The sequence below is a fragment of the Mytilus galloprovincialis genome, chromosome 5 (assembly GCF_965363235.1).
Source record: "Mytilus galloprovincialis chromosome 5, xbMytGall1.hap1.1, whole genome shotgun sequence".
In the NCBI taxonomy this organism is placed as follows: domain Eukaryota; kingdom Metazoa; phylum Mollusca; class Bivalvia; order Mytilida; family Mytilidae; genus Mytilus; species Mytilus galloprovincialis.
The window spans coordinates 24,630,169-24,702,257 of NC_134842.1; the positions used below are offsets into that span (position 1 = coordinate 24,630,169).

Genomic DNA, 72,089 nt, shown 5'->3' on the forward strand with positions numbered 1-72,089 from the left:
CAAATATGATAAACAATACAGTATACATAGTCACAAACACAAAAAAGAAACAACAGCAACAGTGAGTTGTATATATGAATGAACGTTTTACTTCAGCATACCGGTATATGTTTTTTGTTTGTTTTATAAAAATAACCTACTCCGCTAGTCAGAAAAGAACCAGTCCCGAGACTAGACTTCCTAAATCTTTAAAAAATATGGTCATTGCGATAAACAAAAATGGGGTTTGATGTTTGCCATCGAAAACTATTTTAGTTACTACCGGTATGTGGTCGAGAAAAAAATAAGCTATATTGTTTACTTATCCTTTAGTGATGAATATCTTATCAAGTCAGAGATCCGTTTGTCTTCTATTTTCTTGTTGCTATTATTTATTCTATTAATTTTTTTTTTTTTTGGGGGGGGGGGGGGATTTTCAAAGGGATACCGACCTGTGTCGACTACCCACTCCACAAATATAGTTATAAATGGAAAAATACCTTATTTTGTTTTTGTCATGTGAAACCCCTCCCCAAATAAACCTAGGTCAAAACAAAATGAAGCAGATACACAGCTTTGAGTCCTGTAAGTCTTATAAAGAAATTTTGGGAATTCCGTCAATTCATTTATAAGGAGTTGCGGCAATCTGTATTCATAAGTCAAGGGAGAGATCCGTTTGCGCCAAAAATGCGTCCTTTTGCGCCACAACTTTTTTTCTACAATATTACGTTTGCGCCACCTGTTTTAAAATTACATGGTATCATTTGCGTAAAACAGTTCAGAATAATTCCTTTGGAATACTTCTGTTCCATTACTGAATACGGATGGTGGGAACACGTACAGCACTGTGTCATCAACATATCCCATGTGGCTAAAACATAATCAGCAAAAAGCTTCAATTTTCTTCTTTTTTGACACATCTTGTATTTAATATCCATCAAAGCAATAAGTTTTCTTCTCTCTCTGTACGTGGACTGTCTAATGCACTTCAAGTCATTTCTCTCTAGATGCTTATCTTCATAGTGAAACATCTCCGAACATATGATACTTTTTAAGCCAAAAATAAGAATTAATATTCATGATAGATATATGTACAGTAAATTGGCGCAAATGAGTTCCGATTATTGGCGCAAATGAGTTCCGATTATTGGCGCAAATGAGTTCCGATTATTGGCGCAAATGATTTATTTGGAAAACAAAATTTGGCGCAAATAATACCCCTGAAAAACAGTAATTAGAAAATGATACATTATACATGCAGCAAAAGACATGTAGTCTGATATCAAACAGGTGAATAAATCTTTTATTATTTGTCTAGTAATATAGTGCATGATAATCATGTTCCATCTCTATTTATTGAACTCACAATTTATTCAAATTCTAGTGTTACAAATTTAAAGGTTTTTGGTCCCTTCAATGGAAAAAAATGGTTATGAAACATTATATATAATGACCCGTTGCTTTAAGATGCAGGCTAAATCGTGTTAATGCCTTCTTCCCTCCTTTGCGGTCTTGACCAACTTAATATCTAGAAGTTAACCTGTGTTAGGATTTCCTACTGCTTATCCCAAAATGTTCACCAGAATGTTCACTCAGAATGTTCACCAGAATGTTCACCAGAATGTTCACCAAAATGTTCACCAGAATGTTCACCAGAATGTTCACCAGCATGTTCACCAGAATGTTCACCAGAATGTTCAGATTACAGCTTTTGTTTGACAATTATTTTCCATACCAGCCCTACTTTTCATTTTTGACATTAAACTTAGATTTAATTTCAACCTGAATAATATGTTTCTTAGCACATGCCGATTAAACCATCAGAAAACCCGAGTAGGACATTAAGATTAAGATTAAGTTAAAGGCTATAAAGAGCCTGTGTAGTTCTTCTGTCGTAGAAGGTGTTCTGTACGAGTTTAAAAGTAACTATGATTTATAGTTTTTGAACAAGATTTCTTCGGACAAAAAGTCAAAATATATAATTTGAAATATTTAATTTTGTCGAATACAAAATTAAGATGTTAGAAGATCTATTGACAAACAGAGAATCCAGGCAATATAAAGAGACAAAGGAAACAAATAAAAAAATTCAAAACGATAATTTCGTCGATAGAAAAAAACTTAACATTCATTAAAATTTTCATTGATTGTGTATTGAAAGAAAGATAACTCTGTTGTAATTCAAATATAACTTAAGTTTTATACAAAGTCTACAAAGTATAACACGTATAATCTGATGTATGAAGTCGATTCTATCTTTTAATGTCGCTTGGCCTTAAACTGGTATTTTTTCACATATTGTCACTAAACTAGAACGTAATTGATTGATGATAAATTGCAGAATGTTTTTTTTTCGGAAAAATTGCTTTACACTTATGTATTCCACTGACGTAATTCAAACCAAATCAAATCAAATCAAATCATTTTATTGGTGTAAAATCCAAATATTGGATTGTTACCAAGACAAACATGGCAATCATTACAAACATACAAAATTAACAATATTGAAATTTAAACAGCATTCATATTCTATATAAGACATATAGCTATATATATATATTTAAAAGTTTTGGAGGAGGTGATACTTTTACAAATTTTAAAATACAAGTACATAAATTCATAATGCAATTGTTATAAAATATATGAAAAAAAAACTATAAGAAAAATATAAAATAGTCATAAGTTTGTTACATCGACTAGTTTTTCTTATCCGCTAGGCTATTTCTTAGTACATATACATCATTAACTACCTTGACCATGTTGACAGTAATGTTAGTTACACCATAATCATTAAAAGTAAACATAAATGCAAATTTTTCCTCATCAGACATTTTGGTGAAATCTGGAACTATACTCTCTACTTCCTAAAAAAGTTTTTGCCTACATTCTTTTAAAATTTGGCATTTTAAAGCAAAATGATATTCACCTTCTACCTCTTTTTTACAGAGAGGACATAATCTGTTTTTCAAAGGTAGTTTACGGTGTCTACCCTGTTCAATATTTAGATAACTATAACTTTTTCTTATTTTTATAAAATTTGATATCATGTATCGATCCAAATCTATTAATAAAAAAATTTCTAATTTGTATTCTTTTTTCAATTTTCTGTATGTTCTTAGTTTGTTTCCATTAGGGTTATTTTGGTCGTTAAAAAGACTGTCTTTCCAAAAATCTGTATACCTTTCAGCTAATTTGTTACCTACAGCATTAATCAGGCATTTTTTTTAGAAGTATTATGATTTTCCCATACATGATTAATTTAGTTTCTTATATACCGATGTTTATGAATTGAGTGCTGTTTAAAAAATGTAAAATAGTTAGTGCCACCTTCCTTCAAGGAGACAAAACGCTTGTATTTACCAGACACCTGCAGGGATGTCATATCCTCCGGTTATATAGTTAGTGCCACCTTCCTTCAAGGAGACAATACGCTTGTATTTACCAGACACCTGCAGGGATGTCATATCCTCCGGTTATATAGTCAGTGCCACCTTCCTTCAAGGATACAACACGCTTGTATTTACCAGACACCTGCAGGGATGTCATATCCTCCGGTTATATAGTTATTGCCACCTTCCTTCAAGTAGACAATACGCTTGTATTTACCAGATAACTGCAGGGATGTCATATCCTCCGGTTATATAGTTAGTGCCACCTTCCTTCAAGTAGACAATACGCTTATATTTACCAGACACCTGCAGGGATGTCATATCCTCTGGTTATATAGTTAGTGCCACCTTCCTTCAAGTAGACAATACGCTTGTATTCACCAGACACCTGCAGGGATGTCGTATCCTACGGTTATATAGTTAGTGCCACCTTCCTTCAAGGAGACAATACGCTTGTATTTACCAGACACCTGCAGGGATGTCATATCCTCCGGTTATATAGTTAGTGCCACCTTCCTCCAAGGAGACAAAACGCTTGTATTTACCAGACACCTGCAGGGATGTCATATCTTCCGGTTATATAGTTATTGCCACCTTCCTTCAAGTAGACAATACGCTTGTATTTACCAGACACCTGCAGGAATGTCATATCCTCCGGTTATATAGTTAGTGCCACCTTCCTTCAAGGAGACAATACGCTTGTATTTACCAGACACCTGCATGGATGTCATATCCTCCGGTTATATAGTTAGTGCCACCTTCCTTCAAGTAGACAATACGCTTGTATTCACCAGACACCTGCAGGGATGTCATATCCTACGGTTATATAGTTAGTGCCACCTTCCTTCAAGGAGACAAAACGCTTGTATTAACCAGACACCTGCAGGGATGTCATATCCCCCGGTTATATAGTCAGTGCCACCTTCCTTTAAGGAGACAATACGCTTGTATTTACCAGACACCTGCAGGGATGTCATATCCTACGGTTATATAGTTAGTGCCACCTTCCTTCAAGGAGACAATACGCTTGTATTTACCAGACACCTGCAGGGATGTCATATCCTCCGGTTATATAGTTAGTGCCACCTTCCTTCAAGGAGACAACACGCTTGTATTTACCAGACACCTGCAGGGATGTCATATCCTCCGGTTATATAGTTAGTGCCATCTTCCTTCAAGAAGACAATGCGCTTGTATTTACCAAACACCAGTAGGGATGTCATATCCTCCGGTTATATAGTTAGTGCCACCTTCCTTCAAGGAGACAATACGCTTGTTTTTACCAGACACCAGTAGGGATGTCATATCCTCCGGTTATATAGTTAGTGCCACCTTCCTTCAAGGAGACAAAACGCTTGTATTTACCAGACACCTGCAGAGATGTCATATCCTGCGGTTATATAGTTAGTGCCACCTTCCTTCAAGGAGACAATACGCTTGTATTTACCAGACACCTGCAGGGATGTCATATCCTCCGGTTATATAGTCAGTGCCATCTTCCTTCAAGGACACAATACGCTTGTATTTACCAGACACCTGCAGGGATGTCATATCCTCCGGTTATATAGTCAGTGCCACCTTCCTTCAAGAAGACAATACGCTTGTATTTACCAGACACCTGCAGGGATGTCATATCCTCCGGTTATATAGTTAGTGCCACCTTCCTTCAAGGACACAATACGCTTGTATTTACCAGACACCTGCAGGGATGTCATATCTTCTGGTTATATAGTTAGTGCCACCTTCCTTCAAGGAGACAATACGCTTGTATTTACCAGACTCCTGCAGGGATGTCATATCCTCCGGTTATATAGTTAGTGCCACCGTCCTTCAAGGAGACAAAACGCTTGTATTAACCAGACACCTGCAGGGATGTCATATCCTCCGGTTATATAGTTAGTGCCACCTTCCTTCAAGGAGACAATACGCTTGTATTTACCAGACACCTACAGGGATGTCATATCCTCCGGTTATATAGTTAGTGCCACCATCCCTCAAGTAGACAATACGCTTGTATTTACCAGACACCTGCAGGGATGTCATATCCTCCGGTTATATAGTTAGTGCCACCTTCCTTCAAGGAGACAATACGCTTGTATTTACCAGACACCTACAGGGATGTCATATCCTCCGGTTATATAGTTAGTGCCACCGTCCTTCAAGGAGACAAAACGCTTGTATTTACCAGACACATGCAGGGATGTCATATCCTCCGGTTATATAGTTAGTGCCACCTTCCTTCAAGGAGATAATACGCTTGTATTTACCAGATACCTGCAGGGATGTCATATCCTCCGGTTATATAGTTATTGCCACCTTCCTTCAAGTAGACAATACGCTTGTATTCACCAGACACCTGCAGGGATGTCGTATCCTACGGTTATATAGTTAGTGCCACCTTCCTTCAAGGAGACAATACGCTTGTATTTACCAGACACATACAGGGATATCATATCCTCCGGTTATATAGTTAGTGCCACCTTCCTTCAAGGAGACAATACGCTTGTATTTACCAGACACCTGCAGGGATGTCATATCCTCCGGTTATATAGTCAGTGCCACCTTCCTTTAAGGAGACAATACGCTTGTATTTACCAGACACCTGCAGGGATGTCATATCCTACGGTTATATAGTTAGTGCCACCTTCCTTCAAGGAGACAATACGCTTGTATTTACCAGACACCTGCAGGGATGTCATATCCTCCGGTTATATAGTTAGTGCCACCTTCCTTCAAGGAGACAACACGCTTGTATTTACCAGACACCTGCAGGGATGTCATATCCTCCAGTTATATAGTTAGTGCCACTTTCCTTCAAGGAGACAATACGCTTGTATTTACCAGACACCTGCAGGGATGTCATATACTCCGGTTATATAGTTAGTGCCACCTTCCTTCAAGGAGACAATACGCTTGTATTTACCAGACACCTGCAGCGATGTCATATCCTCCGTTTATATAGTTAGTGCCACCTTCCTTCAAGGAGACAAAACGCTTGTATTTACCAGACACCTGCAGAGATGTCATATCCTGCGGTTATATAGTTAGTGCCACCTTCCTTTAAGGAGACAATACGCTTGTATTTACCAGACACCTGCAGGGATGTCATATCATCCGGTTATATAGTCGGTGCCACCTTCCTTCAAGGACACAATACGCTTGTATTTACCAGACACCTGCTAGGATATCATATCCTCCGGTTATATAGTCAGCGCCACCTTCCTTCAAAAAGACAATACGCTTGTATTTACCAGACACCTGCAGGGATATCATATCCTCCGGTTATATAGTTAGTGCCACCTTCCTTCAAGGACACAATACGCTTATATTTACCAGACACCTGCAGGGATGTCATATCTTCTGGTTATATAGTTAGTGCCACCTTCCTTCAAGGAGACAATACGCTTGTATTTACCAGACACCTGCAGGGATGTCATATCCTCCGGTTATATAGTTAGTGCCACCGTCCTTCAAGGAGACAAAACGCTTGTATTTACCAGACACCTGCAGGGATGTCATATCCTCCGGTTATATAGTTAGTGCCACCTTCCTTCAAGGAGACAATACGCTTGTATTTACCAGACACCTACAGGGATGTCATATCCTCCGGTTATATAGTTAGTGCCACCTTCCTTCAAGTAGACAATACGCTTGTATTTACAAGACACCTGCAGGGATGTCATATCCTCCGGTTATATAGTCAGTGCCACCTTCCTTCAAGAAGACAATACGCTTGTATTTACAGACACCTGCAGGGATGTCATATCCTCCGGTTATATAGTTAGTGCCACCTTCCTTCAAGGAGACAATACGCTTGTATTTACTAGACACCTGCAGGGATGTCATATCCTACGGTTATATAGTTAGTGCCACCGTCCTTCAAGGAGACAAAACGCTTGTATTTACCAGACACCTGCAGGGATGTCATATCCTCCGGTTATATAGTTAGTGCCACCTTCCTTCAAGGAGACAATACGCTTGTATTTACCAGACACCTGCAGGGATGTCATATCCTCCGGTTATATAGTTAGTGCCACCTTCCTTCAAGGAGACAATACGCTTGTATTCACCAGACACCTGCAGGGATGTCGTATCCTACGGTTATATAGTTAGTGCCACCTTCCTTCAAGGAGACAATACGCTTGTATTTACCAGACACCTACAGGGATACATATTCACGGAGGCTTTCGTTGACGACTATTTGAATATACAAGGTTGTAAGTTATCGGGAATGAACTTTTAATATAGATCATTGTCCATCATCTGTATATGCATAATATGAATCTGTAAATCTATAATATGAATCTGATGATGTATAATATGAATATGTAAATGTACAATATGAATATGTAAATGTATAATGTGAATATGTAAATGTATAATGTGAATATGTAAATGTATAATGTGAATCTATCAATGGAGATTTGTTGTAAGCAACCGTTAAGTTTGGTCAGGCTACGGATGTTGATAAAAATGGGGAAAAACATGGGATAACACTGGGTTGTTTATTTACTTGAGATATGATCATGAACATGTGTTATTGTTAATCTATTAATGTGATTGGTGGATTAACATGTGATATTGCTAATCTATTAATGTGATAGGTGGACTAACATGTGATATTGTTAATCTATTAATGTGATAGGTGAATTAACATGTTTTATTGTTAATGTATTAATGTGACAGGTGGATTAACATGTGATATTGTTAATCTATTAATGTGATAGGTGAATTAACATATTTTATTGTTAATCTATTAATGTGATAGGTGGATTAACATGTTTTATTGTTAATCTATTAATGTGACAGGTGGATTAACATGTTTTATTGTTAATCTATTAATGTGACAGGTGGATTAACATGTTTTATTGTTAATCTATTAATGTGACAGGTGGATTAACATGTGATATTGCTAAATCTATTAATGTGATAGGTGGATTAACATGTAATATTGCTAATCTATTAATGTGACAGGTGAGCTATGTGTTGTATGCTTAACGTCTATATAGCTAGTAGCTAACATTTCCTGCAAGTTTTGAAAAAAACAACGAAAAGAGGGGTTTACATCTTATTAGGTTGTCCTTGGATTAAACGGTGGTGTAATGCTCACTTCAGCTGCAAAAGAAAGGGTAAATTAAATGAATATTTATACTATAATGGATTTTAACGTTAAAGCGCACGATATTATACTATTAAATGCATGCCATCTAAACCGTTCCTGATGAAAATAAATCGAGAGAAGACAGAAGCTTCCTACCGACCATTCTTTGATATTACTCCTTACTGATGCAAGATTTAATTGTACACTAAATTATTAAAATATTGACTTTTCTTTATTACCTGATTCAATGAGACTGTTTACTTGATCGCTGTAGACCTCTACTTCACAAATTGTTAGAAATTCCGTATCCTTACGTTTAATCCTGACAAACCTCCCTCTTGTGTTATGGGGGCACGTTATAGTGATATTCTGGCTCGCTGTGGCCTGAAAGTGACAGTGAAATACATCTCCCTCATCTAGATTGGACCACCCATTACATGCACATGCTGGCTTGATAACTTCGACATCAAAGTTTGATAGTTGTTCTTCTACAAAGTTAGATAAGTAGACATTATACATAAAAAGTAAGATAAGTATTAGGTTGATTGAGGCAAGTATGTAAAGATATGGTCAGTATTTGTTTCGTTAAGGTAAGTATTTGGTTTTTAGTGAAGAATACTTCTTAAATAAGGTAGGGATTCGATACGTATCTACAAAGTAAGATAAGTACTGGGTTCATTTAGACAAGTATCTACACGTTACGATCAGGACTAAGTTCATTGAGATAAGTATCTTCAAATTAATATAAGTACTTGGTTCGTTGAGACAAGTATCTTCAAAGTAACATAAGTACTCGGTTTGTTTAGACAAGTATCTTCAAAGTAAGATAAGTACTTGGTTCGTTAAGACAAGTATCTACAAAGTAAGATAAGAACTCAATTCTTTGAGACAAGTATGATGTCTGCATTCTCAGTTGCATCAAAAGAGAAAGTCAAATGACTCAAAGATGATGCAGAAATTTGAAGTGTCAAAGTTGAAGATTGGAAAAACATGTCAAGGTACGCCTATCATGCTTAATCGTTGCCAGAATGGTATAAATTATAAGCAATGATACGAAATTAATCAAATTTATTTGCAGTGCTGTAATGAAACTAAATCCAGGTTGTTGCTTTTGACCAGCCACTTTCACAGTAGTTAAACGAATACAATGAAACTGGCCTTGGATGTTTGATGAGGAAAACTTTGTCGGCGGCTTACTTATAGTCATTGCTGCGTTCAAAGTTATTGGTAGTTTGTTTGACGATACTGGATTAGATAGTGTTTATGTAAATACCAAGAGACACCACAATTAAGGTACATCACGTTCATATTGTAGAGCGTCTTATGTTACAATAACACGTAGAACACACAAAGTTACAGCATGTACACAATACCGCTTATAATACTGTTAATCGATTTACGCCAGTACAATGATTCTTCAAATGATGATTGGGTAATCCTAGAATTTCAAAAGCGGAGTTTTAGAAAGATAATCAAAATCTTCTTATTTTAAATTCCGGTGTGTTACCCTGCAATTTGAATAGACAGCATGGATATTTGACTTGTAAGCTCTGTATTTGAGGCTATCGCCTTGTCAATCGAACAACGTCTCTCTTTAATCAAAGTAATAGGAACAGGTTACCTCTTTTTAAAACACAGATCACGAGTTACTGTATTTGAAAAGTAATTGTTCTTTATTTTGAAGACTTTAAGTTGCTTGTCAATCAAGAGATGGATGCATTGCATTGTCAAAAGGGTACGATCCGTCTAGGAACAAAAAATGATGATGTCTAGATAATTTGTCGCCTCCGACAGATGTTCAAACTGTAGTTAGATATAGGAAGATGTGGTGTGAGTGCCAATGAGACAACTCTCCATACAAATAACAATTTAAAAAGTAAACCATTATAGGTTAAAGTACGGCCTTCAACACGGAGCCTTAGCTCACACCGAACAACAAGCTATAAAGGGCCCCAAAATTACTAGTGTAAAACCATTCAAACGGGAAAACCAACGGTCTAATCTATATAAACAAAACGAGAAACGAGAAACACGTATATATTACATAAACAAACGACAACTACTGTACATCAGATTCCTGACTTAGGACAGGTGCAAACATTTGCAGCGGGATTAAACGTTTTAATGGATCCAAACCTTCTCCCTTTTTCTGAAACAATAGCATAACATCACAACAAAGAAAAACGTAGTGTCTTCTTTTAATATTGGTATATCTGCAGTTGCTAATATGCTTAAGCCAAAAAATGTTAAAACATTAAATCAATACGCTTCAATAGTGTTTATACCGTATATTCTGACTAATGGAAAAGAATTGACATTGTGTTTGACACGTACATTGACAATAGGTTAAAGCGTGTTCTCGTGGAAAACGTGGTAAAGGAATTCGAAGGCGAGTTCGAAAACTGCCAAAAATTCTGGCATATAGACGATAATACAGTTGAGGTCTATAATTTACTCTCTGATAAAAAAATTAGAGCTGGCATAAAAAATGAGATCGTTATAACTGACAAGAACACCGCCATTGTAAAAATTGCAGAACGAACTTTGAATTATTGAGGTCATGTTCACATGGGGAGGTAAATACCATACCAGAATGTTGTTGCATGCATGAGATGCTGCCTAGACAGATCACAACGGACCATTGATCTGAATAGTTTATACAGATGGTGTTGTATTGTCTTTGTCTTGATTCAACAGACAACAAATTGAAAAGTTGTGGATAGGTTTTGGTACTAGAAAGAACTTCCGAAATATTCAGTTCATGAAGTGTTTCTTGCTCTAGAACAGTAGAAATTGAAAGACTTACTTCTGTTCCGTGCATTCAACGGTTGTGACACAGTATCAGCTTTTTCTGGGAAGGGTATGAAATCAGATTGGGACACGTGATGCATTTATGATGAATTGTCAAAAGCATTTGTGCATGTTGTGAATACTGTACTTCCAAATGATGTTAAAACATCAAGAGTAATAAGTACAGACCGGTATTGTGTGCTTCTGTATGCTCGGTTGAGTTCATTTGATACAGTTAATTAATTGACTAAGAACACATTTATTTACACAAAAGTCTTGAATAATTGACAATGTTCCTCCGACACAAAATGCATTGATACAACATACGAAACGTTAGGCTTATTATGTGGTTTTATTTTGGGTAATTATTAAGTATAAAGATAATATCACCGGATTTATTTGGTTGACAAAAACTTGATGGTACGTGGGTACCATGCTTGTCAGGCCGTTCAGAATCTGCAATGTAATTGTAAAAGCTCATTTTTTGTGGCTTTAGAAAAGGATGTTGAGAAGCATGTAAATTAGTATTGAGATGCACAGCATTTTGTAACTGTATAACGGACTGTTAGTCTAAGAGAGAAACCCCATATAGACTGTTTCTATGCAAAAAAATACTTTTGAGGTGCCATTTTATTCAACCTTTTTAGAGAAGCCGTTTTGAATGTGTTTTTTTTTTTAAATTTTTTATTGATCTTTTTGGTGTTCAAACTACAGTGCATATCTACATTTTTACAAGACATAAGTGAATGACATAACATGTATGGCATTTTTATACTATTGATATCATGCAAATAAGACATAGTAAAAATTTACAAAATAGTGGTGTGAATACTCTTAAGAATACTTTGGAATACATTATAATATAACCATATTAAAAAGCTTCCATCAACCCCCCCCCCCCCCATCTGTTGACAAATGATTCGTGTTTGTCTTTAGAAATATATAAATATTCTAATATCTCCAGACGTCTTTTCAAAAATTTAAGAAAAGTTTGCACAGATATGAACAGTCTGTCTAATTGTGTGTACTTTACATAATTAATATAATACTTTGCCTGTAGAATGCAATAATTTAAAACTAAGTTATCAGAATTCAATACACCAAAAATGACACTGTCTTTATTCAAAAACAGTTTTACTCCAAAAACGGAATACCACCAATTTGAAAAATCTCTCCAAAATTGTTTTATTTCTGTACATTCAAAAAAATTATGCTCTATAGTTTCTATTTCTTTACAACTGGCACATTCGTTAGTTAAGGAAAGTTTATATTTTTCAAGAAGATAATTGTGTGAGACTATTCTGTGTAGTAGTTATATTGGAAAGCTTGTAGTTTGCTTTCTATAGTACATTTGAGAGCTAGTGAATAAATATTTTTCCATTGTTCGTCAACGACAAGACTAGATATATTTGAGTATAAAGTTAAGACTCATTTCCGGAAATTGCTACCAAAATTAAAACAAACCAATGCTTTTTTAATAAATTTCCATTCTAGCGTATCAAACGCCTTTTCGAAATCGACATATAATTTAATTTTAATTATCGAGTATTTTATATTCTTTCACCTATGTTTTGTTTATATCACTTATCACTTTGGTCAAAATGTCAACTTGTTCTCGCATTTTAATCAGTCATTCCCGATTCTTTCGATACTCTCGGGATTTTACCACGTTTACGTACGTACATATAGTAAACAGGTAAAAGTAGAGCGGGAAAATGTTCATTAATGAAAACGCAATCTCGCGTAGATTTCTTGTGATTTTCCTTCAGCGCATGGCAGATCCGCGAAGTAGTGTTTGTGATACTCATTTTTAAAATGAAGTTAAATTCATCTGAATCGTCGGTGAACATTCATTTCTTTTTTATTCAAGCTGTACTGTAATCTTTTCAGTCAAAACAGTAGTAACTTAAAATTTTAAAAGAATCTTCCAAGTATCAGAACTCAGACACTAGTACTACACTATCTCGGAGCAGAATATATTGCGATAATCTGTCAACCGGAAGTTTGAGGCCGACGCCTAAGGAAAGTAGCAATAGCAAGCTATAGCAAACTTTCCAAAAAATTAAAGTTATTGACACATTAAAAAAAGGTATTGCCTTAAATTTGCGAACTTTTGCATATTGGGAGACTAAATCAAGTGTATGATGTTGTATCCCAGTACCTTATGTCAACCATCTTTAATTGGCGGCTATAATATTGGATTTTTTTAAGTGACTGCATATCTAAATTTTGTTTGTATCCCTTTATCTTTCACTATACCAACTTTCATGCTTTTACTATGAAGTAGTTACTTATTCCACTGGACTATGATTAATTATGATTGAGTCAAATAATGATCATTGGTTGAAAATCCAGAGAAAAGTTTCAGATGATAATATAAGGGTGCTTAGGAGGCCCGCCCTCTTTATGGAGCTACGGTTAAGGTTATACAGACTTTTTATCTGTTTCACTTCGTATGTTGCGCCTAGTTTGGTGGGATACCCTCGACCCCCCCCCCCCCCTTTTACAATTCTGAGTAGGGTACTTAACATCATATTAGAAATGTGAGACAACAACCCGACCAAATAAAAAAACAACAGCAGAGGGTCACCAACAGGTCTTCAATGTAGCGAGAAATTCCCGCACCCGGAGGCGTCCTTCAGCTGGCCCCTAAACAAATATATACTAGTCCAGTGATAATGAACGCCATACTAATTTCCAAATTGTACACAAGAAACTAAAATTAAAATAATACAAGACTAACAAAGGCCAGAGGCTCCTGACTTGGGACAGGCGCAAAAATGCGGCGGGGTTAAACATGTTTGTGAGATCTCAACCCTCCCCCTATACCTCTAACCAATGTAGTAAAGTAAACGCATAACAATACGCACATTAAAATTCAGTTCAAGAGAAATCCGAGTCTGATGTCAGAAGATGTAACCAAAGAAAATAAACAAAATGACAATAATACATAAATAACAACAGACTACTAGCAGTTAACTGACATGCCAGCTCCAGACTTCAATTAAACTGACTGAAAGATTATGATTTCATCATATGAACATCAGGCACAATCCTTCCCGTTAGGGGTTTAGTATCATACCATCATAACATATATGAGAAGAACATAACCCGTGTCATGCCAACAACTGTTTTTAGAATAAATGTGTTTAGTTCCGATGCAAAGACCTTATCAGTGACTCAATATTTACGCCAAAATATGCAATCTTTAATGACTTGACAACAGTATCGTAATTATATCCCTTCTTAATAAGTCTATTCAAAGGTTTTGTAAGTTTCTGAGGTCAATACTGACACCTTTGTGCTTTATAAAGAATATTACCATAAAAAATTGGATGTGAAATACCTGAACGTATTAGAAGTATGCATGTTGAGCTATATTTACGAATGATGTCTTTATACCGATGATAAAATTTAGTAAATGTTTTGACTAGATGTGATATCGAAAACCCTGGTGTAATAATTTTTCAGTAATACATAAATTTCTCTCGTTAAAATCGAAAACATTGTTACATACACGAGCGAATCGTACAAGTTGAGATATATAAACACCGTAAGATGGTGACAAGGGAACGTCACCATCTAAAAACGGATAATTAACGATAGGAAATGAAAAATCATCCCTTTTATCATAAATTTTAGTATTCAGCTTTCCATTAGTGATATAGATATCAAGATCGAGAAAAGGGCAGTGGTCATTGTTAGTATTAGCTTTATTTAAAGTAAGTTCAACAGGATAAATTTCATTAATATACATACTGAAGTCGTCATTATTGAGAGCCAAAATATCATCCAAATATGTAAAAGTATTATTAAATTTGTTTATCAGATGTTGTTTCGATGGGTCTTTGCTTATTTTTGTCATAAATTGTAACTCATAACAATACAAAAACAGGTCCGCAATAAGTGGTGCACAGTTAGTCCCCATTGGAATTCCGATAATCTGACGATATACGGAATCTCCAAAGCGAACAAAAATGTTATCTAGTAAAAATTCAAGGGCATATATAGTATCAAAGCATGTCCAATTAACATAGTTTTTTTGTTTATTGCAACTAAAAAATGACCTAAAAGAGTTTGAACATATATATTCACATTCTGATTTTTTGAATGCCCATTTAATTAGGTGTGTGATTTTTTTCTTAATGAGAATGTGAGGCAATGTGGTATACAGGGTAGAAAAATCAAAACTTTGAACAGATTCAAAATCACCAATATAAGCATGCAATTTATCAAGTACTTCCAACGAGTTCTTGACACTCCAAAAGTAATTTATTCCACTATTTGCGAAGGCCTTATTTGAACAATTTATTATCAGGTTTTTAATTGTACCAAGTGTGCTGGTAAGAAGAATAGACAATTTAGTAGTTGAACAATGGCTTGAAGACGAAATAAATCTATATTTGTAAGGGGTTTTGTGTAGCTTCGGAAGCCAATACATAGTTGGGACTTTCATTGTATTTGGCTCTGCTTGTAAAGCGGTGGCTAAAAGTTTATGTTTGTTACAGATTTCGTTTTCTGAAAATGGAGTCAGTTGGAATGTTGGTGAATTGGTGATTTCCTTTTTCAGAACCTCAATGTAAAATTTACGTCAAACAATAATAATATTATTAGCAGCTTTATCTGCCGGGACAAAAACAAATTCCTTGGCTAGTTCTTTTAGTTTATGTTTGATACGAGAAATAGGTTTATTGTGGTTATTATTTATAGTAAAATGTTCTTTAAAATGTTGAATACGTATATCAACTATCTTCATTACTGAAAAAAGAGTCCAAAGATTTTTTGTCAGCTTTTCCCCGTTTTATCCATTTCATACAGTAAGTATGGAGTGAGTCGTGGATGATATTACGACACTCATTCCAATTAATAATTGACGGGGGGCGATATTTAGGTCCTTTACTGAGGAATGATTCATTAGTAAACAGAATCAAACGGTGTAATAGGAAAGCTAATTCGTTCATATTTTCAAGTAAAAAAACCAAAGAAGCTCTATTCTTTTGTGACTTCTGTATAAATATTATTAGTCTGTTATAGCTATTTTCCATCCGGCAAATGAACTTTTGACGTTAACATCACTATATAAATCACCATGTGGTTGATAAATGGAACTAGTTCTAACAAATGCTGTATCTCCAGCATTCATATCAACGACAGCTATTGGGGTTGTTCCACTGAACATACCATGTGTCATCTCTATAAAACTCTGGGAAATAATTTCACTGTTCTTGAAGATATTCACTGCTATGGAGCTATCTCGATTTGGATAGATAGTGAAGGTGAGCACATATATTCCGCTCACAGGGGCAGTGAAAGCTCCCGTATATTTGTTATATCCTTTACCAACATTTAAGATCACGTGATCAAATACTATTGTGTTATGCTTCCCAATATTTGTTTCACTTGTAGTTAGCTGCGCATAGAAAGCCACAGTGGAAGGTTGTACTAATACATCTGCTGCGAGTTGTCGGATTACTGAAATTAAATAAAGTTATGTTAGATCTAAATTAACATCAAATAGCAATAAATATTTAAAAAAAAAAGCAATTATATCCTCCCATAAATACTCGAAACGTCATATTCTTCTCAATTTAATACAAAATTAAGAATAAGGAAATGTGGTACGATTGACAATGTAACAACTATCCATTAAAGTTCAAATGACGTGGATGCGTGCAGTTTATATAAATCAACCGTACGGCTTTCAATAATTAGAAAACCCATACCGTATAGTCGGTTATAAAGGGTAACAAATGGCCTTATTTATAGTAAAACAAAATAACGATAAAAAAAAAGATGACAGAGATGAACCAGCGACAACCATTAAACTACAGGCTACTTACTTGGGACATGCACATACATAATGTGGCGTGGTTAAGTATGTTTTTGATTGCTCAACCCTTCCCTAACATGAGACAGTTGTACTACAGCACAATACAAGAACAAAGTATACAAATCAGTTAAAAAGGACTTAACCATTCAGATCAATACAAAGAAAAAATAAAACATTAAACAAAAACACAGACAAGAAGTGGCAGGGTATGTATGCTTCCCAACAACATCGAAAAGACACTAAGTAAAGATCTGCGAGTACACATTGTTAAGGACAGTTCAAACTTAAAAGCAACAAATGAAAACATCATGTATCTGAGACTATCATTAACAGTCAGAAAAAAACCTGACTTGTGAATACCAAAATATATCTATATATTGTAGTTCAAAGAAAGTACATATGTGTATAACAATACTATTTAGTAATGTTTTAATTTACTGATAACAAATCAATATTAAAAATCCAAAACGTAAATACAGACACGTGCATAGCTAAAGGAGTTGGGCTATAAACACCATAATATTTAGATAATTCTTGATTATTTTACAAAAAATGAACATGATGAATTGTGGTTTCATTCATCAATCTAATCGAATTTAGACATTATTAGACGATGCTTTATCACACGAAGACTTTTATGAAACATGTGTGAGAGTTATACGCAGTCAGTTAATTTGATATGTTCTTTCACTTGCAGTTTTCGACTTACCATGGTTACCATGTTATATGTAAGTATTCTTCTTTTTATCTGTTTGTGTGTCCATCCAATCATTTAAATTTTTAATTATGCTGTAATACTAAACGTTTATTCAACCTCTATGAAGAAGTGTTGAGAAATAATTCATACTGAAGTGAAGAGATACGGTTGAATGCAGAATTGTCGAGAGACGGTTAGATGCAGAATTGTCGAGAGACGATTAGATACAAAAGATTCGAGAGGTTTCTTGAAGAAGTATTGAGTGACGGGTTCATGCAGAAGTGTCAAAGGATGGTTTCATAATGAATTAACTTTTAAGTAGGGATGTTAGCTCGTTGAAGATTTAGTTCTTTATGGGTTTTTTTCTTTAAACAGGCGACAACATTCGAGCAGGAAACCGGATAGAAGACTATCTATTGATAAATTTTTTGACATTTTCAAGGTCGACATGAAATCTTTATTTAAGAATAAATTGATTTTGTTAGTTTAAGCATGAAAAAATAAATATTGTTGAACTCGAATTTCTCTTCTTTTCCTGTTGACTTGTCTCTTTATTTGTACAAAACAGATTTCAAAAAAGATGATCCCAAAACGAATGAATAGCTCTAGGGATTACATCAATAAATTCATTTTGATCAAGAAATTATGTTGTATCCTTCCTTTTGAATTTGCTAAAAGGAAATTACAAATAAATTAAACACACAAAAAAAACCCACCATGATCATATTGTTATTTTAAACAACATAAACAACCCTCGCAAACGCACAATCAAAGCGACTAAATGTATGTATAACTTACCCCGAGGTTTTTCATCTTTATTATTGTCAATACCAGTATATCCTGTGGCCTCTTCTGGAGAATTGATCGAGTTTAAGTCCACTTTACCTCCATTTTTACTTTCCAAATTAATTTCGTTAGTTTGAAAAACACCAATTTGAATTTTTTTATTATGTGTATTCACTTCTTGCAAATGAGTAACCATTTCTTGCAGTCTGTTTATTTCTATTTGCTGTTTTTTTACCGTTCCTTTCAGACCTGCTATTTCAATTCCTTGAGCTTCAATTGCTTTCTCAATGAGAAGAATTTTGGAATGTATATCGATATTTTCCGAAATCGCAAACACGTATGTCACGAGAACATGTGCAAACATTAAGCAAAGGATGTTCAAATCCATGTTGTCTATATATATCAATCGAATTTTACACAATATCTAGAAGATAAAAATATTATCCTTGACATATTCATGAATGTTATCTAACAATGGTTAAGTGTTATCTTTAACAACTGTACTTCTTAATAGACAATCAATTTATCTTTGTATACTACATAGTACGAAGAAAATAACAAATCTAATATAATAACCAAGATGCACCATTTCCCAAATTTTGAAGGACTTTATATATACTAAAGTACTAGTAGCAGAAAATAAATACAAGGTAAATGTACTTGTTCTAAAAAGTTTCAGATAATACAGCAAAAAAACATAAAAACAGTAAGAAAACATAAAGAATATGTACGACGCAGTGGAAAAAGGAGATTGTATTCCTGGCAGTGTCGTCCTATAATTATTTTCTACAAGCAATCTCAGCTTCGATTGTTGCATCTTTGGCAGCCCTTTCGTTTTGCATTCCCCCAGTACCACGTATAATAAAGCAATAAGCTACAGAACACTTTCAGAATGTTGTCCTTTCTGATCTGATTGATATTTAATACTATTGTATAAATCAGGCTTATTTTTCATTCCTGCTGACTGATTTTTGTCTGGAATTTGTGGCCCTAGGAGACTAAAATTGCTTGGTTTTTCGTAGCCATTTTTATTATACCTGAATAAATACACAAAGGCAAAGATTCAAAGGGATAATCAAATCTCATTAATCGAAGAGAATCGACAAACAAAATGAAAACGACGATAAACAACAAATTACGTTTAAAACTACAGACTGAGTTATACGAACTCTGCAAAAACAAATCATTCTGCGGAACTCTAGAAGGGTAATTAAGCAGATGGCAAATATATGAAGTAAACGATTATGCAACACCCACCTAGCAAGAAAAACAAATAAGCTCAATTCTGGTGTAACTACTTTTACATAAAAGTTACAAGTCTGCTTTTTTTCCATTCAGCAAATGAACTTTTCACGTTCTCATCACTATATACATCTCCATTTGGTTAATTAGTTGAATTGGTTCTAAGAAAAGCAACATCTCAAACGTTCATATCAATTACAGCTACTGGGGTTGTACCATTAACGTGTCAGTTCGCATCTGTGTATAAATCTGGGCAATTACTTCACTGTTCTTGAAAATATTTACTGACATGGGGCCACCTCGATTTGAAAAAAGAGTGAAAGTTAAAACGTATATTCCAGTTTTGGAGCTGTAAATGTACCCGAATGTTTGTTATATCCATTACCAATATTTAAGGTCACATGATCAAATACTATTCGATGGTGCTTTCCAATATTTTGTTCGCTTGTTGACAGTTTGACATAAAATGCTACAGAGGAAGGTAGTATAGGTACAGAATCTGAAAGTAGTCGGCTGACTGAAATTAAAATAACATCATGATAGATCTCAATAAACATCCAAAAGGAAATACGAAGCAGTCTAAATACGCATCAATACTCGAAATGAGATATTTTCCTAAAGTTAATACAAAACAAAAATAAGGAGAAGTGGTACGATTGCCAATGAGACAACTATCCGCCGAAGTTCATAAGATTTTTTAGAAGTGGATCCAATTAGTTTTTATAGTAGTCAATCGTATGGGTTTCAACATTGAGAACAACTCATACCGTATAGCAATCTTAGCCTTACCGTGTTTGCGATGCTACGTGTAAGCATTGTTCTTTTTCTCTTTTGATTGGTTATCCAAACATTTAGTTTTGTAATTATGCTATAATACAGAACGTTTATTCAACCTCTATGCAGAAATGTTGTGGGACGAATTCATACTGAAGTGTAGGGAAACGGTTTAAAACTGAAGTGTCAAGAGATAGTTAAATGCAAAAGATTCGGGAGAAGATTTTTCTTGAAGAAGTATAGAGTGACGGTTTTATGAAGAAGTTTTTAGGGATAGGTTTAAAGTTACATAGACTTTAAAGTAGGAATACAATCTAGGTGAAGATTTACGAATCGAATTTTTTTTTTGGATATTTTCTTAAAATGACAACAAAATTCTAACCAGAAACTTATTAGTCGAGTATCATTTTATTAATCAGTATTCGATTCTACAGAGCTATACTCGAGTTTTAGTTGACATACCTACTTTTAACAAATATTTGACATCTTAAGGTCGAGATTGTGATTTTAGATTAAAATGAAAAAATTGAATTTAATCATTAAAAATATATATTGTTAGACTCGAGATTCTTTTCCTGTCGACTTGTCTGTGTATTTGTTTTAAACAGATTTCAAAAAAGTTATTTCAAGACGAATGAATAGATCTAAGATTTAAATATATACATTCATTCCAAAAAAATACGATAATAGTAGATTGCTGTTCAAAAGCCATAAATCGATTGAGAAAAAACTAAAACCGAGGGAAACACATCAACGACATGTATAAGGTGTAAACACTTGCAAAACAGAAATTCCAAAGTGCAACAAAACAAACACGAACATACATAGAAACGGACTATTTAATAACAACTGCCTTATTCCTGACCTCGTACAGGACATTTTAAGAAACAAATTGTGGGTTGAACCTGATTTTAAGGCTGGCCAAATCTTCTTATATAGCAATGTTGAAACAATATGGCTAAAATGACATCAAGAAGTGATAGGAATACATTAAAAACATGCGCAGGAACAGTCAGCACAGAGAAAAGCATACCTAAATAATATAATATAAAAAAGAAGATGTGGTATGATTGCCAATGGGACAACTATCTACAAAAGACCAGAATGACACAGACATTAACAACTATAGGTCACCGTACAGCCTTCAACAATGAGCAAAGCCCATACCGCATAGTCAGCTATAATAGGCCCCGATAAGACAATGTAAAACAATTCAAATGAGAAAACTAACGGCCTTATTTATGTAAAAAAATGAACGAAAAACAAATATGTAACACATAAACTAACGACAACTACTGTATTACAGGCTCCTATAGTACTATTGTTTTGTTGATTTGATAAAAGGACATAAAAAATTAAGCACGCGAAAATAACCAACACCATGATCATATTGTTATTATAAACAACACCAACAACCCTCAGAAAAGAACAATCAAGGCGACTAAATATATGCATAACTACCCTAGGTTTGTCATCTAAATCATTTTCAATACCAGTATATCCTTTGGTCTCTTCTAGAGAATGGGCGCATTTATTATTAAAGTCCACCTCCGTTTTTAGTTTCCAAAGTATTTTCGTTAGTTTGAAAAGCACCAATTTGATTTTTTTTATAATGTTTATTCACTACTTGCAAAGGAGTAGGTTCAGTAAGACCCCTTTTTGGCCCCAAAATATGGGACTTTTACAAAATAGTTAAATTGTAAACTTTGAGTTATTTATTGGACAGCAGAATGCTTCGTCTAAATAAATATGGGCTGTTTTTGACAATACAATGCACATATATCCTGTACTAGCACCATTAATTCATGCTAAATTACGGAAATCTTCACAATTCTAGCATTTTAGTTAAATTTTAGACGAGTTTCGTGTAAAACGAAAGTGGCCGCATTCGTGTTCATTTTTAATATTGAAATGTAAGTTGTATTTGATGATAATACATAACATATATAAAGGTTGAGGATGAACACGAATGCCGCCACTTCCATTTTTACCAAAAACCATCTGAAAAGTGACAGTTTTCGGTATTTTTGGTAGATTTTTCATATTTGAGCTTGAATCGGATCGTTTTTAATGACTAAATCAGTTAAAATCTTTCACATAAACTAACTAATTCAAATAAAATAGACACTGAAGTGTTTAAAAAGTCGTCAAAATCTTTCGTCAGATGAACCTGAAATTTGAGGCCAAAATCGGTCCTTACCGGACCTACTCCTTTGTGACCATTTCGTTCAGTCTGTTTATTTCTTTTTGCTGATTTTTAACCGTTCCTTTCAGACCTGCTATTTCAATTCCTTGTGCTACAATTGTTTTCTCAATGAGCATAATTTTGGAATGTATATCGATGTTTACCGAAATCGCCAACACGTATGTCACGAAAACGTTTGCAAATATTAAGTAGATGACGTTCAAAGCCATGTTTTCTATATCAATTGAATTATACACATTATCTATAGGATAAAAATATTATCCTTGACATAGTCATGAATTTTATTGAACTACCGGTATATGGTTAAGTATAATCTTAACAATACTTCCTGATTATCAATCAATTTGTTTTTTGTATACTACGTAGAAATTACAAATCTGATAACCGAAATGCATAATTTCTAAAACTTTTGAACACTGTTAAGGCAAAATAGCAGGTAGAGACATAGTAAATGTATTTTTTGTAATATGTTCTGAATAATACAAAACAAAATTGTAAGACCACATGAAAACTGTGTGTGATGAAGAGGGGCAAAAGCTTGTGTTTGTGTCAATATCTTCCTATGATTGTTTTCTACTAGGTGGTCACATTTCTCTCAGCTCGGATCGACGTATCTTTGGTAGCCAATTCGTTTTGTATTTTCTCCAATACCAGGTTTTACAGCGTCCTGTTCGATTGATATTTAGTACTATTGTATAGATCAAGTTTATGTTCCTTTCCGGCTGAATGATTTTTTGAGGAAGTTGTTGCCCTGGAGATATAAAATTGCTTGAAATTTTCGCTCGTTTTAAACCTTTTTTTTATCATACCTGAATAAATAGATTAATTCAGAAGGATAAAATGTACATACTTAAAAGCAAAGATATCATAGATTGATTGATTGTTGGTTGCTTAACGTCCAGTGACAAATATGTCATTCATGTTCAGGACGAGAACAAATTAACAATAAAAACAATAGGTAGGTCCTTTAGTCCAAAGTATGTTGATTTTGTTGAACGAGGAATATTGCTTTCTCAAACGTTGCTAAGACAGGGCTATGAATCAATCAAATTAAGGTCATCACTCAAGAAATTTAACGGTCGCCATCATGACCTGATTGGCCATTATGACAAAAGTGGGACAAAAATCATGTCTGATATTCTTCCTCAGTCATAATAACCTTCCATCATTACCGAACTGTACAAAGAAATGTGAGTCTTTCATTACTCCTTAGTTTTGATTGTTATTGTCTTTAATAGTGGTCGTGGATGAAGGTCGGGGAAATTTGGACTGCCACGGAAAAATGACATATATTTTTTATAAGTTATTTTTTTTAATGGTTTACTTTTACAAATTGTGACTTGGATGGAGAGTTGTCTCATTGGCACTCATACCACAATTTCTTATATCTATTGTATAGTGACAGAAATTTAGCCTTGCAACAGTCCACCTACAGACCCCTCAATGAGTTGTTGCAGGGGCTCTTAACGTGCAAGGAACGCGGCAGTCTTTTTACACCAAGCATCGGCTTAAAAATCCACATTCTGACAGGACGTGGCTGCAAACTTGTACATCCCGCACAGCCAAACGGCCGCACCACTTTGGCGAGGGTTTTACTTCCAGTCGGAGGAAGACCAATGGTGACAATATTTCTTTTCCCCAGTAACCATTTGGGCCGAAAAGATATCAATGGGAGAATCAAGCCTCATTTATCGAAGAGAGACCGACAAACCAAATGAAAACGACGAAAGAACAACAACAAATGAAATAGAAACTAAAGACTGAGCAAAAACGAACCCCGCAGAAATCAAAGTGATCTTAGGTGCTTTGGAAGGGGAAGCAGATGGCAAGAAGATAAAAACACAGGGCAAAGGAGTTGGCCAGATGAAGATCATAGCTTTTCCAAAGCTCGCACTTATATTTTCCAACATAAACATATAATGGCTTGTTAATTTTTTTCTTTCAAATTTGCATGCACGATGCACTGTTTAATCAATTAACTTCCACACTAATTTCCAACCACATTATGTTTATTTCATGGACTATTTGAAACACACATAAAAGGTGAGTATTTGCTTTCTGTCATTATTTTTGGGTATCTTAAGATCTAAGACCACAAATACATGTCGCTAGTGACTTTAGACCCAAACAAATCATATCGTTCAACGAATTTGTGGTGGTGAGCGTAATACGCATGTCGTGTCTATTTCAGTCGCTCTTCCTCCTAACTTTGTTTAGGTAGTTTCATGCGAATACATCGTGAAAACTGCATATATCTGTATAAAAATCAAGACTACCATTTTGTACATTTGTTTAAAATAAAGTAAATTCGATGAACCGGAGGTACAGACACATCTCAGCTCATAAACGTATTTGTAAACTTTGTGAGGAGGACGTGGAAGCTGAGATCCATTTTCTCCTACGATGCAAAAAATTGGAAACGTATAGAATAACATTTATTACAGAACTTTGTATTTCTTATCCTAATCTAAAGAAATGTAACAATGAAAATATATTTATATGGTTAATGGGTTGTGAGAATCTAGAAGTTCCAAAATACCTATGTAATTTAATAATCAGTCGGTGGACTGAGAGGGATAATTTGTTAAAAAATGTAAAAGATGCCAATTTTCTGACCAAGTCAATTATTCATAGGCCAAATTTAAACATTATGGCACTCAGGGTTTCCGTTGGCGGTCGCCATTCTCGCAATTTGCGAAAAAATAAAAATTGTGGCGATTAAAATTCGTCATTTGCGAAAGAATTTGTCGAAAGAAATATATATATACAGCGACTTATTTTTAACCATCTTGTGTTTATCGGACTTTACCTGACCGGACAATACTCGGAATTCACCTTGAACTCGTTAAGATTTTGACAGAAAATCAATAATCAGCTGATTGCATTTTACAGCTATCGACAACAATGGACTAATTAATAAAGGTGTTGATTGTATATTGTTTGACAAAATGATTTGTTCTTCTTTTTCAATATGCAACACAGATCATGTGCACGAATCTGATCATGGGTCCAGCGCTACATGTCACTAAAAATCTGTCAATTTCTATTTGTTCCATATGTTATTACCTGGATAACTGTATATGGCAATAAAGAGTAGTAACCAAGGAATCTGATAATACCAAAGATGGGAGATATAATTTTTCTATGATTTTTTATTAGAACATTTTTTCCAAAAAAATGGTTAAATTTCGAACCGGAAATGTTACATTCTACCATCGTAGATATATAGAAGGCTCTGTATTAAATACTTTAGTGAATAATGAACAGCGCTTTATAACAATGAATAAAACTGATACATGAATGTCCATTTATTGTACAACAGTCATATTCTATCATTTAGTTAAGTCATAATATATCGTCAAAAAAACTAATCATGTTCATAACAGCGGTGTCCATTAAAAAGTTTGAAGAAAAGGTCAAAATTATCTTTATGTTTACATTCTTATTAGAGCTACAACTAAATAAAATCAATTATGAACGTAAAAATACGTAATAAATTCGTTGTTAGCAATATAATGTGCTCAACCAAAATAAGGAATGAAACATTCTAGTACACACAAGGTCATGACGTAGTTATCATATTGATGTGACTACTCACAGAGATGTGACCACCTACACAACGTCGGTGTCCGTCCATAGAAGGCGTAAGTTATGCACGCTAGAAACGGTAGAGTATCTAGTTTTAATGAATTTTCGTGAACAGTATCAGTGTCATATGAACTTTATATCAAAGTATAGTAGCTATAAAATAAAATTAATGTAATTGTCAGGGTGCTAGTCTTTGCAGTTTGCAAAAAAAATCAGTTTTATATACCGAATAGGCGGAAAGGGGCATGGTTGCCATAGTTTTAAACAAGGCATATATTAATTTTTAAACTTGAAATGAAATTTGTTCAACGTTGAAATCGAAAACACAACAACTTTTTTAAGTCTACATAATATTTTAATGTCAAAATTGTTAATCTGGGGTGTACAAAAAACTTTAGATAGAGTGAATTATGTCGTTCATAACTCTAACACTAGCATACAGTAATGGTGTTATGAACAGATGTTATAAATCTGTTTTTTTTAATAAATGAAATTTATTACTGGTGCTCCTCGAAAACATTTGATGTCTGATTTCATTTTATCATGCCACACATTTAGAACTTTTGGCATGAAGATTAAATTTTCGATATCAACATTCTTAATTATTTGAAGACACACTATTTTTGGGTCTGTTGTTATGAACGATTATTATTTAATAATTTTTATATGATTTTGAGCAATAAATGATAAATTAGTTATATTTTCAAGAAATTTTTATTTTGTTTTTAAAAAAGGAGTTGTTGAAATTGCTAGCAATTTAAGACTCTCACGTGAATTTGGTGAAAATATTTTTGTTCATAACCATAATAACGGCGGAAGCACAGTTTTGAAATATTGTTATGAACGTTTTAAAAATGTCTATTATCATGGCTTTATTAACATATTGTAACTTAATGTTTAGTTCTTAAGCTGTTATATGGTATGGTTTAATTCAATAACTTCACCTATAAAGCGATTAAAAGGTTTGTTTATTCACACAGGGAACATAATGACATATTTGTCCATAACAGTGTCCAAAAAATTTTATGTATTTTATTTATCACTGTTCGCTAAAAACAATTATAAAGTGGATAAAAGTGTGTTAAGGTTGTTCTTGTAAAAAATAAAGATTATACAACATCAAATCAACATCAAATATGAAAGCTAATTTGTTTGTAGTTTCAAATAAAGAAAAGCTTTTAGAATTTGTAACTACTTTATTTGAAAAAAAATTACAAGTCAGCTATTTTCCATCCAGCAAATGAACTTTTCACGTTTTCATCACTAAAAACATCTCCATGTGGTTGATAAGTGGAACTGGACCTGACAAAAACAATATCTCCCACGTTCAAATCAATAACAGCTACTGGGGTTGTTCCACTGAACGTGTCAGGTCTCATCTCTGTGAAAATCTGGGCAATAGTTTCACTGTTCTTGAAGATATTCACTGCCATTTTGCTATTTCGACTGGGGATAAGAAGGAAAGTGAAAACGTAAATTCCTCTTGTAGGGTTGTAAATGCCCCCGAATGTTTGTTATAACCGTTTCCAACGTTTATAACCACGTGATCAAATAATACTGAATTATGCTCTCCAATATTTTGTTTGCTTATTGAAGGCTGGGCATAAAATGCTATAGAGGCAGGTTGTACAGGTATCGATTCTGTGAGAAGGGGGCTTATCGAAATTGTAAAGACGTTAACAGTCAGAGAAATTCATGTTGAATTTGTAACCTTTTAGAATAACTTTGTGTAAAGGATTGATAAGATTAACTGGATCTTAAATAAATTGATGGTCTTGAGTACACAACACCGTAAAAACGGATGTGATATTCCGTTCTAATTATTTTTTCTACAGAAACAGCCAAATTTGCAAACAAAATATTTGTGTCTGTGGAAGAATTAAGGAAAGGTTTTAAGCAATTTGTTAATAAAAATCCCTGACTAAATAATTACCAGCAATACATAGATTATCCAAAACGTCATTACAATTCTAACATATCGAACGAATTGTGATATATTAACAACGTAAGACGGAGTCAAAGAAACATCACCGTCCAAAAAAGAAAACTAATCATAGACAAACAAAACGTTCCTTCTTTCGTAAATGTTGCATAGCGGCGGATAAATACAGAATATTCGAGTGATGATTTCTTAAAAATTGTTGAGACACTGTCTTATGCTCAAGTGTCAGGTGTGGTTAAATAGTGAATTGAAGTTTTACAAATACTTGACGAATGTTAAGGTCAAGACGGAATATTGTTTTCAGATGAAAATTCTTATTTTGAGTCTATGGAGAAAAAAATATATACTGGAGATCCACGTTTTCTCCTGAATATTTCTTTGGATGCACAAGTTCCAACAGGGTTACAGGATTTAAACGTAAAGCGTGACGTAATTAATTCAACTTTCGAAATTCCAACTAACCTTAGACGATAAAGAAAGGTATCAACGTTTTTAAATTAAGTATTTCATGCGTAATGTGTATTTTGAAATGAAAACTAATCGAGTGTTGAGTTTCTAAATTCCGTCAGTATATATATATATAATGGTTTACAAATTGTCAATTGAATGTGGAGTTGTCTCATTGGCTCTCATATCACATCTTCTTATATCATTCATAAATTCCGAATCTATATCCGATTTATTTTTTTATTTCATAGTAAATATGCAGAAAACTATAATGCAACACTAACCCCTGAAATAGGAAAGCTATGTCGTTCATATTTTCAAGTTGGAAAGAAACAACAAGGTATACATTCTGTTGTAACTACTTTAAAATAAAAATAACAAGTCTGCTATTTTCCATCCAGCAAATGAACTTTTCACGTCACCATTACTAAATACATCCCCATGGGATGCAAATGTTGAACTGGATCTAACAAAAGTGATATCTCCAACATTCATATCAATGACAGCTACTGGGGTTGATGCACTGAAAATTCCATTTGCCATCTCTGTGTAAACCTGTGCAATTACGTCATTATTTTTGAAGATATTTACTGCCATGTATGTACCTCGATTTGGATAGAGCGTGAAGGTGAACACATATATTCCACTTACAGGGGCGGTAAAAGCCCCCGAATATTTGTTTTAACCATTACCAGCATTAAAGGTCACGTGATCAAATACTATTGGATGATGCTTTCCAACATTTGTTTCACTTGTAGAAAGCTGGGCATAAAATGCAACAGAGGAGGGTTGAACAGGTACATCTGATATCAGAAGTTGGCTTACTGAAATTAAATAAAATTATGTTAGATCTAAAAAAACAAAAACTAAAAAAAACGTCAAATAGCAAAGAATAATATTTGAAAATGGAGCAAATATAAACTCGACAATTATTATTTACCTAAATTCAATATAAAACAAAGAACAAGCAGGAGTGGTATAGTTGCCACTGAGACGACAACTCACTAAAGCTCAAATGAAGCAAAAGTAAGCAGTTTTTAATAGCCCATCGTACGGCATTTAACAATTAGAAAACCAATACCATATAGTCGGCTATAATAAGGCTTTAATTTGAACAGGATGAAATAATAAGATTGAAACAACAAATGGCCTCTTCATAATTAAAAAAAAGTACAATAACAAATTATGACAGGCATGAATCAACGACAACCACTAAACTACAGACTCCTTACATGGCTAACAATTATGCTAGGAAGAATAACAGCAACACCAGAGGTCAGTTTTGATAACAAAAGACAGACGAGGATAAATCTTTCGATAGTGTTAAAATCAATGTAAAAGTGATTTTTTTTCTCAAGAAACCGTTTTGATGAGAATTGTATTGGAAGATGACTTTAATAAAATGGTTTGTTTTTGTAGTTGTCATCTTGTCTTTTGTCACATCATGAAAACTGAATTGATAGTTTTTTTCAGTGATTGGACTATCATTTACCTATGAGAATCGATCATACCTTCAACTGTCCAAAAATTTTAAGAAAGAGGAGGGTTATTCTTAAAATTATTGGACAGTTGAAGGTAACATAATGCTTTCCTACAGGTAAATGCTAGTCCAATCACTGAAATAAAGAACGGGTTCAACAATAGAATGACGTCACAACAATGTTTTATCAATCCAAACTTTTCTGATTGGGTTCCATTAATATATATCAAACAGAACAAGAAATTAAAGAAACATCAGACACGACGTACTCCGCCTTATTTTAAGACTTCTATATTGAATTGGACATACACAGTCGTCTCAGTTTCAGAATATAGACAATTTTAAATTTTGAATTTATTAATTTTCCCTACCTAAGTAGCAATATGCCAACTTTACCTGCATATGGGATATACATTTCCCAACTTATTAGTTTTCAAGAGCTTGCAGCTTCTACTCAGATTTTGTAAAACTTTGTGTCTGAGGAGAAAGTTGACGAACCAGGAATGTGTCAAAGAACGTCTCGTCTTTTTCCTTTAAAACGTTCATCAGAGGGTACAAAGACAGTGTTGGTAAATATTCAGTATCAACTTCACAAATAATACACAATGGTCTAGAAGTATAAAATCTCCGTACTGAATTGTTTGTCAACCTAAAAGCTTTTATTGATATTCATTTGACGTGACTCTGTACATATGTTTCCGTCATACTTTGAACGGCCCACTTATTTAATATCTACCTCTGTGACGTCAAACGCGCGACTCTACCCCAGTACTTAAAATCTTTTAATCCTTTATGACTGGATTTTACATAAATAAAAAAATCGTAAAATGAAAAAGAGAAATGATGATGTTAAATGATGTATAAATTTTTGTGCTGCTTTCTTACAATTGGTTGTTTTTATATTAATTAAGATGATAACAAAATGTTGACTGCTGTGCCCTATGTTTGATATTTATACCTATGGTGTCCATTGCGTTAAAGTATCCTTATCAATGTTCCGCACCATATGAGTATTTGGACCATAAGCGTATGGTCATGACCATATGCGAATACTCGTATGATCCGACCGTTTGCGTATGGTCGGACCGTACATGTATGAGTATAAAGTTCAAAGTTCAAAGTTCTTTATTTTCCAATTAAGGGCCCCTGACGGGACATAATGACAACAATAAGCAATACATTTTGATTCTTAAAGTCATATGAAACGAGTGAGTGGTGAAAAATAATGTTTTTCCAATTCTTGAACCAATGCATGTATATATCACAAACTAAGTCCTCTGTGCACAAATTTATTATTATTTACGAAAATATATCGTATAATCGTCAATTTTTTTTCTCTCTGTCTGTTATGATTTAACAAATATGGCTGCTCATTAAAAGCCGTGTTTTGAAGCCGAAGTTTACCGATTGTCACCTTATAGTAAATAAATAACAAAAAGCATGGGTATTGAGCACGTGCTTAACATGTACAATCAGATAATTGTTTATTTTTATGACAGATTCATGCGTATTGCGATCACCGGATTTTTACGAGGAGGGTTACGCTCAGGTCACTATGCATACGGAAAATATGTCGGCGAATTGCTTCCTGGAAGCAAGCAATTAAAAATAAGTAAACTTCTTCTAAATGTGGACAAATTAAAGAATTTTCCTCAGAAGAAAGTATATGTACAAAAGTTTTATAATGAAAACTATCCATTTAGTTATAAAAAACAGATGCATATTTTTTTTTTAATTTGAGGTTTCATATGACTTTAACACATAAACATATAATGAAGATAAAATTTAAATTTCAATTCACATGAAGAGAATATAATATCATAGCGTATATATATCATATAAAATGTCACAACATAAAACAATTGTTATTGTTATATGTTCTTTCAAAGTTTCATATCTTTGATTTTTATTTCTGCTATGCCAGAGTGCCAGAAAAAATAGTTTAATAATCTATTAATTTACCATATTAAATGGAGAATGGAAATAGTTTGCTAACAGAGGTCCACCTCGTCTCTTATCCATAAAAATAAGTTGAAGGAATAAATAATGCAGCACTAAAATGGAAAAGAGACCAAGGGGAAATGCACTTGGACATGTTAGGAAGTAGAATTTTAGATACCGTCTTAACCTCCTCGTGACTAGTGCACAAAAGTAAAAAAAAATATTATTCACTTTAATGCAGAATTCACCAAGGGATGATACTAAAGGTTTTGGCAACTAAAATCTTATTTAATTATATTTTCAAATGCATATATATGGCCTCAAATTTCAGGTTCATCTAACGAAAGTTTTTGGACACTTTTTAAACATTTAAGTGTCTATTTCAATTGATTCGATTAGTTTATGTGAAAGATTTTAACTGATTTAGTCATTAAAAACGCTCTGATTCAAGCTTAAATATGAAAAATCTATCAAATATGCCAAAAACGTCACTTTTTCGATGTTTTTTGTCAAAAATGAATGTGGCCGCATCCGTGTTCATCCTCAACCTTTATATATGTTTTGGATTATCATCAAATACAACTTACATTTCAATATTATAAATGAACACGAATGCGGCCACTTTCATTTTAGACGGAAACCGTCTAAAAATTGACCAAAATGCTAAAATTTTGAAGATTTCAGTAATTTAGCATGACTTAATGATGCTAGAACGCGATATTTGTGCATTGTACAAAAACAGCTCATATCTATGTAGCAGAAGCATTTTACTTTCCAAAATATAGCTTAAAGATTACATTTTCACAATTTTCTAAAACTGCTATATCTTGGGGCCAAAAAGGTGTCTTAGTAAACCTACTCCTTTTACATAAAATTTCATGATCTTCATTACTCATCCTCCAAATTAATTTTTTCAGGATTTTGTAATTGGGTAAAATTAGGACATTTCAAACAAATAGCATTAATAAGATCATAACGTTCACCTCTATACTTTGTACATGTTAGTAAAAAATGGTTCTCATCTTCTACCTCGCCAGATGAGCAATGAATACACAATCTATTTTGCCTGATAATACTTTGATATCTTCTTAACTCTTTACGGGCCACACCATATGAGTATTTCGACCATATAGGTATTATTTTTTTTAAATGCATTAAAATCGTTTCAGTAATACAGTAAACTTCATCTAAAAAACCAATGCTGGTTACCTGAAATTTATTAAGTGTATAGTTCAAACGGTTCATGAACATTTAAAATTGATGTCACAATTAGCTTTCATCGCTAATTGTATTTTTACACGGTACCATAGCTTATTTGTATTTGCAAGTTTGGATTGTCCACGATTCTTTGCAGTTACATCTTTTGATTGTATTTGAAAAGCTGGCCTTCTTAGCAGCTCGTTCTCCAACCCTAAAATGGTACAAGTTACAAGTTCAAACCCTGTCGTTTACATATTGTCTAAATCTAGGTGAGTCTGTTTTCAGCCCTTCTTTAGTGTGAGTAGAAACTTTTTCCTGTCTACTTTTTCGTTAGTTTGTAAAACAGTTTACTTCTTAAGTAATCAGTTCATTATGATATTTTGGAAGTTATCTTCCCGAGTCGACGTAATGCCATTCAATCATAACAGCTGTGACGAATCGGTAGGTTTTAAACGTGTTTATTATAGATTTGACTAGTGAATGAAATTAACTGTGTGAAACTTCTTATTCTTATTTAGGTAATTAAATAAACTGTTTATTTTTATTTAATTAATTAATTTTGTTATAATTATAAAACAATAAGAATTTAAGATTTAAGATCTTTTTGATGACGTGACAACTAGATGGGTCATACCTTATTAAGAGTTTTAAAGTATTAAACTGTTAATAGTAATTATGTTATTGTTTCCCCGACCATATGCATACGGTCGGACCATACGCGTAAATGCCTGTCAGGGCCGTAACTTCCTATGAGGCAGGGAAGGCAACTGCCTCCCCTGAATTTTCTACACCAATTTTTTTTATTTTTGAAGTAATAAAATGAAATATTGACAATATGTACATGAAGAACTTCAATTTATATTATAAACAACACAAGTTTACAGTTTTAACAGTGTTATCATGATACGTGATATATCTGTCATTTTCCGGATTTTTGATCAAAAGTAAACCGTTTCAGTATATATTTTTTTTCGTGTGGCCGTCCGTCTGTTATTCAGTATTCGTACGAGAACACATATGAAACTTTGCTTTCGACAATTTTGAATAAAACTATTCACATTTATTTAGGGGCTCAATTAAGCAGAGGAAGTTCCCTTTGTATTGTGAATCTTTTATGATATCGGAAATTCGTTACCGGCTGAATCAGCTGTTAGGTCATTTTTTGCGGCGGCGGCGGCGGTGTTAGCTAACTTCTTAAAAGCTTTATATTTTAGAAGGTGGAAGACCTGGATGCTTCATACTTTGTATATAGATACCTCAAGTTACGAAGTTTTCGTCAGTCACATGTCCAATGTCCTTGACCTCATTTTCATGGTTCAGTGACCACTTGAAAAAAAAGATTTTTTGTAATGTTGAATTCTCTCTTATTATAAGTAATAGGATAACTATATTTGATATGTGCGTACCTTGAAAGGTCCTCATGTCTGTCAGACAGTTTTCACTTGACCTCGACCTCATTTCATGGATCAGTGAACAAGGTTAAGTTTTGGTGGTCAAGTCCATATCTCAGTTACTACAAGCAATAGGGCTAGTATATTCGGTGTATGGAAGGACTGTAAGGTGTACATGTCCAACTGGCAGGTGTCATCTGACCTTGACCTCATTTTCATGGTTCAGTGGTTATAGTTAATTTTTTGTGTTTTGGTCTGTTTTTCTCATACTATATGCAATAGGTCTACTATATTTGTTGTATGGAATAATTGTAAGGTGTACCTATCTAGCGGGCAGATGTCATGTCACCTTGACCTCATTTTCATGGTTCAGTGGTCAAAGTTAAGTTTTTGAGCTTTGGTCTTTTTATCTAATACTATATGCCGTAGGTCATCTATATTTGGTGTATGGAAATATTTATTATCTTTATGTCAGTCGCGCAGGTTTTATTTGACTGTGACCTCATTTTCACGGTTTATTGCACAGTGTTAAGTTTCTGTGTTTTGGTCTATTTTTCTTAAACTATAAGTAATAGGTCAACTATATATGTTGTATAGAAGCATTGTTAGCTGTACATGTCTGCCTGGCATGGTTCATCTGACCTTGACCTCATTTTCAAGGTTCATTGGTCTTTGTTTAGTTATCTTGGTTAATGTTAAGTTTATGTGACAGTTGTATTAAAGCTTAGCTTTATACTTAGGACTATGATTAGTATAGAAGGCGAGACATTTCAGCGTGTGCACTCTTGTTTAACATCTCCCGGCCCATCGTACGAGAACATTATGGTCAATGCCTTAGTAGTTAAACACTCCCATTCTTTGAAGCAGATACTTTCTAAACTAAGTATATACTAGTTTAGAAAGTCCCTGGTTGTAGTTATATACATGTCTGTTCAGCTTTCAACCATATTGCAATTCAAGGTCCTCGACAAAAAAAAATATCTTGCTTTCTATGATATTGTATTATATTTTTTTTTACTTACCAGTTTGATTTCTTACAAAAATATCTTTAAATACAGATAATAATTGTCTGCATAAAAATTGCCTCCAGGATCAGGCAATACTGATGTTTCTTAAAGTAAGGAAATCGAAGGAAAACGGGTGATTTTTAGCCATATTGAGAACAAAATCTGCGGTCACAATGTATTTAATGTTAATAATTATAGGTCAAAGTACGGCCTTTAAGACGGAGCCTTGGCTCACCCCGAACAGCAATCTCAGTTTGTTTTTGCATAAAAATTGTTTCCAGGTTCAAGCAATACTGATGTTTCTTAAACTAAGTAAATCGAAGGAAAACGGGTCATTTCTAGCCATTTTAGTGCGAGAAAAAAATCGGCGAGGGTCTGTGCTCCCAACCCCCCCCTCTCTTGGGGGCATCAATCGGCGGCCGCAAACCCCTGCCTCCCCTAAATTCGAACCCTAGTTACGGCCATGCCTGTACCTAGTCAGGAATATGACAGTAGTTATCCATTCGATTGATGCGTTTGAATTTTTGATTTAGCCATGCATTTGATTAGGGACTTTCCTTTTTAAATTTTCCTATGAGTTCAGTATTTTTGTGATTTTACTTTTTGAAATGCAGCCAATTTATATAGTGTTAAGACGTCATTAACAGTTATATGAATACCTGAGTAATGAACACCAAAATATAAATACCTTTAAATTGTAGTTCCTCGAAGGTTATATTTGTATAACAATATTATTAAGTTAAGTTTTAATTTACTGATATCAAAATCAACATTTAAAATCCAAAACGTCAATACAGACACGTGCATAGCAAAAGCGTTGAGATATATAAATTATCCATCATCTAGTGGTGAGTTTTTTTGTGTAAAACTGAACTATGTCAATGGACAATAACAATCAAAACCAAGGAGTAAACAAGGACTCACAAAACCAAAAGACATTTACATCAACAGTTATAAATAATGAATAAGAAACAACACGAACTCCACTAAAAACCGGGAGTGAAATCAGGTGCTCCGGAAGGGTAAGCATTTCCTGCACCGTAAACGGCACCCGTCGTGGTATTTCTTTGTTCAGTTCGGTAATGATGAAAGGTTATCATGACTGAGGAAGAATATCAGATATGATTTCTGACACACTTTTGTCATAATGGCCAATCAGCTCATGATGGCGACCGTAAAATTTCTTAATTTGATTGATTCATAGCCCTGTCTTAGCAACTTTTAAGAGAGCAGTATTACTCGTTCATTAAAATCAACGTACTTTGAGTTAGCTCTAGAGTAACGTATCAAATGAGACACATATACTCCATATGCTGGTGCCGCTGGGATGTTGCTACACAGAAATGGAAAGTTGACTATAGGAAAATTAAAATCATCGCGTTTGTCATAAATTTTGGTATTTAACCTACCATCAGTAGTCATTTCGAGAAAAAGGTATAAATATGAAGCAGATTCATCTGTGTCGGTAGTATCTTTAATTTCAAGTTCACTTGGATATATTAAATGTGAGTGATCACTGAATCTATCTTGGAAAGTGCTGTTAATATTTGATTTTTTCAAAGTCAATTATTAGACATATAAATTTAGACAGTATATGAAGATAAGTCTTGATTATTAAACGAAAACCTACGTCAATATGAACATGGTGAATTGTGGTTTCATTTTACAATTTAATCGAATTTAGACATTATTAGACATTATAATACGATGCTTTATCACACGGAGACTTGTATGAAACAAGTGTGAAAGTAATACGCAGTCAGTAAAATTGATACGTTCTTTCACTTGTAATTTACAACTTTCCATGTTTGCGAGCCAATGTGTAAGTATTTTTCTGTTTTCTTTTTTTACTATCCAAAATTTTTTCATAATTCATAATTATGCTTTAATACTAAATGTCTATTCACTTCTCTGCAGAAGTGTTTAGAGATGAAGTGAAAAAAAAGTAAAAATCACAAAAATACTGAACTTCTAGGAAAATTCATACAGGAAAGTCCCTAATCAAATGGCAATACCAAAAGACAGTCGCATTAAACACCATTATATTAACCACAATGCGTGAACAAAACATACATAATAGGTAAAATTATCAAGAAAGGGATACAGCAGTCATCACCATGTCACAATCTCAATTAGAAAAAAAAAACCAAACAACTACATTCATTGCTAACAAATATATGTATTTTAAATCAAACCATAAAGGATTGATATATTTGAAGTCCTAAATGGCAAGGTTCACATCAACTCTAGTGTAGAGTCGCGTGTTTGACGTCAGAATGTAAACGTCAAACAGGAAGAGATATAAAATAATTTTGTCGTTCAAAGTATTTTCTAAAATATAATAGAAAAACGATATAATTGCGTGTTTTTCAAAAGTTCAGAGCAACGTCATATGTACCAAAGAAACACAAAAAGTCACACGAACAAAATACACCAACAAAAATGAAAGATACTACAAACAACGCATTGACGGGATGTATAAGTACCGAGCCACGTCAAATGGATATAACCGAAAACAGACCAAACAGTAAAAGTAATGTTGATAATAGAACAACGACAAAACAAAGAACAATACAACACGTTATTAAGATGATAAACAACGTCAATACGCAGAATCAATACTCCAAGACCATCATGTATTACTTTTTAAATGACATCACTAAGTGACAGAGATACATAACAAACAAACGCAAGAACAGTCAGCACAGAGAAAAGCATAAATAAGTAATATAATAGTACATTAGTAACATGCCAACCGCAGGATATCAATGAAGCATGCTCATATTGTTATTATAAACAACTCTCGCAAAGCAATGAACAATCACAGCGACTAAATGAATGTATAACTTACTCCTAGGTTTTTCATCTGTATTTTTGTCAATACCAGTATATGCTTTGGCCTCATCATGAGAATGTACGAATTTATGTCAACTTTACTTCCATTTTTACTTGCCAAAGTATTTTCATTTGTTTGAAAAGCACCAAATTGATTTGTTTTATCATGTTTATTCACTTCTTGCAAATGAGTGACCATTTTGTTCAGTCTGTTTATTTCTATTTGCTGATTTTTAACCGTTCCTTTCAGACCTGCTATTTGAATTCCTTGCTCTTCAACTGTTTTCTCAATGAGCAGAATTTTGGAATACATATCGCTGTTTTGCGAAATCGCAAACACGCATGTCACGTAAACCTGTGCAAATATTAAGCATAAGACGTTTAAATCCATGTTGTATATCTATATCAATCGAATTGTAAACAAAGTCTAGAAGATAAAAAGATTATATTTGACATAGTAATAAATATAATCTAACACTGGGTAAGTGTTATCTTTAAAAATCATACTTCCTATATCACAATCAATTTGTCGTTGTATACTACTTGTACGGAGAAATAACAAATCTGATTACCAAAATGTATCATTTCTTAAATTATTAAGGACTCTTAAGGTAAAATTTTAGTAGCAGAAAATACAAGGTAAATGTTCTTGTTTTAACATGTTTTAGATAATACATAGTTGTAAGAAATCATAAAGAATATGTGTGATGAAGTGGGAAAAGGAGCTTGTATTCTTGGCAGTGTCATCCCATAATTGTTTTGTACCAGCAGTCTTAGCTTCGATTGATTTATCTTTGGCCGGTCTTTCGTTTTGTATCCGCCAGTACCACATAAAAACAAGCAATAACGCCAAAGCAAATTTTCAGATTGTTGTCTTGTCAGATCTGATTGATATTAAATACCATTGTATAGACCAAGCTTATTTTCCTTTCCGACTGACTGAATGTTTGGTGGAAGTTGTGTCATCGGAGATAAATAATCGCTACAAAATTTCTGTTTCTTTTCTGAGTCTTTTTTAAAAAGGCGATTATTTTCTTACGATTATTTATTTTCTACATCTTAAGGTATAAGCCACAAAATCTTGTCTCTTTGATTTTTCCATTTTGACTTTCCGTTTTGAATATTCCTCGGAGGTCAGTATTTTTGTGATTATACCTTTTCGCTAGTAACTTTAAAAACAAACAAATCATATCGATTCAACCAATTTGTTATGGTGAGCGTTAAGGGTTGTTGAGTTTAATCGTTCTTCCTCCTGACTTTGTTTGGACAGTTTCATGTGAAAACATGCAGAAAACAGCACATAACTGTATGAAGTTGGGGACAACCTCTCTGTACAATTGTTTGAAAAAAAAGAACATTCGATTAATGGTTAACATTATATGTTGAAATAGTTTCCGTTCATTTGTTGACCTTAAATATTATCACAGATAGACACCATCTTTATCTCGGAAATGTCATAGAGCGCAGAACTAGGACCTTGTTGAATACTCGCAAAAACGAGTGTATGGATAGAACGTTGTATGTGCACGATATTTTCTTCAATTATTATAAAGGATAAAATGCAATTCGATTAATGAAAACATGTATATTTCAAATAAAAACAGATATTTTTTTTTATAGTGAATGGTTGTGGTTTCAAAATGACTCTTGATCCGCATAGTGATCGAAACATCATTTTTTCAAAAATACTTTCTTTATCGTAGGAAGTGTGCGGTTTTTTTTTCCGAATTCACCAGCTCACACATGATACTTTGTTTACTAATTTTATTTTGAAAGATTGAAATTCCTATTTTTAATGTATACCAGCTTTGGTAAGTGTTTTGTATGACTGTGAATTTTCTGTTCTCGTACTATGAACATCAAAAATATTTATTTTGTAAAAAAATTTATTGTACTTCATGTCTTTCTGATATCATTTAACATCTCACCCCTTATTTTATTATTGATTTTTGTTTTTTCATAGTGTCATAGATTCAATCTATTCGTTGAGTGTATGCTCACTTATTTTGATAGGTCTTTTGATTGAGTCAAGCCATTTCAATTAAAATTGCATAGTGTGTCTTTCTATGTTGTGATGTACCACTATTGTTTTAGGTAAGGACGAAGGTTGGTACCCATTAAAACGTTAAAACCCGCTGCATTTATTATGTTCAGTGTTTTTCTACCAGAAAATATACTGAAGATGATATTATCGAAAATGCTGGACTTTTTTATCGAAACTCTATTTGATGAGTTTGGAGGATTGATATTTCAACAGACAGACAGTAATCCAATGGGTAGTAATTGTACATCCCTACTGTCTGGTTTGTTTTTGTACTCGGATGAAGCAGAATGCATTCAAAACCTTCTAAAAGCCATATTTCAGCCAGTTCTTGCATCTCATATATCCCATTGAATTTGAAATTAAGAATACTACTGATACTAACAAGGAGTGCTTCATACCTTGATCTCTTCCTCATAACATACCCCTACCCCATCGTATGGTGTTCATCTACAGGAGTGTGCTACTCACGCAGAAACTGCTCAAACAAAGTTATGGTGGAGGAAAGATTATAAATGACACCCCATAAAATGTATGTCACCTCCACGAATTGGTTGTTCCATACGTTGTGTATGTGTCTAAACTTACTACGGACATTTGTACATCATCTTAGATTGTCGTTTACGTCGTCTGGTCTTGTAAGTATTGAACGTGACCTATTCCTGAATATGACTTTTTTGCTGAGGGTGAACTCGTATTGCTATAAGACGTGTTTCTGTGTTTATCCAGCGTTCATGTATTTAGTTATGTTGTTTTATTTGTAATTCTGATCGGATATTGTTTTGAGTCTTAATCTTTGTAGTTGTAATACTGTTTTTTTTAATAACCTATCCGTTTGTTTAAGTAAAGACAACCAATTACCTAGATTTAGTTTAAAAGCAACTAGGTGCACATAATTTATTTGTTTTACACAGTTTGATTTTGAAGATAGGCCGACATAGTTAGATAGTTAAGTTTGTTGCACAATTACTTACAATTCTATACCAATATTCTTGTAAATGTTATAAGATACATCAAATAACATAATAGCAACTTTTATCTCGATTATCAGTTTTTTTTTAATTTATCTGTGACGTCACTTTTTGTGGCGTTGATGCATTCGTGTGGGGACAGTTTGATTTTGAAGATAGGCCGACATAGTTAGATAGTTAAGTTTGTTGCACAATTACTTACAATTCTATACCAATATTCTTGTAAATGTTATAAGATACATCAAATAACATAATAGCAACTTTTATCTCGATTATCAGTTTTTTTTTAATTTATCTGTGACGTCACTTTTTGTGGCGTTGATGCATTCGTGTGGGGACAGACGCAAAAATGTTTTTTCGATATCTCAACCCTCCCTCTATACCACTAGCCAATTTAGAAAAACGAACACACAACAATACGCACAGTAAAACTCAAAGTACAAAAGAAGTCCGATGTCAGAATAGGTAACAAAAGAAAGTAAATTAAATGACAATGATACATTAATTAGCAAAGGACTACAATCAGTTACTCACATGTCAGCTCCAGACCTCAATTGAACTGATTGCAAGATTATTTCGTAATCATATGAATATCAAGTTCAATCCCTCCCGTTAAGGGTTTATTATTATACCATTATAAAATATATGAGAAGAACATAATCCCGTATCATGCCAATAACTGTTTTTAGAATTATTGTGTTTATTTTCGATGCAAAGACCCTATAAGTGAATCAATATTACAGCCAAAATACACAATCTTTAATGAATGTTGTCATTTTAGCGGAATATTTAGCATTGCCATAACGCGCAAGGTTTTACTAGTCAAAAAAATAGGTTCATCCCACCATTTTTCTTGAATGTCCTGTACCAGGTCAGGAATATGGTTATCTTAAATTTAATTCGTTTCTATGATTTTACCAGTAATTTAACATCTTAAACGTATTATACTCAAGCTTTCGAGCCTATGGATAATGATAATGTCAAAGGAGTAGGACATTTGTGAAGTCTTGCCTGCAGTGATGTTAATGTAATGAGTTTATTCAATACTATCTTACGACAACATCGTAGTCATGGGCAAAATATTACCATCAGCCTAAAAAAGTTTTTCAAATCTAGATCGCCCTCTGGGTGCTTTGATGAAATTCTTTCACATCTTCATCATCCACTAGGGTTACATTACATTATAACTATTCTTTTTTCACTGCCTGTTAATTTTCTTAAATGTTTGAGAGATTAGGCCCTAGGAGTTCAGTATTTTAGTGAGTTTACTTTTGGCATTGTCATTTTTTTTGTTGCACTATAGTGTTTCTGTTTCGTTGTTTTCCTCTTATAGTTGATGTGTTTTCCTCGGTTTAAGTTTGTAAACCGAATTTGTTTTCTTTCAATCGACTTATGACTTTTGAACAGCGTTATACAACTGTTGCCTTTATTTGTCACTTGTTGATGTGGTTCATACGTGTTTCTCGCTTTTTAAAATAAATTAGACCGTTGTTTTCCTGTTTGAATGATTTTACACTTTTTATTTTAGAGGCCCTTAATAGCTTGCTAAAGACCGTACTTTGAACTATAATGATTCATTTTTACAACTTGTGACTTGACATTGGTCCTCATACCACATCTTCTTATATCTATTAAAAAAATGATTATGCAATATCAACTAGTGAAATATGAAAGTTAAGTTGTTTGTTGTATAAAAAACAACCATAAAGCCGTAAGCATTTTAACTACTTTATATAAGAAAATAACGAGCCTGCTATTTTCCATCCAGCAAATGAACTTTTCACACTACCATCACTATATACATCCCCAATAGGTTGATAAACGGAACTGGTTCAAACAAATGCAGTATCTCCAACATTAATATCAATTACAGCTACAGGAGTTGTTGCACTAAACATGTCATTTCTCATCTGTGTATAAATCTGTGAAATCACTTCACTATTCTTGAATGTATTCACTGACATGGCGCCACCTCGATTTGGAAAGAGCGTGAAGGTAAACATATATATTCCCCATTACCCAGAGCAGTTTCGTGCGAATATTAGTAATCAAAGGTACCATAATTATTATATAGAACGCCAGACAAAAGCGTTTCGTCTACATAAGACTCATCAGTGACGCTCATATCAAAATATTTTTAAAGCAAAACAAGTACAAAGTTGAATAGCTTTGATGATCCAAAATTCCAAAAAAGTTGTGCCAAATACAGCCAATATAATCTATCCCTGGGATAAGAAAATCCTTAGTTTTTCGAAAAATTGAAAGTTTTGTAAAATTTATAAAAATGACCACATTTTTGATATTCTTGTCAACACCGAAGTGTTGACTACTGGGCTGCTGATACCCTCGTGGACGAAACGTCCACCAAACAAGTACAAAGTTGAAAACATTGATGATCCAAAATTGAAAAAACGTTGTGCCAAATACGGGTAAGGTAATCTATATAATCTATAATACCACATTTGAATCATCATAATCACATAAAGACGTTGTCTTTATCTTGTTTATCTTTAAGTGTCCACAACATCAATACAAGGACTTTGTTAAACACTCTCAAATGTGTGCACGGATAGGAATTGTATGTACAAGACTTTATTCTTCATTTTTTTAATATGCAAAAAAGTATATAATTTTTCAAATATCAGCTTAAAATCGTTATAATCACACTTTGACGTTTAAACAACAGCAATTTAGGAACTTGTAGCGTGCATGGATTGAATATGCATTTTTAATTATTTATTTTTTTACCATATGCAACAAGACTAAATCTGTTTCAAATATCACCTAAGCAATCGTCAAATGCAGTTCTTTTAATGACAACATGTATGTATTGTTATGCGTTTACTTTTCTACATTGGTTAGAGGTATAGGGGGAGGGTTGAGATCTCACAAACATGTTGAACCCCGCCGCATTTTTGCGCCTGTCCCAAGTCAGGAGCCTCTGGCCTTTGTTAGTCTTGTATTATTTTAATTTTAGTTTCTTGTGTACAATTTGGAAATTAGTATGGCGTTCATTATCACTGGACTAGTATATATTTGTTTAGGGGCCAGCTGAGGGACGCCTCTGGGTGCGGGAATTTCTCGCTAAATTGAAGACCTGTTGGTGACCCTCTGCTGTTGTTTTTTGTTTGGTCGGGTTGTTGTCTCTTTGGCACATTCCCCATTTCCATTCTCAATTTTATTCAAATTACAATTTTCAACAGATCATATTTGCAAATGAATGATTGTGGTTTCAAAATGACTCTGAATCCTTTAAATGACCTAAGCATCGTTTTTTCCCCTTTATCATAGGAAGTGTCTAATTTTTCCTAATCTCCGGCATTCAAACTTTTTTTTAAATTATGTTTTTATTATAAGATTTTGATTCGTGTTAATATAGTCCGAATACATATCCGATTTTTAAAATTTGCATATCTAATGCAACTTTGAAGAAAATGCATTACCAAACCTCGAACAAAGACAGCTAACTCGTTCATATTTTCAAGGAAAAAGGAAGTAACAAATAAGGTCTATTCTGTTGTAACTACTTTTACATAAACATTACAAGTCTGCTATTTTCCATCCAGCAAAGGAACTTTTTACGTTAACATCACTAAAAACATCTCCATGTGGTTGATAAGTGGAACTGGTTCTAACATAAGCGATATCTCCAACATTCATATCAACGACAGGTACTGGTGTTGTTGCACTAAACATACCAGATCCCATCTCTGTATAAACCTGAGCAATAACTTCAGTGTTCTTGAAAATATTCACTGCCATCCAGCTACCTCGATTTGGATAGAGAGTGAAGGTGAAAACGTATATTCCACTTTTAGGAGCTGTAAAAGTCCCCGAATGTTTGTTATATCCATTACCAACATTTAAGTTCACATGATCAAATACTATTGGATGGTGCTTCCCCACATTTGTTTCACTTGTAGTAAGCTGGGCGTAAAATGCAACAGAAGAGGATTGTACAGGAACATTTTCTGTCAAAAGTCGGCTTACTGAAAATAAATAGATACAGAAAATGAATACTCAGTGTTTAAAAAGTAAATAATATACATCAGTCTTATGCGTCTTACTTTCTTATCCCTTTGTTGCATGATTTGTGACTTTCGAACAGCGGTATACTATTGCTGCCTTTATTTTGCACCCAATTACTCGCAGGCAAAATTTTGATTTCAATATATGCAGTCTACCCCGGGGTATTGATTGTAACGATGCCACTTGGTTTTTTAGTTAACGTTTTTATCGGAATTTAATTAGTTTTAAAAGTCTGAATTGATATCTTGACAAAAACATTATGAATACATGACAAAAAATTAAAATATTAAACACGGCGCTGTTTTGTCGTTATATAACTTGAATAAAGATCTATTACTTATATAAAATGTCTACTTTATTCGGTTTTTTTTCAAGAACAAAAGTGCTCTCGAAGTGACTACAAATATTAGATTTACCTCTTGGTTGTTCCTCCTCAATCTCATCATCATGTTCTGAGTCCCCTAGCGACAAACTTTGGACATATAATTCAGGCTCACTTCCGTTGTCATATGATGTGCTGTCATGTATTGTCTGGACAGATCCAATATTAATTTCTTTGTTTACTGTTTGCAGATTTGTTATGATAGCATTGAGTCTTTCAATTTCTGTTTGCTGATTCTTAACCGTGTCTTTTAAATGAGAGATTTCAATACCTTGCTCTTTCATCGTTTTGTGAATTTGTAAAATTTCAGAATATAGATCGATATTTTCCGATTTGGCTATAGCTAAAATTACAAATGCTTCTGCAAACAGTAAAACTAAAACGTTTGTAGCCATATTGTATGTTGTGATGGAAAATTTCACACACACTGTTTCCTGATAAGGAAAATTCGTGACATTGTCGAACGTGTTATCTAATCATCAACAGGCTAGATTTTATTGTAGAATCTTTATAGTTTTTTTCTTTGGAAACATTTGATATGAATTAACAAGAGTGTCTACTTCTAGCAGTGCTATCAAAAAAAAGGAAACACGCTGAAAAAAAATTGAATATGATGCAAATATTTATGCATATTCAGGTATTTTAAAATATGAATTAATTTATCATTTCATATACATTTATGTAGAAAAGAAATGTTTTGTAACACAAGTATTTCAGAGAAAAAAAACTATTTCTGACGAAAATCACCTATTATATGATTTTATTTCACCCACAGTGGTTTGGATATCAGACTATTAAAGTCTAAAACTTCACTCTTGCACTTTCTGTTATATAATCAGATTTGTATAATGTGTTTCCAGAAGTACGTTTTTCCAAAAGAAACAATTGGTTGCACCTAACAGAAAATAAAGAAAAACAGCAACGACTAAGACCTATCTTGACTTCCTAAAAGAAAATATGTGGTGGGATTGAACCAGTTTTTGAAATGGCAGCTGTTACCTATTTGCCTGTCAAAACAGTATATTGTAAAACTACAACACACTGGCGAAACCCTTTGCAACCAATTGCAAAAAGCGAACGCTGACTTTGAAAGGGAAATTAAAAACAAAAATTAGACAAAGCACTCCAAACGGGTTTCAATAAGTTTGATTATGAAATCAAACTCGACAGTATCTATGTTTTAGAGCTCGATAAGTATTCAAAATTTTCAGATCAACGACAGAAAGTAACATTTGTATGTTTTAAGTGAGTCCATCACGCCCAAAGCTGGGAGTATCATGAGAATACATACAATGTAGGTAAATTGGGAGACGAGTCTAATGTTTATCGATTTTGGGAGATGAGTCTAATGTTTACAGATTTTGGAGACGACGCTAATATTTACCGATTTGGGAGTTTACATATTGTTTCCAAATTTTCTCATGTAAGATTTAATTTGTGTATATTTATTCAACAGTCTTTAAAATCTAAACACTGATTTCAATCCACCTATTCAAAAAATTATTACACAACATCAACTCGTAAAATAAGAACGTTAAGTTGTTTAATTTGTTGTATCAAGTAAATAAACATAAGGCTTTAAATATTTGTGATCTTTAAAAACAATTACAAATCTGCTATTTTCCATCCAGCAAATGAACTTTTGACGTTAACATTACTAAATACATCCCCGTGCGTTTGATAAGTGGACCTTGTTCTCACAAAAGCGATATCTCCAACATTCATATCATTGACAGCAACTGGGGTTGATGCACTGAAAATGCCAGTTTTCATCTCTGTATAAACCTGAGCAATTACTTCACTGTTCTTGAAAATATTCACTGCCATGCTGCCGCCTCGATTCGGATAGAGAGTGAAGGTAAAAACGTAGATTCCACTTTAAGAAGCTGTAAATGTCCCAGAATGTTTGTTATATCCATTACAAACATTTAAGGTCACATGATCAAAGTCTATTAGATGATGCTTTCCCACATTTGTTTCACTTGTAGTAAGCTGGGCGTAAAATACAACAGAGGAAGATTGTACAGGACCATTTTCTGTCAAAAGTCGTCTTACAGAAAATTTATTAAAGTAATGTATTAATTACGAATATACACAAGAAAAAGAACAAAACTCACACATAAAAACAGTCCTGACACACTGTCACATCTAACATATAGCTAGTCAACAAAAGGAACGATACAAGGCAATATAATTTCCATATATGATGATAAAAAATACACTGTACCAAGGTCAATGATTGACGAATTAGTCTGACATATCAAAGTTTATAAAAAAGTGTTAATTTCACAACTATTGATTTATGACAAACACGAAAAACATCCCAGGAATTTATGATATTTCAAAAATCGTAATTTCACCACATTATTTTTTTTAAATCGATATTAGAACTTACAACTTTAAACTTAAACATGGTCTACTGAAAATTTTGAATGCGTCTGAAGATATTTGAAAACTGAATTGTCACCTTCAACATTAAGTAGATGTGTGCCAATGAGACAACTCTCCATCCAAATCATAATTTATAAAAATAAACCATTATAAGTGAAGATACGGTCTTCAACACGGAGCCTTGAATCACACCAAACAGCAAGCTATCAAGGACCCCCCAAAAGTGCTTTTGAAAAACCATGCAAACGGAAAATCCAACCGTCTAATTTATATAAAAAAAACAAGAATGTGTCCCCAGTGCACGAATGCCCGACTCGCACTATCAATTTCTATGTTCAGTGGACCGTGTAATTGGGATAAAAACTCTAATTTGGCATTAAAATTATATAGATCATATCATAAGGAACATATGTACTAAGTAACATATAAACAATTGTTCACAAAACACAACACAGAAAACTAAAGACAGGTGGTCCAGAGGTGTAAGCAAATCCAGATCCACATGTTGCAGCCATCGTGTTGCTTTTGTTATTTCAAACCCGTATATGATTTTTATGTAAAAAATTCCAAACGTCTTAATTTCAGTTAATTGTTTTTATTAAACGAATATGTAACGAACATGTTCTCCTATGATCATTATTCCCCGAAAGTTTCATTTAAATGATGTCACTAAGTTTGAAGTTCGCGGTTACATCGAAATTATATCGGGTTCCAAATCTATGAATTGTTATAGCGGGATTTTCAAAGGTTGTGATTAAATGACGAAAATTTTAGAAATAGCAATTAACAGTATACGACAAAGCGATGTGTTTTTGTTTTATAACTTGAACATTGTTAAGTTACAAACAAAAATCTCTTCTCATCATGTTTTGTATTTTTGGAGCGAATACAAATATTAGATTTACCTCTTGGTTTTTCCTTCTCAATCTCATCATGATGTCCTTCGTCCCCTGCTGGCAAACTTTTCACATGTTTTTCCGGTTTACTTCCGTTATTATATAACATGCTATCATGATCAGTTTGGATAGCTCTAACATTCATTTCTTTGTTTACTGTTTGCAGATGTGTTATGATAGCATTAAGTCTTTCCATTTCTGTTTGCTGATTCTTAACCGTGTCTTTTAAATGAGATATTTCAATTCCTTGCGCTTTCATTTCAATTCCTTGCGCTTTCATTACAATTCCTTGCGCGTTCATCGTTTTGTGAATTTGCAAAATTTCAGAATATAAATCGATATTTTCCGATTTGGTTAAAGCTACATTACAGTGCGTGAACCGGTGACAAAATATTATCGCCCCTGTAAACAGTGGGCTCTTCTGACTAGAGGTAATCGGTAAAGAACAGCGGAAAATGGTGTACATTGTTTACGAGCTTGAAATGAGCTAACACAGACGAACTGAGACGTGTCAACGTAATGTGAATATGATAATGCACCAGGTAAATTATTAATTTTTAAGTTTATCACATCATCGTATCTTCATATGATAGGTAAATAAGTGAATTTTCGATTTTAAGTGTTGTCAGGATTCAAACCTGGAATCATGCCAACCTTTCATTATTTTTTTTAATACTAACCTATAGTCGGAACATCTTGATTTTCTCCCAATTTGTAAAGTTAATTATGCTGCTTGACATATATTTTTTTTGGGAAAAAAATTGATATGCAGTCAAATGTGGCAGTTTTTAATATTTGTTGCTATGTGTAATAAAGGGAAGTAAATTAAAGTAAAAGAAGGCGCGCTTTTTCAAATAGTAAACAATTTAATTCAGATGCATAGTATTTTGTCAAATGATAAAGAATATCGTAGAAACTTGTTAGAAATTCATCTAATTTATAAAAGATATACAACATGACATACTGAAATCTGAAAAGGGGTAAAACCACCATACCTTGAACAAATTCAGTTAAAAAAAGGGGGGGGTGGTAAAATGCTACGAAATTTAGATTTTATTTATTTTTTGTCGACAGCCAAAAGATGATTTGACATGTAACTAACTACTTTTTCAATTTCATTGTAAAGTAAAATTGGCTTTTTTTGGGGTCTCTGTTTATTGTGGTCTGATGTTTTCGGGTTCTCTTTGGATTGCCAAATAATATTATAATCATCTAATTGAATGTTCAAATTATTTTGCAGCGATGGTGTGTATGGAAGGAAGACTGTCATAAAACCCAACAGTTCCGGATGGCCCTTTAAATAATTGCTTAACATCAATAGCGATGTAAGATTCAAGTGTTTGATTTAGCACAAGTTTAGCCAGGTTTTCCTTGTAATTGTGGCAGAAAAACCACTAGACAGTGTCATACATTGAAAGGATATCAAACGGATATTTTTTGGAATGATTCTCGTACATATAAAATCATATGCATAGGAATGTGGAGCTAGTGTCTATCATGCAGCAATTTTTAATTTCCAATATAAACTCTGAAAAGACAAGAGCATAGAAATGTATACCAATGAGAAACATTCTTTGTGAATAAAATCATTCCAAAACTTAAATGTGTCATTAGTGTTGCATTATTTATCAGTAGAGATAATCAGATTCCAGTAAGATTGTCCAACTGATGGTTTTTGTTTGTAATCGTTTTTGTAAATCTTAGTTGTTTTGACAATCCGGGCTGTGCATGTTGCCCGGCTGACCCTTTCAGTGTGAGACAATATTTTGTTTATGATAAACAAAATCACTGATTCAAGACTGGAGCGGACCCCTTTTAGGCAGTTAGTGCGAATCCTTTAGGTTTAAACCATTACATGCAATACGGGGGGAGGGGGAAGATTTTTTTTTACCGAGTCAAACATTTTTCCTAATTATAATACATTGAGATTTAATATATACTTTGCTATATGTAGTGTGTATATTAAAGTATTGCCAACAAAATTCATCAAATTTGGGATCATAATATTGTTTAAGAAAAACCCTTACCCCCTCTTCATCATAAAAGTTCATAATCTTCTGTAGCACACGTGCATGGTTAATTCGGATCACATATTTTCTATTCCGATGTTATAAGAATTCGAAGGTTCATATCATTTACAATATCATTCAAAAAATTTCTGGGATTTTTTTTTACTATCAACGTTGAACCTCGAGGTTACATTGTAGTAAAAAAAAATCCAATAAAAACGTTGAATGTAAATGATATGCACCTTTAAATCTTATATTGTAGGACTCATGTTGTTCAAACATAATGTGTTGATCAATTATGTTATGATGATTTTGATAAACTTCACATTAGGTAATCTTTCACGTTTATTGATTACATTATATCGAGTTGTCCCAACGATATACTTGTCGGTGTGCTCGATCATACGAATTTACCGACATTCATATAGACAAAATGACACAACTTTGAAAAATTCTTGTGACGAAACTACATTTCGGAACACGTTAAAAATTGGATACCCAGAAAGCTACATTATTAAGGTTTGATATATATTTTTTTCAAAAAAAAAGAAAAATATGCAGTCAAATCTGGCAGTTTTTTACACATCCCTATGTTGAACAATAGGTTGTTCAATTAACAGCATGTTTGGCAATTAAAAAATCATATATTAACACATTTAGCTTTAACATATACTTTATTTATAGTGGTTGTATAAAAGTTATATAATGGTTTTGTGTTTTAAGAGATATTTATCCCTATGCATATCGGGTTTTATGCGTAAATTGTCTCTCCTGTTCTTAGACCTTTTCTATCTCTTTCATAAGAAGAGTGACTTTTCTATTGTTCTAGTGTCACTGGAAATCCCACTGCATTAACAAGTGCTTTTTCAAACAGTAAATATAGGACATGTGTAGCCATATTTAATGTGTTGATTGAGCATATAAAATCCACACAAATGTACACTGTTTCCCTGATAAGGATAATTCGTGACATTGTCGTACTTATTATATAATCATTAACAGGCCAGAGTTTGTAAATACGATTGATGTGGTTCATAAGTGTTTCTCGTTTTTTATATAGATGGGACAGTTGGTTTTCCAGTTTAAATGGTTTTACACTAAAATTTGTAGGGTCTTTAAAGCTTGCTGTTCAGTGTGAGCCAATGATCCGTGTTGAAGACCGTACCTTGACCTATAGTGGTTTAATTGTACAAATTGTGACTTGGATGGAGGGTTGTCGCATTGGCACTCATACCACATCTTGCTATATCTATGGTTTCAACAAATACGTACAAGTTATTTTATTCTATTTTTATTACCATATGCAACAAAGAATAAATCGGTTTTAAATATCAGCTTATCACTCGTCAAATGCAGTTCTTTTTTCATGACACCACGTATGTTTCAAATAACAATTTTCAACAGATGATATTTGGAAATGAATGATTGTGGTTTTAAAATTACTCTGAATCCGTATGATTACCAAAACATACCTTTGTGTTTACTGTTTCCATTTTCATAGGAAGAGTCCAGTGTAGACGAAACGCGCGTTTGGCGTAATATAGTGTTTCCTTTTTCATAGGAGGTGTCTTATAACTCCTGATTCTCTGGATTACACACTGTGTCAAATTACGTTTTTTTTTTAATTCTAATTAGTGTTCATATAGTCCGAATTTTTATCCGATTATTTATTTTTTTATTTCTAATACAACTATGAAGAACACTATAATGCAACACACACCCGTGAAAAAGGAAAGCTAAGTCATGCATATTTTCTAGTTAAATAGAAATAAGAAATAAGACCTATTTTGTTGTTACTACTTTTACATAAAAGTTACAAGTCTGCTAATTTCCATCCGGCAAATGAACTTTTCACGTTGTTGTCACTATATACATCCTTTAGTGTTTGATAAGTGGAGCTAGTTCTAACAAAGGCGATATCTCCAACGTTTATATCAATGACAGTTCCTGGGGTTGTTCCACTAAACGTGTCAGTTCTCATCCCTGTAAAACTCCGAGAAATAGCCTCGCTTTTCTTAAAGAAACTCATTGCCATTTTTCAACCTCGATAAGGGAAGAGAAGAAAACGGAAAACAGAAAATTCCACTTTTAGGGGCTGTTAATGTCCCTGAATGTTTGTTATAACCGTTTCTAACGTTTAAGATCACATGGTCAAATACCATTGGATGAAGCTCTCCGATATTTTGTTCGCTTATTCACAGTGTAGATACTATTCTGTACGCTATCCGGAAGTCGCGATTTTCGAAGCGATGATTTCCAATTGGCTAACAGGACGGTTTTGCCTACGGTGACTTTTCTCAACATTTGTTTACTCCTATATCTATAAAGTGCTTTGAACATCTTAAAGGTATGCATATCATCATAAATAGGAGTCACTGTAACAAAAACATGCATTAGAATATAAAATATACGTGTGCATCACACCAACTTGATAGAAAAAAGTGAAATCGATGGACAATTTTGCTCTCGTAGTACAAAGCAAATTATCTTTTATTGCAAATATTTGCATCAGTTTACAGTTAACTATATACTGTTTCAATATTCCTATCGTATTTAGGTAGAATATTCGTATTTCCCATAAAAAAATATGTTTTCCTTGAGGATCCAAAAATAAATTACTGTACGATCAGTCTAAAACTGACTGTATTCTAGAAGCGATTTCAGATTTTTTGACTGTATGACCAGTCGTGATTTTGAAGAAAAAAACAACGGCAATTTGAAGGTATATACGTGTCTATGTGATATTATGATTTGTCCAGGGAACTATAACGTGTAATTTCTTTCACCAGACAATACAAATATATTTCTAATGATTTATGTAGACGGCAAAAAAAGATGTATTTTTGTTCCGTCAGTCTTAGTTAAAATCAAATGCCTAAAAAGCAATACATGATTCGCATGTGGACCTTGTAATAGTGTATCGTTGCAGTTATCTGTTTAGCTATTACATTTTTAATAATTGGTTTAGGAGGTGTTGGAAATACCTAATGAGTGCCCCCATATAATGCAACGTTAAAGTCCGTATCTTATTTAAAGTTTAGGAAAGTTACGTATAGTAAATGGGTACCACCCAATAAGGTAGTGGAGAAGTCCTTATCACGGAAAGAGAACAGTGATTTTTTCGAAAAATCCAAATGAGAGGTGCACAATTGAATTAAATGATAAAGATTCTGAAAAGATTCATTACGTTATGACAAGTGTCTGAAGGAAGTTGTGGATATAAAATAGGTACGCCCAATATAAGACTTTGGCAAAGTCCGTTTTTTAGATATAGAAACATCAAAAATATGTTTACCAAAAATTCGAAATAGAAGGTCCATAATGAATTAATTCATTAAAAATGGAGCAATTTCAGAAAACTTTCATAATTGGTTTAGGAGGTAATGGAAATACCTGATGGGTGCCCCCATATAATATAATGTTAAAGTGCGTATCATTTATAAAGAAACCCAGAAAAGATTTTTAGCAAAATTCTAAATAGACGGTGCACAATACAGTAAATGATAAGGAATCCGAGAACGATTAATTAATAGTTATATCAGTGACGGATCAAAAAGAGGGGATCCGGCGGTTTGAAACCCTTTTTTAACTATCAATACATTTGTATGGGAACATATATTTGGAATCCCCTTTTCTCCTAGATTGGACCCATTTCCATTTAAAATGGCTGGAACCCCCAATGTATATTAAGTGGTTTATGAGGAGATGCGCTTACAAATCGACGAAATATATTGTATCGGTCCAATTGGCAAACGCCGGGAAAGACGGACTTCATTATCACTATAAACCCCCGCTTTACAAAGTGGTGTACAATTGAGTGTCAAAGAGATAGCTCTGCATCCAAAACAAAGTGAAGGAACTGTGATCAATTATAGGCTACAGGACGGCCTCGAATGTGTCTAAATACAAGCATTTTTATATAACAATTAAATCTGTGTGTTTTTGCAAATTTAAGTATAACGGAGGACATTTCTGAAACTTATATATACAACAAACCTTCCTCTTATTTTAGCAACATTTAAACATCCTTACACTTAATGTAGCAAGTCGAGTACACCTTATCAAGCTAAAACATGTTTCATAAGTTTTCAGGATGTGAATTTATTGAAAAATATTTGTGTTATTTAGAAAAATGCCACCTTCTAATGTATCGTAAATAACTTTGAAATCACCACTAGAATACAGTGAAATAAAGACTGATCATACAGTTTCAAAATATACAAGCGAGACTGATCGTACAGTGAGAAATTCAAACAAGTGTAATTTTCTTATTTTTGGCTTCAAGGATCTGGTTGAAACTTTTACCACAACTTGAAATATACTTCATTGAGTTAAGTAAGTCTGGTTTTTACGTTAATTTGAACACTAAGAGAGTAAAAAGATTGCGTATAGGGTAACCGACTGATTTTCCTTAGTGATGCACTTGAAAATCTCTTGATTAAGGCAAAGATACGAATAAAGAATGTGCTGAATTTAACTCTAACCCATTTGAGAATATCGATGTCAGTTGAATTAATCATTAAGCAATGTACAGATGATCAACTTACCGTTTAATTCAGTATATCCATCAAATTTTAAATGTGATCCTAAAAGATCTCGCTTCGAAAATCGCAACTTCCGAATAGCGTACAGAATAGTATCTACACTGTGTTATTGAAAGCTTGGCATAAAATGCGACAGAGAAAGGTTGTACAGGTATCGGTTCTGTGAGTAATCGGCTTAATGAAATTGTAAAGACGACCTTAACAGTCAGATAAATCGTCTAATTCATGTTAAATTTGTAACCTTTTAGAATAAGTGTATGTAAAGGATTGAGAAGTTTAATATGATTTTATATTTATTTCTGGGCTTTGGCAAACAACATCACCGTAAAATAAAGATGTGTTTTGTCCTAGAGAGTATCATCATCCCATTATTCGCTTTTGACATGAATAACAATTATATTGTGTTTTTTTTTATAAATTAACTGATTACAAACGTATGAATTATTTGAACTATGGTTAGATTATCTAAGCAGTATTTGGCACAACCTTTTGGAATATTTGGTACTCAATGCTCTTCATCTTTATCCTTTTTTTTATCTTTCTAACTATTTTGATTTTTGTGTCACAGATGAGTCTCATGCGTCTGGCGTATCAAATTATTAGCCTGGTGCCTTTGATAACTAATTATTCCGTTCGAAAAATAATATTTACAGATACATCAAAACTCGCCAACAAAATCTTTATGTCTGTGGAAGAATTTATTCAAGGTTTAGAGTAATTTGTTAACGAAATGCATGAATTAATAATTTTCCAGTAATATATAGATTATCTGAAACGTCATTACAGATCCGAGTTATCGAACGAGTTTGAATGTATAAACAACCTACAAATGTGTCAAACCATAGTCATACAAAATCGTCCCTTCTTTCGTAAATCTTTTGAAGAGGCGGGAAGATGCAGAAGATTCGAGAAATGATTTCTTAAAGATCAGTTGAGACACGATTTCATGGTCATGTTTATGAATTTACTGGTTGCAAAAGTATGAATTATTCTAAATACTAAGAATTTTCTTATCCAAGGCAGATAACCTTAGCCTAAGTTTGGCACAATGTTTTTCGAATTTTGGATCACCAATGCTCTTCGTCTTTGTTTTTTTGTTCTTTACTATTTTGACATGAGCGTCGCTGATGAGTTTGACGTATTATATTTTAAGTCTAGTACCTTAGATAACTTTTAGCATGTCGAAATGTTCTATTATATTGTTTATTTGTATATTTTTCTGTCCTGAATGTTCTTCCATTTATTTGTACTGTAGTCCTGTCATGGAATGATGTCATTTTAGTTTATATTTAACATTGCCATAAAAGCGCTAACCACAAAACCATATTCAACTCACCAGTTTTTCTTAAAAATGGCCTGTACCAAGTAACGAAAATGACATTTGTCATCTTATAGTTCGTTTCTGTGTGTGTTGCATTTTCGTTTGGTTTTTTGTTGCACTACAGGGTTTCTTTTGTTTCGTTGTTTTCCTCTGATAGTTTATGTATTTCCCTCAGTCTTAGTATGAAACCCGGATTTGTTACCTCTTCATCGATTTATGACTTTCGAACAGCGGTATGCTACGGTTGCCTTTTTTCATGCAGAAGTGTGGTTCAGTAGTGAATTGACGTTTTATAGATATTTGATATTCTTAGGGTCAAGACGGAATTGTAATTGCAAAATAAAACTCGAATCTATTTGAAAAAAAAAATCTTTTCGAACTGGAGTTCCTCATTTTCGCCTGTATCTTTGTTTGTATGAACATATTTCAACAAGGGATATCATTACGATTGAAAATATCTAGGGTTTGCATCTAAAATGTCATTACGATAAAGAAATAATTATCTTTCAAGAGAAAATGATGTATGTGTTCAACGTATCCTGCTGTTGGAATTTGAAATAAAGTAAGTACAAGTAAGGCAAAGACTATTTTACTATATTATCTTTATTTTACATCCCAGCTGTTTTAGATTAGACGAAAACCCGTCTACAATTCATAAAATCGAGTTTAGAACGCCACACAACCATTATAGTATACTTTATATATTACTATATGATGTATCCCCTTTATGACCCCCGAACACGATGAGTAGATATCAAACAATGTCAACTCGCCCCATTTGCCAATCGGCCCACACTATATCGCCTTTTTGTGCTGACATGAATTATCATTGATATGGTTATATTTATAAATTAACTGTTTACAAAATTTTAAATGTTTGAAATACTAAGGCTTTTCTACCTCAGGAATAGATTACCTTAGCTGGATTTGGCAAAACTTTTAGAAATTTTGGTCTTCAATGCTCTTCAACTTCGTACTTTATTTGGCTTTTTTAACTTTTTTGGATTCGAGCGTAACTGATGAGGCTTTTGTAGACGAAACGCGCGTCTGGCGTATGTACAAAATTTAGTCCTGGTATCTATGATGAGTTTATTCGCCACTTTATAAAAAAAATCGCCCCACTCTTGTTTACCGACTCTTCCCACTTTTGAGAAAGTGTAAAATCAAATTGAACAATTAGTCTGACAACTCACTTATTAACGAAAAAGGTTTAAACCCCACTGAATAAAGGTCTGCCAACTCGCCCCAATTATAAAAAGATCTTGCTTCCTTTAAGTATGTTAAATTACTGTTAGATCGTATTCAGTCATCCTGGTGTAGTGGTATGTGTCGTGGCTTGATATTCTTAAGGTCTTGAGTTCGAATCCATGCATATATACTGGATTTTTTCTACGTGAATTTTGATAGATAGTCTTTTCCGTATAATTAATTATAAGTTTTATAGTGGATTTGACATTCCCGCCAAAATGTTACAGAACAAAGGAAAGCATGCATAACAAAGAAACTCAAACTGGAGTGATCTGGTAGGGGTGCTCAGATCATCCCTGTTAGAACCAAGGAGCTGGGATGTAATTGTAATAAATTGTTTGTAATTATACTGGCCTTTAGGGCGTCCTTGATTGACAATATAAATATTGTATTGTATTGTATTGTAATATTGTATATGAAAATATTTTCTTTTTATTTGTTAACCTTAAAATACAAGATTATATTACGTAAGTCGTTTTAATCACACAAAGACACCCTCTTTATCTTGGATGTTACTTCGATCGCAATACAAGACACTTGTTGAATACTATCAAAATGAGTATGGATAGAACTTTGTATGTACACAATTTTTTCTTCATTTTTTCAATATGCAACAAAGATTGCTTCAAATATCAGTTTATCAAAGGTCAAATGCAGTTCGTTTGATGAAAACAAGTATATTTCAAATATCATAGTTCAACAGATCATTTGTTAAATGAATGATTGGGGTTTCAAAATGACTTTTAATCTGAAGCATCAAATTTTTGATAATGTTTTCTTCAAAATGACTACTAATCCGTATAGTGACCGAAGCATCATTTTTTTAATCGTTTTCTTTATCATAGGAAGTGTCTTATCTTTGAGGATTCACCAGCTAACACACTACACTGTTTTATTTTGTAAGATTTCAATTCCAGTCAATATCCGTTTTTATTGAAATAAAACTATTTCTAATGCATTTATGAAGATAATGAGTATACAACATCAACTCGTTAAATATGAAAGCTAACTTGTTTGTAGCTTCAAGTAAAAAAACATAAAGCTTTAAGCATTTGTGACTACTTTATAAAAAAAAATCACGAGTCTGCTATTTTCCATCCAGCAAATGAAGTTTTGACGTTAACATCACTAAATACATCCCCATGTGGTTGATGAATGGAACTAGTTCTAACAAATGCAGTATCTCCAACATTCATATCAACGACAGCTACTGGGGTTGTTCCACTTAACGTGTCAGTTCTCATCTCTGTATAAACCTGAGCAATTACTTCACTGTTCTTGAAAATATTCACTGCCATGTTGCTACCTCGATTCAGAAAGAGAGTGAAGGTGAAAACATATATTCCGCTTACAGGTGCAGTGAAAGCCCCCGTATGTTTGTTATATCCATAACCAACATTCAAGGTCACGTGATCAAATACTATTGGATGATGCTTTCCAACATTTGCTTCTCTTGTAGTAAGCTGGGCATAAAATGCAACGGCGGAAGGTTGTACAGGTACATCGGTTGTTAGAAGTCGACTTACTGAAAATAAATCTAAAATATGTGATAATTACCAATATATGAAAGAAAAGCAACACGATTAACGGAAAAAAAAGTCTCGACAAACTTGAATATACATTAACGGACGCATTAAAAGGGGCTTGTCATTGCAAGATAGAATTTTATATACATTTTGTTCCGATCTGTCTGTTTTATGGGTGTAATTCAACTGATAGAAACAAATCGGGATATAGTTAACTGGGCTGATAGCTATTTGCTTACATGCAACGACTCTTTACGGCAATAAATAAAAGGAAGTTATCGATTATTTATATTTAATCAAGAATACAGACCACGTGATAAAATAAAAATGACTTAATCTTATACAGCTATTCAGGAAAATTTTAAAACATTTTCACGAATATTCATCTTATTTCCTGTTAAACCTAATGGAGGTTTATTGAGTACATTTATGCAAGAAAGTGTGCAGCTACAGCCAAAATGTTCGAAAGTACAGTTACATTGAAGCTTTTTGACAATCAGTTAATTTAATTTCTTCTCAGCTATAGCATTTAATGTGGACTCAGCATGGTTCGAATAAAAAAGTGCGTCCAGCTATTCGACGGGGCATATTATTTTCTAAATTGTCTAAATGATATCCACTAACATACATAAAGCACCGCTGGATGAAATGTAGTGGCCAGGCAAGCAAGTTGAACTTGGATTTACCCCTATATAAATATATGGCAGTCAAAGGAACTGTGAGGTCAACAACCATTAGTTTACAGGATGATTTGTTTTAGCTTTCGCTAATTTAGGGACTTTCCGTTTTGAATTTTCCTCGGAGTTCAGTATGTTTGTGATTTTCCTTTTTTTTAAATATATTTTAGATATAGATGATAAATCTTCAGTATTTAAAATGTTAAATTTATTATCCCCGTGTTGCACCCAATAACCCGCAAACAGAATTTTAATTTCGATTAATGCATTCTTCCCCAGAGTATTGATTCTTAGTAGCGCTGTCACTTAGATTTTTTAGTTGACGTTTTCATTGGAATTCAATTGGGTTTAAAATTATGAATTGATATCGCGCAAAAACAATATGAATAAATGACAAAAAATAAGAATATAAGACACAGCGCTGTTTCGATGTTTATATACATTTAATATTGTTCAATTACTAACAAGAAATCTCTGCTCTATGAGGATTATGTGTTCACTACATGACAGCCCATGGATGGTGTAAAAGAGTGACGAAAGATACAAGAGGGACAGTCACACTCATAAATCCACAATAAACTGACAACGCCATGGCTAAAAATGAAAAGGACAAACAGACAAACAATCGTACACATAACACATTATAGAAAACTAAAGAATAAACAACACGAACCCCACCAAAAACTAGGGGTGATCTCAGGTGCTCCGGAAGGGTTGGCAGATCCTGCTCCATATGGGACACCCGTCGTGTAAACTTCCCGAAATTAACGTGTATGTTGTAATGGTGTAAGGCATATGGTGCTATTGTAGAAGGTATATAATTCTATGGCGTATGAGGGTAAAGGGAATGGTGTAACGTGCGATCGGGAATGGTGTGAATGAATGGTGCACGTCATTTTAAACTATACAAAATATATAAAAAAACTGATTTTTAATTGATTACATTAATTTACAGTATTGTGATCAAAATTATTTCTTTAAAATAAATAAACAATTTTGTATTCGCATGCTTTCTTTAAAATTAAATTGCGTGATGGTGTAATGTGTAAGGTGTGTGGTGCGAATGTGTAACGTGTATGGCATTATGTTGTACGGTGAATTTGATTATGTAATGGTGTATTGTGTAAGTGGGAAGTTTACACCATCCAAGAACTGTGACTACATATATTAGATTTACCTCTTGGTTTATCCTCCTCAATCTCATCAGGATGTACTTCGTCCCCTAGTGGCAAATTTTGCACATGTAGTTCAGGCTTACTTCCGTTGTCATATAACATGCTGTTATGATCAGTTTGGATAGCTCCAACATTCATTTCTGTGTTTACTGTTTGCCGATTTGTTATAATAGCATTGAGTCTTTCAATTTCTGTTTGCTGATAATTAACCGTGGCTTTTAAATGAGAAATTTCAATTCCTTGCGCTTTCATTACAATTCCTTGTTCTTTTATTACAATTCCTTGGGTTTTCACCGTTTTGTGAATCTGTAAAATTTCGGAATATAAATCGATATTTTCCGATTTGGCTACAGCTACAATAACAAATACTTCTGCAAACAGTAAAACAAGGACCCTTGTAGCCATATTGAATGTGTTGATCATATGATCCACACACATGTACGATGTTTCCCTGATAAGGAAAATTCGTGACATTGATGTTATACTTATCTAATAATCAACAGGTTAGAGTTAACTGCAGAATGGTTATGGTTTATTCTTTGGAACCATTCGATGTAAATTATCAAGTGTGTCTACTGATAATAACGCTATGTTAAAATCAACACACGCCGCAAAAAAACTGAATATGATGCAAATTTTTATGCATATTCAGGTCTTTAAAAAACTTATTCAAATATTTTATATACATTCATGTACTTAACGAAGGTCCATCGGGTATTAATTTGTATATGAATAAAACTTTGAGAACTCTATAGATTTATGTTGTAGTATTACTCTTTGTAGAGATTGTACCCGGAGTACTTCGTATCAAAAAATAGTATAAGTCGCACCTAATAAAATTATACAAACTTTAGAGAAAGAGCATCGACGAATACATGTTTAATATATTTTGACTTGTCTAACAGGTCATAGGAACAAAATGTAGGGATATTAATTAATTTTGTTTGTGCCCGCAACACTCATTTGTTAGCCTGTCGATACCATATGTCGTAAACTTGACATAAACATCTGTACAACCAATTCGCCGTTTCAGCATTTAATGCAGTCTGGGTATTATTTTCAAAATCGTACAACTAAACGTTTTGATAGGTTTAAAACGTCCTAAACATTGGAAATTCAACCATTGACGTAACACTTTTTTTTCTCATTTTGATGTACGAACAACGAGATTACTCTAGTCCTTTAGATAATGAAAAGAAGAATTGCGATAGGATGAAAGCTGACTGGGGCAAGGTATTAACATAAGTAAGATACTGCAGTCTGGTAAATACTGTTCCTAATAAAAACCTAAGAAAGGTGTCTTAATTTAAACCACCGATCTAAACCCGAAAGAGGACGAAGGAATTATATACCAAAAGAGGTGTATGAATTTGCTATTGTAGTCCTATTCTCATGAGTATTATTAAAATAAAATAGAATAATTATAAAGTCCAACAATTTATTAATGAGATAAAATACTGGGACAAGTCTGGTCAGTGCTCTCTGGTATGGTTGGTCTTACAACTATTCACGTGAGCGTATACTACTCATAAGCTATATATGTATAGCTTTTCTTAAACACAAATCCTTTATACAAAGGTTTCAATCATAGTTTTAATTACTTTTACTAAACAAGATCAAAAGGCTTGATCTTCATCAAACTGTTATATTAAAAACATATATATATGTTTTTCAATTAACTATTTATATTACTATCTCAATATCCACGGTTATATTTTCATTAATTTATAATATACACATCTGAATCTCCGAATCTGGTGACAAAAATATTTAGTCACCGTCACCCACAAGTATAGTCACCGTCACCGACAGATATAGTCACCGTCACCTACAGCTATAGTCACCGTCACCGTCACCGATATTATAGTCACCGTCACCGAGATTTAATCACCGGGACTTATATTTGTCACCGTCACCTTTAATAAAATTATAATCCTATAATATATTTCACAATACTAACTTTTAAACTCATTACATCCGAAATAATTGTATTTAGTTTATCTGTCTTTTTGATACGACTCTTTCCACAAGTTTGAGCTATCTCCCTTGAAGCAGCCAACCACACGTATTTATATTCTAAATTGACCAATGAGAATTGAGCTTATATAGAGACGTCCAATCACGAGCCATCACTCTTCTTAGGGAAATTCCCTTAACGGTGACAAAATAGTAAACAATGCCATGTTCTTCACGAACAAATATAATTTATGTATTTAAAATGCAACTAAAAGCTTGGAAAACGTTTGTAATGGATACACACAGATACAAAGTACTGTATATAGCAATCGACAGTCAACAAATAACGAGCATTATAACCAATACACATCAAACATGTAAGTATCACCTAGATCGGTGACAAACATTAAAAATCGGAACGAGAGTTATTTACAGTATCTAACTGTTCCGTGAAATTAGCAATCATACACAAAAGAAACCCAAACATCAAGAATTATAAGATGAAAAATTATGCCAACATGAATCACCTTATTATTATTATTTACAGTTGTAAATAAAAATCTATGGCCGACTTTCATTTTCCAACAGTACGAGAATAAACGTTATTTGTCTAAAAAACAATAATACACAGGTTTAAATCATACTAATCAATAGTTTACAAGGATAAGCCTTTCCTGATCTATCAAACACATACGATAACCAACTTCTGATCATGGATCATAACAACAACAAACATGCATATTAAAAGTAACACTGCATAACTACCGGGAGCCGGCATAACATTGCCCCCTTCCTTAAGGATTTGGTCCCCAAATATATGAGCTTGGTGAGCTTATTTATACGGTTTAGGAAATACTCATTAAAGTAGCTATATTATCTTCCAAAATGAGGTAACTAGGTGTGATTTAACAACAAAGATATTTTTATCATTCCCAAGATAAATTTTACTAAACATATTAGCATCAAACATCAAACTACATCAAATTCAACAACAAAGTTTAGAAACTACTGAGTCTGCATGCATGTAAGTCATTTAATCTCTCCTGAACTGTTGTAACAAGACCTGACAGTTTGTAAAACTTCGCCTTCTGCAATAACTCATACAGATTGATGTGTTCTCTAGGTAGATATCTTTTTTCGACGTAAAAAATAATTTGCAAATAAACTCATCATAGATACCAGGACTAATTTTAGTATTATACGAAAGACGCGCGTTTCGTCTACAAAAGACTCATCAGTGACCCTCGAATCCAAAAAAGTTAAAAAGGCCAAATAAAGTACGAAGTTGACGAGCATTGAGGACCAAAATTCCTAAAAGTTTTGCCAAATACAGCTAAGGTAATCTATGCCTAAAGGTAGAATTGTTCCTCAAATAATTAAGAATTATCTTAAAGTGAGCTGGATCGCGGTCAAAGAAATATACGTTGTTTGAAGGTTGGAATGGGTTGCAGCATTAATGCGAATACACATGAAGGATCTGCTCTGAGTGTGTTCTTACTGGTTTCTATCTTCATTCCGCCAACATTTAGGGTAAGTGTGTTCTCTTGCGTGTCCTGTAGGGACTGCAGGAAGGTCTCCACCAATTCTGTTTGAGCGGACATTCCTGATTAGCTCAATTTCGGTCTCAACAGGTTCTACTACGACGTTCTCTGTATTTTGTGGTCTACTATCTGGAGTTGGTTTCTTTGCTGTTCTTGAGGAGTTAGACGAGCTAGACGACGATCATGATGATGCTGTTGAGGAGGAGGAACACTTGTGATAGTTATCTGCTTTTTCTAACGTGTTCACCTCGGTTTCTGATACATGCAGCTCGACTTCTTCCTCTAATATTTGACTACTAGTATCTTCTTCTACGTTATCTGCCTCTGGTTCTAAAGAAATAGTTATAGTTTCCCCATTCTCACTCATAAGATTTTGTAGCACGTCTTTAATTTTCTTCAGCCTTTGTTCTTTCGTCTCTGCTGGTTTACAAATCTTTGCAGGAGTTGGCCCGGAGATGTTGTTATTTTCTTTGTTTTCTATATCAGATCTATCTGTTCTTTTTTTTGACGTTTCCATCAATGAGCTTCCTCTCTTCTTCAACTCAACTCCTTTATTAGTACCAGTGGTTCTATAGCTGGTTTCACCCATCTCTGATTTGGCATACCTATTACGTCTGGGTGCCAGTTCAATCTTATTCCCTTTACTATCCAATAACTTAATTTTCTTCGGTATTTCCTTAGTTTTAAATTTTTCTAGATCTTCTTCTGCCTCTTTTCCCCTACGTCCGGAGCTGCTCTGGAAGCATATCATCTGACTTTCTAGAATGCTGCACCCATGGTTTGAATTCCGTCTTTGGAATAATTTCTTACATTCTTACATTCTGGACACTTCCAGGCAAAATCGGAGTGCCCATCTAGTATGTGTATCTCCAGGAACCATCTCTTATCAAATGTCATATCTTCACAGATAACACACATCCATTTACTCTATAAAAAAATAAAATAACAATCATGAGAGAAGGATACATAATTATGGACTAATCATTATGATAAGTTATATTTTTACAACTCAACAACGTATACAAAGAGTAGTACATTTTTGTATTCAGTATTTTAATCATATGTATTAAATATATATATAAAAAAATAACCAAAATGCATACAATACAACTATGATCAGCAGATCAAAGTTCGACTAAATTTGATAATTATCAACTATGAAAACCAGATTGGACCATGATCTTCCAAATAAGGTTTGAGTTTATCATGGTGAACCACTTTCGGTTTCATTCTTCGACCCAGCTGAATTCTATATAATACGTCATTCAGTCGATGGGTAACAACAAATGGACCATGCCAAGGCCTCTGAAATTTTGGAATTACACCAACCTTCCGTTGATATTGGTAACACCAGACTGAATCACCAGGATTGAACAGCTTTAAGTGAATGTTATGATCATAGTTTCTCTTCATAACATCACTAGCAACATTTAAATTGGTTCTTGCAAATTCATGAACAGTCAACAGCGTATGTTCAAGATCATTTACAAAGTCATAAATAGAGCTTTTAGGACTGTCAGGAGATTTACCAAACAATAAATCTGCCGGTAGATTGATTTCACGTTCATACATCATTTTACACGGTGACACACCCGTACTTTCGTGTTCAGCTGATCGATATGCCATCATTAGAATGGGCACAAATTTGTCCCAATCCTTTTGGTGATTCGATACAAATGAAGACAACATATTTTCTAGGGTTCTCATAAACCTCTCAGCCATTGCATCAGACTGGGGTCTCATAACCGTGGTTCTAGTCTTGTCAATATCTATCAATTTGCAAAGTTCTTTTAACAAATGGGACTCGAAATTAGCCCCTAGGTCCGTATGTATTTGTAAGGGAACTCAAAAAATTGAGATACAATTGTCTACTAATGCTCGAGCTACAACCTCTGCTTCCTGAGATTTTAGTGGAATGGCATGCACACACTTAGTGAAGTAATCACCAATAACGAGTAAATAATTATTTCCCTGAATTGATCTAGGCAAAGGCCCCATTATGTCCATAGCAACCCTTTCTAGAGGAGCATCGACATTGTATTGTCGCATAGGTGCATTTGGTTTTCTATTTGGTCGCTTTCGTAAAGCACATACATCACATTTGTTACACAAATTCTCAATATACTTTCGTACTCCAAACAAAAAGAATCTTTGTCTAACCTTACTTAACGTTTTTTTGATACCTAAATGACCACTAGTCTGAAACTGCTTGAGCACACCTTCTTTCAAATTTTCTCGAATTACTTTGTGCCAGGTGACATTGTCCCCTTTTTCACTTACTCATTTTCGACATAGAATACCGTCTCTTATCTCAAATGATTCAATTCTATTCCAGAAGTATTTGATAATCGGACTGAATTTTGATATTTCCGACCAAATGGGTTTCAAATTGTTTTCTAGCCAGTCCCTAATTATCTTTAGTACCGGGTAATTTTCTTGTTCATTTTCTAAATCAAAATCTATCTCAACAAATTGTTCATCGTGCATCGGAGATGACGAGCTCGGTTTTTGTTGATTAAAATGATTAGGTTTCATACTTGTCGTTTTAACTATTCCTACCCGTTGGTTAATAATGTTTTCATGGGTCTTTGATTTGCAAACATCAACTGATGTTTCTCCTGCAAATCCTCTTTTCCTTTTTATTTTCCCGGACCTTTTCAAATTGGGAACATTAAAAGTTTGAGAACTACTTGATTTGCGAGCGTCATGTGATGCCTTTAAAACAAATCCACTTTCATCCTTCACTTTATCAGATATGTTCACCCTTTCATTTTCATGATTTGTACAGGATTTAGAAGCATTTAAATCGTCTGACCTATAACTATAGTTGTGCTGCTTTATGTTTCTTACTAGTCCCTAGACGTTGACTACCTTCAACTTTAAATGCGCCTGTTAAAGTATTCGTATCATCAACCACAACTGACTTTACTACCACTTCTTTGGTTGAAATCTCGTTATTTATTTCAACCTCTCCTAAACCCGCATTTAAAAATGTATCCTCAACTTTAGAGCAATACGAACAATCATCTGGACAGGGTCTACGACTCAATGCATCAGCATTCGAATGAATCCGACCAGGGCGATGTATTATTTGAAAATCATATGCACCAAGTGTTTCCAACCAGCGGGCAAGCTGACCCCTTATGGACTTTTAAAATTTACTAACCATCTAAGAGACCCATGATCTGTACGAACAGTAAAAGGTCGACCATAAAGATAGTGATGAACAAATTTTTAACTGCACGGACGATAGCAAGCAATTCTTTTCTGGTGATACAATAATTTCTTTCACTTCGAAAAAGTTTTACTAAAATAGCCAATCACTCGTTCTACCCCATCTTGAATTTGAGATTAAACCGCCCCCATTCCTACATCGCTAGCATCTGTATCAAGAATAAAGCCACCATCATTAATTGGATAACCTAAGATAGGTGCAGATATTAACAACTTTTTCAGATGCTCAAATGAGCAATTACAAGCTTCTGTCCATTCAAATTTCTTACACTTCTCGGTTAATTGATGTAGGGGCTTTGCAATGGTAGAGAAATTTTCTACAAATCGACGATAATATGAACAAAGTCCGATAAAGCTACGTACATCTTTTACATTCTTGGGAGTGGGCCAATCTTGCACGGCCTTAATTTTTTCATCGTCAGTACTTATCCTTCGTGACTTACTTTACGTCTCAAAAAGGTACTTCCTTTTGAAAAAGGATGTAATTTTAAATTAGCTGATCTTAGCCTATCACAAACCTCACTTAAATTTTTGAGATGCTCATCAAAAGTTTTGGAGAACACAATAATGTCATCAAGAAACACTAAGCAGATTCTCCAAGTTAAACCAGAAAATATTTTCTCGACCAACCGCTCAAAAGTCGCGGGAGCCCCACATAGTCCAAAACATAGCACTTTAAATTGCCATAAACCACTACCAGGTATTGCAAAAGCTGTTTTCTCCCGATCCTTCTCATCTAAACCACATTACCAGTAACCACTGCGCATGTCCAGAGTTGAGAACCACTTACTGCCGCTTAAAGCATCCAGAGTGTTCTCTATACGAGGGCTTGGTTGGCAATCTTTTTCAGTAATATCATTAATTTACCTAAAATCTATACAGAATCGAATGCTCTGGTCTTTCTTTTTCGTAACCATGACCACCGGGAACATCAAGCACTACTTGAAGGTTCTATGATGCCCCTTGATGCCATGTCTTGTTTCTCTTTCTCTGCAACCTCTCTCTTTGCCAAAGGAAGTCTATATGGTTTAAGTTTGATGGGTTTTGCATTGCCCGTATTTATTTTATGGATAACGAGTTCATTATGACCAATATCAGATGGAGATTTTGAAAAAACATCTAAATAAGAACATAAAAACTCCCTTAACTTTTTGACTTCAATATTATCCAAATCTTTTAAACTTTTCTCAAAAACACCCTTTAAATTATAAGGAATGTCCAGTTTAGTGTTAAAAGTACCCACAATTGTATTTTTATAAACCTGACCGGCTCTGAGCTAAAATTAGGAACCCTTAAAGGTATGAACTTTGAATTTGGCTGAACTACTACTCTGGCTAACAACAAACCAGTTTTCTCAATAAACCACCTGTTTGTCTCCACAATACCCACTTCATTAAATATAACGGGGTCGCATGGAACTCCTTTTATTATCATTTCACTATCAGGCGTAATATCAACTGTTTCCGCAATTGAGATTCGACAACATGAGCTATCACCTTTATTTGTAAAACAGGCTATAAACTCATCCTTAATTCTCAGGCAACCTTTGCTAAAAAGAACATCAATACTATTAGCCATCAAAAAGTTCATACCAAGTATAGGCATATCTTTGATTTCAGCCAACAAAAATTCGTGTTTGAAACATGTTTTCCGCATTTTATTTCTAAAAGGTACTCTTCGAGATCGTCTGATCCGTCATACAGCTGAGGTTTAATTTTACATTTTATTTCAGGTTTAGCTCTGATGTACTCAGTGAAATGGCTATTATTTAAATCTTGTTTATTATGTTTGGCTTCTCCACTCGCACTTATAGACGAACTATCATATCCTCTTCCCAAAATAGGAGTGGTTTTATTTGTTAAATGATGGTCAAATTTTGCCAACATACTGTCCATTTTCTCAGAAAAATCTGAAAGACATTGATCTACCATAAATTTCAATTCAACTTTAGCGTCAGCAACCCTTCTATCTGCTGTTACATTATTTTCACTACTAGAAGCTATCACTTTATTCGATACCTCATGTCTATTCCCAGTATTGTAACCGAACGTAACGATATTTGAATCGTTCATTTCTATCTTTACAACAACTTTAGATTTTGATATACAAACAATAGACTCTAATATATTGAGAGTGGTATCCCACCGCTGCCACCAATTGTTACGCTGCCTCTCTGGCGTTAGAGTCGGTCACCAGAGATAACAGGGTTACATAAAAAAGAATATATTAGAGGTCGAGAAAGGTGTCTTAATTTAAACCACCGATCTAAACCCGAAATAGGACGAAGGAATTATATACCAATAGAGGTGTATTAATATGCTATTGTAGACCTGTTTTCATGAGTATTATTAAAATAAAATAGAATAATTATAAAGTTCAACATTTTATTAATAAGATAAAATACTGGGACAAGTCTGGACTCTCGGTGCTGTCACTGGTCAGTGCCCCCGGGTATGGTTGGTCTTACAACTATTCACGTGGGTGAATACTACTCATAAGCTAAATATGTATAGCTTTTCTTTAACACAAATCCTTTATACAAAGGTTTCAATCAAAGTTATAATTACTTTTACTAAACAAGATCAAAAGGCTTGATCTTTATCAAACTGTTATATTAAACACATGTATATATGTTTTTCAATTAACTGTTTATATTACTATCTCAATATCCACGGTTATATTTTCATTAATTTATAATATACACATCTGAATCTCCGAATCTGGTGCGAAAAATATTGAGTCAACAGTCACCCACAAGAATAGTCACCGTCACCGACAGATATAGTCACCGTCACCTAAAGCACCGTCACCTAAAGCTATAGTCACCGTCACCTACAGCTATAGTCACCATCACCGAGGTTTAATCACCGGGACTTATATTTGTCACCGTCACCTTTAATAAAATTATATCCTATAATATATTTCACAATACTAACTTTTAAACTCATTCCATCCGACATAATTGTATTTAGTTTATCTATCTATTTGATACGGCTCTTTCCACAAGTTTGAGCTATCTTCCTTGACGCAGCCAACCACCCGTATTTATATTCTAAATTGACCAATGAGAATTGAGCTTATATAGAGACGTCCAATCACGAGCAAACACTTCTCATGGAAATTCCCTTAACGGTGAAAAAATAGTAAACAATGCCATGTTCTTCATGATCACAAACAAATATAATTTATATATTTAAAATGCAACTAAAAGCTTGGAAAACGTTTGTAATGGATACAAACAGATACAAAGTACTGTATATAGCAATCGATAGTCAACAAAATAACGAGCATTATAACCAATACACATCAAACATGTAAGTATCACCTAGATCGGTGACAAACATTAAAAATCGGAACGAGAGTTATTTACAGTCTCTAACTGTTCCGAGAAATTAGCAATCATACACAAAAGAAACCCAAACATAAAGAATTATAAGATAAAAATTATACCAACATGAATCACCATTTTATTATTATTTACAGCCGTAAATAAAAATCTATGGCCGACTTTCATTTTCCAACA

At 33.7% G+C, this 72,089-nt stretch overlaps 2 protein-coding genes and 1 long non-coding RNA gene across 4 annotated transcripts; all 3 read right to left on the reverse strand.

Annotated features, from left to right (window-relative positions):
- Positions 1–29,118: 29,118 nt before the first annotated feature.
- On the reverse strand, positions 29,119–39,017 carry LOC143074410 (uncharacterized). The gene is made up of 2 exons (XR_012977839.1): positions 38,642–39,017; positions 29,119–29,595 (listed from the first exon to the last, which is right to left on the reverse strand). It is a non-coding gene; the product is annotated as an uncharacterized LOC143074410 (long non-coding RNA).
- Positions 39,018–45,177: 6,160 nt separating this feature from the next.
- Positions 45,178–46,332, reverse strand: LOC143077032 (complement C1q-like protein 4). The gene is made up of 2 exons (XM_076252919.1): positions 46,083–46,332; positions 45,178–45,626 (listed from the first exon to the last, which is right to left on the reverse strand). Exons 1-2 carry the CDS (start codon positions 46,330–46,332, stop codon positions 45,178–45,180), a joined length of 699 nt encoding a protein of 232 aa, XP_076109034.1.
- Positions 46,333–59,500: 13,168 nt separating this feature from the next.
- Positions 59,501–62,281, reverse strand: LOC143075460 (uncharacterized). Of its 2 annotated transcripts, none has more exons than XM_076250871.1 (2): positions 61,838–62,281; positions 59,501–59,982 (listed from the first exon to the last, which is right to left on the reverse strand). In XM_076250871.1, exons 1-2 carry the CDS (start codon positions 62,271–62,273, stop codon positions 59,534–59,536), a joined length of 885 nt encoding a protein of 294 aa, XP_076106986.1. In that variant the 5' UTR covers positions 62,274–62,281; the 3' UTR covers positions 59,501–59,533. The 2 variants fall into 2 exon arrangements, with proteins under 2 accessions (XP_076106986.1, XP_076106985.1); XM_076250870.1 differs by having other exon boundaries at positions 59,501–59,994.
- Positions 62,282–72,089: the final 9,808 nt, after the last annotated feature.

Bases quoted from the DNA above. Each gene is read 5' to 3' on its own strand.
- LOC143075460 (XM_076250870.1), bottom strand. From the start codon at position 62,273: ATGTGTGTGGATCATATGATCAACACATTCAATATGGCTACAAGGGTC. The intron at 59,995-61,837 runs GTAAATCTAATA...CACATATTTTAG, and splicing joins TGAGGAGGATAAACCAAGAG to ATTTATTTTCAGTAAGTCGA.
- LOC143077032 (XM_076252919.1), bottom strand. From the start codon at position 46,332: ATGAAAGAGCAAGGTATTGAAATCTCTCATTTAAAAGACACGGTTAAG. The intron at 45,627-46,082 runs GTAAATCTAATA...ATTTATTTTCAG, and splicing joins TGAGGAGGAACAACCAAGAG to TAAGCCGACTTTTGACAGAA.